Below are 72,089 nucleotides of genomic sequence, written 5' to 3'. Positions count from 1 at the left end.
GAATGCTTTTACTGCTAAATTTCTATGAGAAATACCCTATATTAAAAGTAGAAACTGTATCGTAATGAAAAGTTACAAATGTTCGAAAGCAAAAGTTTATGTTCCTCTTAGATGTACCATATTTCAAATTTCAACGTGAATAAAAAACATTGAATTATAGGATGGAAATAAATTTTTTGTCGAACTAGTATAAATAAAATTCTGTTTTCAAATAACCAAAGAGGTTACCATTTTCTATTCTTTTCCGAAGATTTATCTGTTCAAAACATCCAGCATTGATTTCATCTCTTCCGAATATAACGTAATTTGCACAGATAATATGAACACGTTAAGAGCTCAAACGTATCATCGTGTCAGTCGGATAATGTAGACCACCACTTCATTGAGGATTCGAATCCGTAGTGACCCGATAATTCGACTGAGACTCGGTAACCCACAGGATAAAAAAGAGATTTTACTTATTTCCGTGTGCGTTTAAACAGTATTTCTGTCAGAGATTACCAGGACTGGAGATTGAGATCACCAGAGCACGAAAAACACGACGCCGAAGTTCCCAGTTAATTAGATTCTCCAGACCAGGTATATCGAGCTCTTGCTCCGTTTTAACTTTGGAACATGAAGTGCGTGTGTGCGTGAGAGAGAGCGGGGGGAGAAGTGAAAGATGCAAAGACAAGATAGGAAAACGTCTAGGAAGAGAGAGAGGGAGGGGGAAAATATAAATATGAAACATACTTATCACTGCAGTGTATGATGTCGAATGCACACACTGTTTACTCAAATTATCGCCAGTGATGCCTTGTACGTTCTCCATCAGAAGATAATTCTGTGTTTGCAGCCATTATTTTATGCGAAAATATCACTCTACCTGACGGTGAATCGAACCAAGATTCCCATTTGGAAGTCTAGCACGCTACCACTACACCACCGATTCCTTTAGCCAAACTTTGTTTAACAAATGGTGTAGTGTTTCTTTCTGAGAACGATAACACGCAAAGTGTATACTGCAGATCAATGATACCTTTGGAATGTCCTGGTAATTCCCTTGCCCTTTCCCAACCAACATTCGTAAATCGACTCTATCATGATACAGGTGTTTGCGTCCGTATTCTTATGTATTGCTTATCCAGTATGATAAGTCGATTCTTCACCATCACTTTGTAAAAAGTTAACATTGGCGTGAACAGGATCTGAAGCTATGTTAGACAGCTGTATTATTCATAAGGCCATTACGTTACCCCTACACTATTGGGCCACCTGAAATTTGAAGCCAAATATTACTTAGTTTAGCCCTGATCTTTGGAACGAAACGGCTTCTTCCTGTAACGTTATTTGCACCAAATTCATTTATTCGACGGCCTAGAGAGAAATTAATGCCCACTAATAACGGAAAAACATACAATCCAAGAAATGTAGAAAAATAAAACATATTTTGTAGTAAATTCGCTATGCAAGTTCAAAACTACACAAATAATAATAATAATAATAATAATAATAATAATAATAATAATAATAATAATAATAATAATAATAATAATAATAATAACCTACCTATATTATAAAATTGAAAGTAACTATGTTTGTGGCTCCTAATCTCTTGAACCACTCAACCGATCTCGATCAAATTTTCAACATTGATAAGGTTCGGGCCTGGGAAGGTTTTTTACCATTTCATTTTAACGATAGAACTTAGAGGGAGGAGGAGGAGAGTAGGGTTGATATATAAAAATGAATAAAATGTAATAACTCTTGAACCACCAGACCGATCTCTATCAAACTTTCAACATAGATAAGGTTTGGATCTGGAACGACTTTCATAGTTTCAGTTTGACGGTGCAACGTAGAGGCCGGATATATATATATATATATATATATATATATATATATATATATATATATATATATATATATAAAGAATGAAAATTAAAGTGACTGTCTTTGTGACTTCATCACTCTTGAACCACCCGACCGATTATACGTTCTACCACACCTTAAGGAAGAAAAAAAAAGCATTATCACCTTGGCGGCAGACGGTTAATCTTTGTCTTCCTTGGGGTGGTGGATAAAAGGTATTTCCACTGTTTGAATTGTTGTTTATTTTCGAGCACAACGTTCGTCAAACTTTTACGAAAATTGTCCGCATTACGTTCAAACAGTTTCAAATTTTTTAATGTGATGCATCGGGACAGATCAAAAAAAGTTGAAACCTTTGATAAACCTAGTTCATTTTTCAGAACATGATCTCCCGTGATATGCCTAGTATGTCTGCTAACTGACATGTCTACAATTATACATCTTGGTTAATCATATAAAGTACGAATACAATGTTTTTCTTTGTGATTGCACTTGATGAACCCATCAGAACACTCTCCCTACCATGCATGAATCCTTGCATCCATGTTTTGATACTAGTATACATGTATGAAGAAGCAGATTCACCTAAAGTAATGACTATATCCTGGTGACTTTTGATATTCCTTTCAGCTGCAGATAATTTATCAGAACTCTATGCTGGATTTTTTGATTGTTTCTACTTCTGACAAGTGACTCTCTTCAAGGGCTTGTCAAGGAGAAAAGAAATTTATTAAAACGATGAAATTGGTTGTTTATTCCTATGTTGAGCTCAAAACTTGACAGCTACTCTTGTTAGTTAAGTATTTTATTACAACAGCTATGAGGTAAGAGATCATTATTATTATCCGTAATGCTAAAAAGAGAATATATTATCCGAAAAGAAAACTGCTCTTAATTAAATTAGATCAACCTAATTTCCGTGTGTTCCCTAGAATGCAGGCTCTATTAATAGTAGGCTAGTTGGGCTAACCATAACCACAACTGAGATTTCTCTCAATCTATAACAAAATTTCAATCACAATGCAAACTCCTGCTGTTAGATAATCCTTCATATAATAGCATTTCTATTTAACGCTCACTCTATGTACAATGGATTAATTAATTCTACATAATATAGATCCACTGGTGTCAAACCTTCCTATTATTCTATGTAAGTAAATAAACAACCACATACGTAATTAAAATAAAAGTGAATGCTTCTCCTGCAAACGTTTTGTTCCAATCATACATAACATGACATTCTGACAAGTATACCACAATTATCAGGATATACCATGCCTCTATGAATCTGCGTGCTTTGCGGATTCTATGAAATCCCAGGGCGTGGCATACTAACAAAAGGTGTCCGTCTCCTAGAAAACAATACACCCGTTCACTGCTCGAAAATATTGGCCAGGCAGCTGCATGACCCTTGGTATGGAATCCACCATAGTTCGCATTTTTCCTTGACCACACACCATCTTCGTCCCACCTCTTTTCAACCATGCAGTCATTTCCTAGGAGCAAGTACTTCTGCGATGTTGCCACGCTGTTTTCTCAGGTGCAGTAATAAATTTTGGACCACTACACGTGACTTCACGTTCCCACGTATAACACGTCAATGATGCAGACTTACGAGCTGTACATTACCACATGACCTACATAGTATGCAGGATTACACATTCAAAATTTCAGCTCTCTACGGCATGTAGAAGTAGGCCAGGGCAAAACTTTCTCGTGCACCTCTCGTTAGCCGGCAAATTTCAAAGAAATCAGACATGTGCAAAATTACTCAGAAACTATTGATTTTCGACCCCCGGTTCATATAGGTGAAAATGTTCCAAAATACTTGTAGAATATCATCTTGCAAAGAATGCATCGAATTACCAGTCAACCTGCATATATATATATATATATATATATATATATATATATATATATATATATATATATAATACAGTGTTTCAACACGACACCGAGAACGTTTGGGAGGTGATTCCTAACACTAAGATAAAACAAAAAGTATAGACCAACCTGGGTGCACCAATGCTTCCTTTCGGAGTTATAGGCTGCCGAAAACATGAAAAAATGATTTTTAAAGGTCCATAGCTCCAAAACTATGGGACCCACCATAGTCAGATCAAGACTTCATTTAGGAACTAGTGTGTACCCTAACCAAAATATCCAAGTTTCAGAATCCTGCTGTACTTCCGCAACAAATTTTATAAAGGTAGTTGGTGAGAACTTCAAATTATATGCTCATAGCCAAACTCCCTCTATAAAAATTGTTCTATGAGTACCTTAGGATTCTGAAACACGGGTTTTTGGATAGCGTGCATATTAGTTCCTAAGTGAAGTCTTGTCCCGAATTCGGTGGGTCCCATAGTTTTGGAGCTATGGGCAGTTAAAAATCATTTTTTCATGTTTTCGGCAGCCTATAACTCCGAAAGGAAGCATGCGTGTACCCAGGTTGGTCTATATACTTCTTGTCTTATCTTTTTGTCAGGAATCACCTCCCAAACGATGTCGGTGTTGTTTTGAAACACCCTATATATATATATATATATATATATATATATATATATATATATATATACTGTTCTTTTATATTCACATATGATTACATGATTAAGAATTACGATAAACATCAAACTATTGGAGATAACATTCTAACCATTTCTAGCATCATACTGTCTTACTAACCAACTTGGTAGTTATTTGCAAACAATTAATTACATATTAATACTTAATTCCCAACAGGCTCAACCCAAAGAGGATTTTATGTGGAAACCTGGAACTGAGATTTCCTCCACATGACTTACACATTTCCTTGTCTGAAAGTTTCAACTGTCTGTATTGCAAAATTGAATAAGTTTTAAGCTTATATCAATATGAATTTAAATGTTGGTAATAACCCTATGCGAGTATTAGTTGGAAAACGTTAAAAAAGAGAACTTTTGATAGGCCTGGAAGGATATAAGTTGATAATATAAAAGCAAGTACACTTTTTCAAGGTAATGTATCTTTTTTTGAGATTGGTTTACTTATATATTATTTACAGTGGCGAAGGGTGATAGTTTCAAGAGGGTAGGCCCAATGTTATAATAATAATAATAATAATAATAATACCTGCATTACCTATATCATCTGTATACAATACAGATCTTCCCGTTTTTCTTCTCATCAAATATGTCTATTACTTTCTTCTTGCCTAATATCCCTCAGAGTTCATTTCTGTAGCGAGTGCATCTCTTTATACTCCTCCGGAATTTTAAAATTTTCTTCAGGGCACCCGTATTCTTGTTTCACATGGTGTTGTAGTAACTGAAATACTTAATCTCACATATGACAAGCGAAGACATTCTAGGCAGGCAGGTAGCCAGCCCAAAAATGTACGGAAGGGGGGGGGCGGCTGAAGTTAGAGGGGACCCGATCCAACCACATTATAGTTCATCTTCTTATCATAGTTCATTTGCAAGCCTACCGTGAAAAAATTAGGGGGACCAGCAAAAATTATGGGGGGCCCTGGATACGGGCCTGATTCTAGGTACACTTCTTGCAGACCATTTCATGAGATGTATTGAAGTAAATTAATAATTCTAAGATACTTATTTTCGTCGTAAAAGATGACTGTCAGTTCATTCCGCAGCTGATTAGTGGGATACAGTTTAAGAAGATTCTTTAATTTCTTCCTAAGAAAATCACTATTGTAATCCTGAAAACTGTTCACAGTCAAGTAGTTCTACAGATTCTAAAGAGAATAAATCAGGAAAATTGGTTTCCATCTGAACTTCAAGTATATCCAAAATTTCGTAGGAGAGGGGCTTTTAAGTTTTCGTTTTCCTTACCACCCAGCTGCAACGACCAAATATTTACAAATATATCGTGCACAGTTTCTTCTGAACGCAGTCAATATTAGTATGAATCCTTTGTAGCTAAGCGTAACATATCGGAAGTATATCTTCTTTTACAAAATATGAAACAGTTTAACGATAGATATAAAGGGCCTTATGCAGAGTCGTTCTGATGCGTGTTTAGTGCCATACTAAAGAGTTCGACTAACATGTGTTTCCCGCAGTAGTCAGGCGTTTAGTATGACGCTCACCATATGTCAAAACGACTCCTAAATATTTTACTACAGAAACACAAGAAAAAAATTCACATGAATTTAACGGAATTGTAGACCATCGACAGCACTTATTCGATCCAGATCTCAGTTTTATAATGAAATTCACGTATGTGGCTCATAGCTGATTTTAATTCGCTACAATACAATTTAATTGTTTCAAATTGAGTGTAATCGGGTGGAGAAGATGGACTATCACATTATCTGCGCTTCACAAGAAACATATGTTGTTTCGTCTACTTACTAAAGCAAACTCTGCTTGTAAAATTTCGTTTTTAATTATATTATTCAAAACACATGATAGGCTTTCAGTTGTCATTTTGTATGTCACTTGATTCCCCTTTAAAAACAGAATCATACTTTACTTTTTTCATACACTGCTCTTTATATGTTAACAACTCCAAATAATTTTTTGTACCAATACATGCAGAACTCTCTTGCCCTCTGTTTGTTCTATTTTCAACAGAGGCGTTGGTTTTCTTTCCTTAATAACACATTCATTTTCAAAAGACCACTGACATAGAGGATTCTTTAATAGAAATTATATTATGTTCATTTTGTTATATTGCGTTGCGTTAGAGTCCGCAAAATTAAGCAAAGTAGGTAAGGAATGGGGCCCACAATTACATGCTTTTTATTTGTTTAACGTATCGAATCGAAATTGAAGGTTTCGAGAGAAAAGCTTTATATAGAAACGAAAGCCGATAAACGCTAAGGCCGGTCTCTTTCGCAGGTTATTACCAACACGTTCTCTCGTCGGATTTTCTGAGAAGCTTGGTATGGCGGTAGTTCTACTGTCACCTGAGACATTGCGCGGTGAGCCTCCCAGCAGTGGTGCTAACCACGATTTCTTCATCGAACAATAAAATATTTTTCAACTTAGAAAATTATCATACATTCTGTGCAAGGAAATGAATTAATTATAAATTCTAATTTCTGAAAGTAAATGGGTAGGCCGGGCCTCAGGGCCTCTTACCACCCTTCGCCACTGATTATATATGATTTGATAATTCCTTCATTTCTTCGATGAACCTTGCGTGATAATCTTCAGCTTTCTTAAGCTATATAGCTATTTACTTACTAGCTATAATATAGGCATATCGGGCCGCGATGACACAGTGGTAGAACTCGCCTCAGATGCATGGGGTCTCTGGTTTGATTTCAGCAATGCCAAGTGGGCTGTGTGAGTAAACACTGTATGTGTGTTTTCTAGGGATTCCCTCACTTTCTTCATTATACCATTTTCGCTCATTTCCATTATAACGTCTCCCTAAGCTTCGTAGCATAATCGTGGGACATTAGCTCCAGCAGAAATTGTTGCCGTTAGGCGGAAGTAGACAGATAATTCTTGAATATGAATTATCAAGAAGTTGGTATAGTGTTGGAGGAAACGGGAGAATCTTGAGTAAACCCACGTCGTTGAAAACGAGAAGTGTTGAGAAAGTGGACAGTGATGAATGGGAAAATGTTTAACTGTCTGATTCAGTAGAAATAAATAGTGCACTTAAAATACCATTCTTCGTAGAATTTTCTTGCGGTGAATTGAAGGTTTATATTTTAAACAATATAACTGTAGATGTTTATTTAATATAAATTTTGTATGTACTAATGGTTTTAATTTTTTTTGCATGTTTATATTTTGTTTATGCCCTTTCCCTTCTCCTTCTTGTATTTGAGAACCTGTTTCTGTGTACCATTTTTCGTTTTTGCGTAAAAAAATTCTCAATTTTTTTTTGAGATATGTGTTTCTCAAAATTGCGGTTATATATTTCATTTCCTCAAATGATATTTTCTCAATTTTAAGAAAAACTACATTTTTTTCAAATTTGAGAAAACATTTGCACCCTCAGAAATGAGACATAATTCCTCGCATTTGAGCCATTGTTTCTCAAAATGATTTGAGAAAATCGAAATTTCACTTTTAAAGATGTATTACTCGGTGCACAGGTAAGAAACGGACGTTCTCAAATAAGAGGAAATTTTTCTCCAATTTAAGAAACCATTTTTAACAGTGTATATACAATCACGCCATCTAGCAAACTCTAACGTACTCCTAACAGTGTCACATATGACATTTATGACTTTATTCCCATAACAACTGCAAGATATATATATATATTTTGGATAATTTATAGATAATTTTAAATTAACTGAATCATTATTTTTCTTATAACAGAGACTTGTTTTCTCTTGGTTGGTTTTCGACTTGCAATTTCATTATTATTTTAGTTGAAAACTGAAATTCCAATTGTTTCAACGCTCCAGGAATAACAGCATGAGAGATATTATCCTGGAAATGCATAAACCAGTAAGTTAAACTTTGATGGTTGTGGTTTCCTACGGAAAATGTGGTTGTAGCAACCACAGGAATTTTGTCATCACCGATAGTGGAGGATCAAATTTAGAAAAATAGGGAAATGGCATCATAGATATTCTGCCATTCACTTGCTGCAACTGAGAGGCTTCCATGTTCCGCGATCTTTCGCTAACCTTTCCGTCTTCACGTACGATTTTTCTGTTTTGATATTATTCATTATTTGTAGTCTCGTTCGCCTCCTTCCTCTCTTTCTGCCCACCATACCCACTAAAACGTTCCTCATGATAGAGTTACTTCTTAGCGAATGTCCCAACCAGTTTTTTCTTCCTTTTCCGAATAATATCTGAAATTGTTATTTTTTCTCAGTACATCATCTTTGTGCAATGCACTGAGATAGAGAAAGGAAAATATAGCTTTCAAGATGTCACAATGTACGAAATTATGAATAATATATAGGGAAAATATTACATTACAGTATCTACCTATACGTACGATTTATGTATACTGCGCAATTATTGTATACATAATATCGTTCTCGATTTATTCCACTAACTCTGGAACTTGTAATTTACGTTGCCTTTTGCGATGTAAGAGAGAGAATATATATTACAGGAATATTTATGCAACTAGTTATGAAACAAATTAGTTCATCCCTGTGTGTACATCAACTACGTTTCATTCCTTCCAAAGATTGAACCATCTGTCCTATACAACAAACAATATCATTTTCCAGCAATTTGTGCAGAACTTCACCTGGAAGACAAATCACCAACGTAACCACACATTGCTGTAAATCAAACTTCGTCTTCCATTTGAATAACAGAGCAAACAATAATTTATATATATATAGGAAATTCGTGTATTTATGTGGCTACAAAACCACCACAACGTTTGTTTATTTATCATCATAGGTATTTTGTCATTATTGTCTCAGGTGTCTTGCCGCAATTGAGAAGCTTCCATGCTCCATGGTCTTTCGCTAACCTCTTCGTTTTCACAGACGATTTTTCTGTTTTGATATCGTCCATTAACTGTAGTCTTCTTTGCCCTTTCTCTCTTTTTCGTGCCAGCATACCCTTTAGAACGTTCCTCATGATACAGTTCCTTTGTAGTCAAATTCCGAACTGGTTTCGCTTTCTCTTTGTAATATCATCCAAAGTTATTTACTCCCCCACTCTCATTCGTTTTCTGCTCGACCCAGTTAATTCTCTCCATTATTTTCACATCTACATTTCGAAAGCTTCCTGTCGTTTTTCATCATTTTTGTGTAATGTCCATGTTTGACCTATACAGTACAATACTCTACACGAAGCATTTTTATACAAACTAAGAAACTGAGTATTCTTTTTTGTAGAAAAGTATAGAAACTTCAGCTCAAAATCTATACAAATAACAAGTAACAAGTTCCATGTGTACACCACTGAAGGAGTTTGGTTGGTGTGACATAAAATGTTCTCTATTGATATTGAACCTATAAGCAGTAGACCGCTTTTAGTACAGAAACAAAAAGCTCGGGGAAAATAGGTTTATAAAATATATTTTAATATTTATATCTTTCAGTTTAACGTCCAACGATTATGTTCTTTAAGCTAAGAGAGACGGATATTTTAAGCAAGTAAATGATGATGGAAAAAATGATGGAGTGAAAGTGTGAGAGGAAACACGAGTATCCCGAGAAAACCCACGGGCATGATGTTGCCCATTACTTGGCAGCGGATGCAACCAGGGATCCAGCGCACAGAGGTAAGCGTCTTACCACTGAGTCACCATGCCCTCAATATTTGAATCCCGTTCCCTTTTAGCATATATATTTTAATTGAAATTGTAATGATAAAAATATTTAGGATCTTTTACTTCTGGCGTAGCATCTAAAGCACCCGTTTTTTAACACAATACGCTTTTCAATCTAGTTTATATGATTAAGAAACCCACACTGAGGCGGGAACTATGTTTCAAAACTCATTTTAAACAGGTTAACTGTCTTCTCCACTCTGAAAGCTATAAATTCGAGACTAATCTGGTCATTTTCGACATTGCATTTTTCACTCCCTTCCTCCCTCCTTGTCAATGGGGCTAAACTTAGATTTAAACGATATTGAGAGCGTCACTATTCATTTCAGCGACACCGAGAAGTATGGATAGCGCACTAAAATCTATCGTTTTGAATTATTTTTACATGTCAATGCATTAAGAAACACCCACTCTTTGGGGTGTCTGATTTCCACACTTCTTCTTTTTTTTTCAGAATATAAGTCATATGTGTATCAAGTTTGGTTGAAGTAGCTTCAGAAGTTCCAAGGTCATCGAGTTTGGTACTTAATGTCATCGAGTTTGGTACTTAAGAGCTTAGTGACCCTGAAAACTATATGCTTGACATTAGTATAGGTCATTTTCTATTATTTTTACTTCTCTCCCTCCCCTGGCTACTAATAGAGGCTAAACTTGGACCTAAATGCCATCAGAAATGTCACTTTTCATCTCAGCAACCTTAAAAACTAAGAATTCGACGCTAATGCCAGCAATTTCTTTTTATCACTTTTATATCTTAACCTTCACACTCGTCTCTTAGATATGTTAGGGGGCCTTATTCCCATAGTATCCTTTTTCAGATTGCAAGTAATATGTGTACTAAGTTTGGTTGAAATTTCTCCAGGTGTTGTAGGCATTTATGGAAGATAGATAGATAAATTAGTGTAAATGTGGAATATATTCTAGGGATGCTTAATTAGAGGAAACCACTTCTAGTTATATATTACCAACTTTGCTCAATAGGGACAAACAGTCAAAACCGGGACTGGTTGTTTTCTACCATTTCCAGGTTGAACGTCACCTCAATCGACAAACTCGAATCCTAACTTTTGACCTCTACATTCTCGCCAAAATTTATGGTGATCCATCAAGTAGCTCTTGAGATTGTTTGTTTTCCACACATTTTCTTGTTCCCGAGTGGACGTACAAATGCATGGGTAAACATGCTAAATATACACAAGACGTTTTGGTAATCCTAACTCTTTAAAAATGAAACTGATCTTGTTTGTGATAGCACCACGGAAAAATGGCTTAATCGTTTGAAATAAATTTTGGAATATAGTTAGCAAGTGCCGCGAGTTTGGCTTTTATCATATTACTTTGATTAAAATGCGTGTTTAAACGGGAAAGAGAGGAAATTCAAAATGTGTACTAAAAATAGAATGTCTTACGAGTCCTTAAAGTTAGAAAGAAAAATGGATCACGTCATTAAAAATAAGCGGTCTCGTACCCCAGCGTTTTCTAAAGTTAAGGGGGAAAGGGGGCAATTTCTATATTATTTTGTATGTATAAAATAGCCAGAGTGAGAAAATGATTGATCTGTCGTTTAACATTATTTTTTTGAATTTTGGTTGACCTGGGAATTTGTCATTTAGAAGAAGGGGAAATTAAAATATGCCTTTTAAATATTTTTTATAACTGTTCATACAGAGCGAAAAACAGACATTTCATCTAGTGTATAGTTAATGTCATAATATATTTACCGGTGTTTTCCTGGAAATGATATAACGAGAATGTGATTTCTCAATTTGTGACAAGCGTGGTACCAATACCGATACAAAAACGTATGATGATGATGTTTATTTCTTTAACAATTTAATTTATGCTACATTTTCTACATTCTTTAGGAAGTTACGTACTGTTACTTATGTCCAAAAAAGGTATAGGTAACATTTCAGAATCATGTTCTTTTATATATTTTTCGAACAGCTACTTCGAAACGACAGAACTTCCAAGAATATACTGGCATCACTTTGAACTTGCAAGATTTACATTATTTTGTCATCACATGCTATATTATGTAACGAACTTGTCTCTGAAAGTAGATTGTGAAGCAAAAATAAATTTGACACTGCTATGTTGCTCAGTAACAGGGAAAGTTTGAACTCGAACGTTGTCATTCACATGTCACACACATAGGAAACTGATATTGCTAAAGAACAAAGTGATACTATGTAGTGGTTTGTGAAGTCAAGAACGATATTAAGTTTCGAAGATAGTTTGTATTTCTAGCTCATGATTGTTATTTCAAACAGCAAGCGTTAATTTCGAGAACACGTTCCAGCTAATTTATATTTTCATCATGAAGATTCTAGAGAGAAAGAAACGAGTCGAGATGGGGAAATCTAAAAAGAATTGCTGAGTATAAAGATGGTCCTGATCGCCTGTGTCAAGTTCTACAATATTATTAACCTTTAACAAAAAAGATATCCAAAAATAACACATTGCCAATCGATAGTTCTCATTAAGCTAAACAAAATTATATCAGTGTAAAAGCTCATGAGTACTTTTCAAAAAGTCGAGAAGAAGTACTTTTTTGAGAACCTAAAAATTGAGACTGTACAAAAACTATGCTACGTATTAAATGACGAAATTAACACTGAAATGTAAGCCCATCTATCTTCTCATTATGACGCTAGCAAGATGACAGTACATAATATTATAAATGAGATATACCTCAACATTATGATTAATTCTTAAAGTTCAACTTGTATTTAACTAAAATTTTGTTCAAAGATAAGATTATGTCAGTTCATATACCACGTCTTAAGTTCAACAAACTGACATGTTTTGAGGTAATTTCTGTTGATTTCCGAGAAAATCGACAGAAACCTGCTTTTACGGTGCTAAAAATATTTGTTCTTTGCTAATATTAATTTATAGTTCTTCTACAACAGATTATTTATAACTATACTTATGTAGTGTTTATGGAAAAGAAAAACACTTTCTTCAACATCGAATCGTACCTTTCCTAACATTCCTAGCAGCAGCACACATACTACTAACACTTACGATCATACTAATTTAATATCTTGCAACATTTGCTTATAACTATTATTTTGATTTTTACCAATGTTCATGTATCTTTTCCAAACGAAAAATCATGGATAGAAATTACAGAGTAATCAGAACTTCATAGTGCTGGGAGTTACAATTCCACAATATTCACCATATTGATGAGTTTGTAACGATAACATGTAGAAATATGTATGTTCTTAAAATAATGGTCCGTATCTTATTATTTTCTATGGTCTGTATCGTATGGTATCATTTCCTTCTTTTGTGTCCAAACATCAGGCACGTAGCCAGGATTTCGTAATAGGGGGGGTCCGTGACGAAATATTGCGGTTATCTCGCCAGGGGTGCGATCATTCTGAGCTATTTTACTGTAAACATATATTGGTTCGTCTAGCCAAGATTTCGTAGTGCTGGGGGGGATAACATGAAACACTCTGGTTATACACCAGGGGCTCAATCAATCTAAACTATTTTAGTGGCAACACGTATATTGGTTTGTTAGCACAATAAAATGGGGATATGCTAGTAAGTATTTCAATAATGATCTCTCGAGTAAAAGAATAAAGAATCCCGAGTAAAAGAATATTTTAAAAAAGTATTGAAAAAGAGATAATATTCCGAGTTCCTTAAGTTCTTCTTATTGTCTATCTGATCGAACCAGTTTCTCGATCATCATTTGTTGTCCATAGGATCAGTATGGAACTAGATGGAATTTGGAATGCTCCGTTACAATAATATTCATTTTCAACTTGATCCCCCCACACACACACATAGTTTCCTCTACACAAAGCTCTTCATAAGAAAGAGTAACCATACGCTTGCTGTAGCTTTATATTTTTAACGCTATTCTTCTTTTCTCGTTTCTTATTGTTTCATCCTTCCTTAATATTTTACATTTCTGGTTCCGAAGGGGGGGAAGGGCTCCGGACCCCCCGGACCCACCCCTTGGCTACGTGCCTGCAAACATGTAGAAACTTGTTCTTTCTCGATAGTTCTTTATATTGTAAGTGAGGAAGCCATAGTGGATCTATGTAGGTTCGTTTATAAAGAAGGTTTATTATAAAATTAATAAGTTAAATGCAGAAATTGCATGAAAAATACAATAGTTAAAGTAAATTTGATTTATTGTGTTATCATTTAATTTATACTACAGTTGGTGTATGAACTACTTTGAAGTATTTCCATAATTTTAATATAACGAACTCAGGGCTATTATATATCCTAAAACGTTATAATTTCAAAAGTGCGCCGTTTAAAATGTAATTTACATATATTACAATTATGGCAAAATAAGTAAATAAACAGTGTAAATATTCAAAATAATACATTATTAGGACAATCTGCAGAATAACACAACTGAACAGAAACAAATATATAACACAGAATGTATATAAACTGTATGACATTAATAAGAAAGATTAGCACATTATCTGGGAGTAAGCATCTCCTAGGGAAAGCTTCTGTAACGGAACGGCCATTACATATGGAACGTTCAGATTTTCTTTCTTCTAATATCCGATGACAAAAATGATTACCGTTTTGTGTACAAGTAAGAAATTAGATACTTTACGGTGTATTTTTCTCCAATTATTCTAATTTTGAGCTGTACTGTTAAAATATGAATTTATTTTTAGATTCTGATCCTCGTACATGGGATAAGTTAATGAGAAAGTAGACTTGTCAGAAGCAAGTGTATTTTCTGGATAATTACAAAATTGAGTTTAAGACCTCTAACTGTTTGGTACGTTTAAAATACAGGAAAATCCCGCCTTAATGAAACCATCGCACAATAGGAACTTATTCTACAATCATATTAGCGTTTGAAGAAAAAATCCAAATACGAGAGGCATATCAATTGATAGATCTCATCGAGCTAAACATAATGATATGAGTGTAAATTCTCATGCGTAGTTTGCGAAAAATAGATAAAACTTTTTTTTACAAAACCAAAATATTGATGCTTTACGATAACCACGCCATTTGTATATTTCCAAAAATATCTAACATATGCTACCAGACATCTTGTAGAAAGAATTGTAAAAAGGTTTACTATCTATTATTTTATTCAAACTAGTAAGTTTTTTAATAAGGAAAAGAATACCCTGTTATTGATCTATTAGTAAATCTTTATTGTATGTAAATACTACCTTTACAACTAAGCTTATGAACCGTCTATCATTTACTTTCTCATGCGATAAATTAAAAATCAATAACAAATTTGACTTAGTCCTAACTTCATATTTTAACTAAGGTCAAACACCGGCTTATGTATCTTAACCGTTGGATCAACCTGCACCACAGTAATTGTTATGCGTACTAAGCATGTCAAGTTCTTCCAGTATTCTCAGTTTGTCAATCGATTTCATCGTGATTTTTTTCTTTTTGAAAATTTAATAAATATAAGCTTAAAATTTGATAGCTCATAATTCGAAAATCAAAGGTTTGCACACCATATTTCATTTGCGTACTAATATTATCAAGATATACCACAATGTCAACTTTGGTCTTCTACGAGTGAATTTTATCGATCGCGTACGATGTATACTATCCTTGAGATTGACTTTTAGAAGAAAAGTCAACGAAAGACGAAAATCTGTCCTGGTTTTATTTTTTTATTAAATAATTCACAAATCCAAATAAGTGAAACATTTTATTTTATTCTTGACTAGTTTCCGAAATGAGTGATTTCGAATAGATTGTATATAAACCTTTATCTAACAGTAAGTTGGCTATCTTAGGATCTTAATGATAGTAGGCTATTGTTAAACAGAAACAAACGATCATTCGAAATTGACCTCTTATATTGTCCTCTTGTATTTTATTGAATAATATACAATGTATCAGAAGTTTGATGTATCTCTAACTCTCAATAAATACGATTTATACTCCTAATGAAGTAAATGTTACAATGACAAATCACTGACCTAGCCAAATTCTTTGAATATAATATAGTTCTCTGTTTTTAGTGGTCAATTTCAAGAGAATAAGGTAGAGTGTTGTGGGTTACTTATAAAACACAGCTTGCAAATTTGACAGGTAAGAACATGTTCCAACTTGCACAAAACGGAAAGCTTTCAACCAGCATATAATAGTTGTCTTCACCAACAAAAATAGAAATTGAACGAGGCAAAGAAAAAGTAAGTTAAGACATGAAACAGAGTAAAATTTAAAAGAATTAAAAACAAAAGAGGTGATTTATTACTTGGACGGAAGAGACAAACAAAACTATCATAACTCGTAGCATGCATAAAGGGAATAGAATTGATATGAAGCTGGCGCGTTGTGAGAAGCGTTGAATGATAAACAAAGGCTGTTATAAACTACACATCAACCCTGGAGAGGAAAATTAAAGCGAAAATTGAAGGACAGAAACAACCTTGAGAATGGTCTATTTAACACTGCATTGAACACATCAGCAAATTATGAAAGAGATTGAGAATTCATTGATTAGAATGAAGAGAGTGATTTTGAAATTTCATTGATGTCTACAGCAAACTGTATTACATCAACCTTCTATCGTTGGTTACTAGGGTTACTATATGTTCAATTGAAAGGATAAAAACAAATCAGTTTCGTTTCAAAATTGTGGAACTACGGTCGACTTACAATTTTAATTTTAAAACATATTGTATCTATAACTTTCGGTTGAACTAGAGGGGTAATATGAGAGATGGAATAGCCTATGTTCATCTGACAGTGAATTCATATCAAAAACACTTTTCTGCTATCTCTTACAATCCTTAAGCAATTATTATTGAAACCGAAAGTTCTGATATTTCTTACTACTTCCGGTGTCAATAGCATAAAAAAACAGAAAGTAGATATATATTTTTCGGATACTGAGTTTATATAGAGAATAGTTTGTTCTTCCTCGTCTCCGATCCCATCCATGGGAAACAATATTAAAACAGGACTATAAGTAAAGTCGTATATAGAAACTATCCTCCCGGTTCTAATTCAGTCTAAAAAAATCTTATCTTTGTCTACTATGTTTTGACCATTGTGCTCAATGTTGAAGCCGAATACCATAAATTTTCTCCACTTTCAGTTGACATACAGGAAGAAAAGTCGAAATAAAAGTTGTCTTTGGAATGCTCGATTGATTCTGAAAGACCACTTCTCGATATTTTTACTTCTTTTGCTCTATTGTCGTGAGATCGGTATTTAAAATAGAAGTAGTAGTAACAAATTTCTTCACTTCTAGTCTTAGTAGAGAGATACAAAAGAAGGTGAAATATTTTCTAAAAACACTGACTTGATTACAGAATTATTTGTTGTTATCTGTTGTCGTTTTAATTCTGTAACGATAAAAGTTGAAATTGACTATTACTGCTATTACTGTTTTTGAATAGAGCATTAACAGAGACACTCGCACCTATTTTTTTACTGAGTTTATTGTGCAAAATCTGTTGTTGATATATATTACCGGATTTTGTTCTATGGAGATCAATATTGAAACAAACAAAAAAAAGTAGTAAATTTTATCACTTCTGATATTAGAAGAGTAATAGGATGGAGATGACATAAAGTCATTGGGGTCGAAATAAGCATAGTCCAAATTTAAAAGTTGTTATCGTGGCATGTAGTCGATATGAAACTTTTGTTGATACAGACAAAATGTTCATTCTATTATTAGTTACCACAAGTTAAATTGTACCAATATGGATACGGATTAATATGTAGTGGAAGATCTAAAAAAGGTGAGCGAATTCTCCACTTCGCGAACTACCCACAGGGCGATCGAGTAAACCTATTGGTTAAAGTGGCTACACTCTAACAAGGTAATCTGTGAGTAATCTGTGACAAAATATGCTTTTACATATTTTATACACATCTAGATATTTAAATTAGCTGCTCACTTTTGTCGCATATCTTACAAAAATATATTTCTTAATTACGATAAAGTAGTCTAATATTTAAACTTTATTAAAAGTATTTGTTTGTTTACACTTCTCAAAGAAAATGGGACAAACGTTTGACCCCAAGACATAAATTGATATCATCAGTGCGATATTATAAATTCCCGCTAGTCATCAATCGATACTTAACTGACATGCATAATCGACTAGTTTGTTGGTCGGGGCCGCGGTGGCTCAGTGGTAGAGCGCATTGACCTCTGGCCCGGTGCATGGGGTCCTTGGTTCGATCCCAGCTCGCGCCAAGTGAGCTTTATGGTGGACAAACACCGTGTGCGTGGGTTTTCTGGGGGTTTTCCCGTTTTCCCCGAATTTCTTCATTCCACCATTTCCTTCATTTCTCATCATCACCGTCTCCTTTATCCTAGCTGGTAAAACCGTGAGAAGTAAAACTTAAAGATTTCATTTCATTTTATTTTGTTAGTCATCCATACTCAACTGATAGGAATAATCTACTTTTTTGTTAGTTATCGATACTCAACTGATAAAAATAATATACTCTCTGTCACTCACTTTTAGGGAGCGTTGATCGATTATTTAATTAATTCTTATATTTCAGTGACGAGAAAGTGTATAACTATGAATACACTATAAATGTCCATAGTGTGTCCCGATTTCAGTCTAGAAATAGGAGGTCGTAAGCATAGATAGTATCTGCTTCAAACTAGTAAATAAATAAATAAAAACAAACATGGACAACACTAAGTTATCTGCAATTGTTGAGTTGCATACGAAATTACATACATGAGAACAAGCAATATATTTTATTGTTAATGGTAATGATCTATAATTAACTCGTCATTAACCTCCAAAAGAAGTAAATATGATTTATTGTGCTAAAATATTAATTATTTTCTTATGTATATAAAGAAATTCCAAAATAATTCGGGGCGGTTTGAATCTCTGAAGAACCCCACAATAATGTACATCCATGGCATTTTATGAGTTATGAAAATAGAAAATCGAATTGTTACTAAATTGTTTGCAAACGACTGAGCTTCAATGTAATGCCCTGTTAGCATTTGATAACTCCCATTAGGTTTCCACTCAGTTTGCTTCTCTGTTTCAAGTTTATCCATTGCATCATATCCATTCTATAAACAAAATTTGCATTTCAATTGTACTAGAAGAGTACTGTAATCCACCGCACAATAAAATTTAAATGTGTATTTTCGAAGTAGTTACAATGTGTTTCAGTGTGAATATAAAGCGGGTATTGATAACGTTAAGTAAGTATATGATGGTAATATATATTTGACGACACATAGAGACTGAAACACATATACATACACATTGATTTCTCTCAGAAATCTCATTGTGTACTCTATTTTAATGCCATTGTTCGTATTAATAATATTATTCATAAATACTAACTAATCTTTAAAAAACAAATATATTTACTTCTTTTATTGAAAAATACCTTTTTCTTCAGTACTTGGATAATAACGTAATTGTACATACATCTTCCAAACTTAATCTTTTCATTGAAAATGAAAAATTTAATTATGCAAATGAAGCTTAAATTATTTATCTCAAAGATGCAAACCTTACAATTTTGCATTGAATTTTAAAAGTATATTTCTACACTCCGCATCAAAAAAATTGCAACAGCTAAACCATGCAGTTAGGCCACCCAATATAAACCTTCTTATCCCATAATCGTGTCAGGTAAAAAGACCCCCTCTCTCTTCTCATTTCTTCTCTCTTGTACTAAAATTAGCTAACAAGAGCGCAATTCTAATTTCAAACTACACAGGTATTAGTTTCGATAAAATGAAATAATAAAACCGAGACGAAACTAGATTCATAGGTTGATATGGGGTGAAACTGAAACACACACAATGAAAAATTGAAATCAATGAATGTCTATTACACAGAGATTCAGAAATGAGGCACAGAGAGAGAGAGAGAGAGGGAGGGAGAGGGAGAAGAGGAGAGAAGAGAAAAAGGAAAAGAAAACGGAGAACAGATAAAACTGTGGAACTCAAGCGAAGTAAGAAAAGAACCTAACATTATAAAGTTTCGTTTCCAGAAATCCTACAATAATATAGAAATAACGTTTGCTTTTACATATTTTTTCAGAACTATTGGAATATATAGAGGATGCTTCAAATATTCATTGTCACTTTCATAATGGATAGCGTACTCAATTTCAAGTACAACTGTAGGCTTCCGAGACACATCTAGGATATGTCAAAAGTTGAACATACATGCTTTGTTTCTGCGTGGTTCCATAGCAAATTCGGTAGTGTTCATTAAACGTACTGATGCAAATACATTCTAATATACTCGGTAGATAGCGTTGGTCATATCCCCTATTTGAGATTACTAATGCAAACTGAACAAAAAAACGAAAAAAACGAAATGAAAAGAAAAAGAAAGAAAGAAAGAGAAAATTAAAGAGTGTTATTTTACTGCTAAATTTCTATCAAAAATACCCTAGGTTAAAAGTCTAGACTGTATCGTAATGAAACGTTACAAATGTTCGAAAGGAAAGGTTTATGTTCCTCATAGGTCTAGCATGTTTCAAACTTCAACGTGAATGATACACGTTGAATTATAGAATAGAAATAAATTTTGTGTCGAACTAGTATGAATAAAATTTTGTTTTCAAATAACCAAAGAGGTTACCAGGTTCTAGTCTTTTCCGAATATTTATCTGTTCCGAACATCCAGCATTTATTTCATTTATTCCGGATATAATGTAATTTGCACAGATAGAACGAACACGCTAAGGGTTGAAACGGATCATAGTGTCAGTCGGATGATGTTCGTTATGTTATGGATCACCACTGGGTAGAAGATTCAAATCGGTAGTGACCAGTAATTCGACTGAGACTCGGTAACCCAGAGGATAAAAAAGAGATTTTACTTATTCCCTTGCGTTTAAATAGTATTTCTGTCGAAGATGACCAAGACTGGAGCAAGAAAAACATGACACCATAATTCGAAGTTAATTAGATTCTCCAGACCAGGTATATCGGTCTCTTGTTCCGTTTTAACTTTGGAACATGAAGTGTGAGTGTATGTGTGAGAGAGGGAGAGAGGGGGAGAAGTGAAAGATGCAAATACAGGATAGGGAAACGTCAACAAAGAGAGATACAGTGGTGGAACGAATATAAATATGAAACATACTTATCATTGTAGTGTATGATGTAGAACGCACACAGTTTACTCGAAGTATCGCCAGTGATGCTTTGTAAGTTCTCCATCAGAAGATGAATCTCTGCAGCCATTATTTTATGCGAAATAAACATACTATCTGATGGGGAATCCAACCAATGTTTTCCATTTGAAACTCTAACACGTTACCACTACACCACCGATTGCTTTAGTCAAACTTCGTTTAACAAATGGTGTAGTATTTCTTTCTGAGACCGATACCACGAAAAATGTGTACTGCAAATCAACGATGTCTTTGGAATCATTCGTAACTCCAACTAACATTCGTAAATCGTTTCTATCAAGATACAGGTGTTTGCTTCCACATTCTTATGTATTGCTTGTTCAGCATAATAAGTCGATTCTTCACCTAGGGGGTGCGGTGGCTCAGTGGTAGAGCGTTCACCTGCGGTGCTTGGGGTCCCTGATTCGATCCCAGCTCGCGCCGTGTGGGCTTTGTGGTGGACAAACACAGTGCTCGTGGGTTTTCTCGGGGTTCTCCCACTTTCTTCATTCCACCATTTCATTGATTTATCATCATCCCCGTCTCCTTTACCCTAACTGCCATAACCGTTGGAGTAAAACTAAAGATTTCATTTCGTTTTCATTTTTTTCGATTCTTCACAATCAATTTATAAAAAAATACATTTGGTGTGAACAGGATTTGAACCTACGTCAGTTAGATTCATAAGGCCATTACGTTACCCATACACTATCATGCCACGTTAAATTAGAAGGCAAATATTAATTATTTAGCCTTGATCTTTGAAACGAACAAAAGTGCACAACGAAATTCATTTATTCGACGGTCTAGAGAGAACTTAGTGCCCACTAGTAAAGGTAAAACATAAATTCGAGGAAAAAGTAGGAAAATGAAACATATTTGAAGGTTAACTTGACAACGCACGCTCCAGCAGGTATACTTACTCAGAAACGAGAAATTAAACACTAATAATTTTATAAAAATGGATCAAAACTTACTTAACTTTAAGCTAACCTGTTCCTAACCCCTACGCTACTTATTTGTATCTTACTCTACTCTACCCTACCCTACTCAACTATACTTTTTAAAAGGCCCTACTTATCGATTCGCAGCTGGAGCGTGTCTTGTAAAGTTTACCCATATTTTGAAATAATTTCGCCGTGCAAGTTCAAAACTACGCAAATAATAATAATAATAATAATAATAATAATAATAATAATAATAATAATAATAATAATAATAATAATAATAATAATATTAATATTATTATTATTAATAATAATAATAATAATAATATTAATATTAATAATAATAATAATAATAATAATAATAATAAATGTTCACATTCACAGTGTAGTTGTCTATTATTATTATTATTATTATTATTATTATTATTATTATTATTATTATTATTTATTTATTCATTTAACAATCACCAGATACAGCTCCGAGGCCATTTTACACTGGATATCCAACAACAACAATAACAATGGAAAGGATTTGGAAGGGTAACGGCCAGGGCCTGTTTAGTAGGTGCCATCCCGGCATTTGCCTGGTGGGACTGAGGGAAACCCTGGAAAACCTCAGTCAGGATGGTCGGCAGCGGGATTCGAACCCACGACCTCCCGAATGCGAAGCCAACGCTCAACCACTTGAGCTACTGCATTATTATTATTAGCATTAGCGTTAGCATTAATTACCCGCTTCGTTGGGTTAAATTGAAAAGAAATAGTAATATATTCCGTTACTCCGTCATGTTTAGTATTATTAAAGCGCTCTTCGATATCGGTCATTTTCGATTAGTTTTATATACCCCCTCCCCACCCTATATTGTAGATCACGGCATCTGCAGTGCAATTGTTCATCTCAGTGAGCCAGAAAACTATGAATTCGACACTGATATTGGTTAATTTTATACGTCACCCCCTCCTCCAAGTTGAGGAGCTGAATTTGGATTTAGATAGCATCAGATGTGTCACTGTTAATCTAAGCGACACCAAAAATTATATATTCGCCACTAATACAGGTCATTTTTTATTCATTTTTAAATATCACTCCTCCTACCCTACGACAGAAACCATCTCAGGTTTGAACGTCATCTAGGTTGAAAATTTGATCGAGATTAGTTTGGTGGTTCAAGAGTCATTAAGTTTTATTTATTTTCATGTATCTCCCTCTCCCATTCCCCTCCCCAAGTTCTCCCGTGAAAGTGAAATGATGAAAATAATCTCAGGCCCGAACCTCAATTATGTTAAAAATTTGATCGAGATTGATCCTTCGCTTTACGAGTTATCAAGTTTTATTTATTCTTTTTAACTCATCCTTCTCCTCAACCTTAAGTTATATCGTCAAAGTAAATAGATAAATACCATTTTAGGCCCGAATCTCATCTATGTTGAAAATTTAATTGAGATCGGTCGGGTGGTTCAAGAGTGATGAAGTCAGAAAGACAGTCACTTTCATTTTCATTTTTTTAAGATATACTGTATATCTCTCTCTCTCTCCGGTCCCTACGATCCAATGTCAAACTGAAATGATAAAAGTCATCCCAGGTCCGAACCTTACCTATGTGCAAAGTTTGATAGAGATCGGTCTGCTGATTCAAGAGTTATTACGTGTTATTCATCTTTATATATCAACCTTCTTCCCCTCCTCCTCCCCTAAGTACTAACGTTAAAATCAAATGATATAAAACCTTCTTAGGCCCGGACCTTATCAATGTTGAAAATTTGATCGAGATACGTATGGTAGTTGAGAGATTAGAAGCCACAAACATAGTTACTTTAAATTTTATAATATAGGTTATTATTATTATTATTATTATTATTATTATTATTATTATTATTATTATTATTATTATTATTATTATTATTATTATTATACGGCGAAATTACTGTAAAATATGTTTTATTTCTCAATTTTTTCCTCGATTCTACGTTTCTCCTTTATTAGTGGGCACTAATTTCTCTCTAGGCCGCCGTATAAATGAATTTCCTTGTGAACTTTGGTGCAAGTAACGTTACAGGAAGAAGCCGGTTCGTTCCAAAGATCAGGACCAAAGTATGTAATATTTGGCTTCTAATTTCACATGACATGATAGCGTAAAGATAACCTAATGTCCTTATGAATAATACAGCTATCTATCATAGGTTTAAATTCTGTTCACGCCAAAGGTATTTTTAAAAAGTGATTGCCAAGATTGGACTTATCGCACTGGAGAAGCAATACATTAGAATGTGGAAGCAAACACCTGTATCATGATAGAAACTATTTACGAATGTTAGTTGGGAAAGGGCAAGGGAATTACCAGGACGTTCCAAAGACATAATTGATCTGTAGTATACATTTTTCGTGTTATCGTTCTCAGACAGATATACTACACTATTTGTTAAACGAAGTTTGACTAAAGCAATCGGTGGTGTAGTGGTAACGTGTTAGACTTCCAAATGGAAAACCTTGGTTCGATTCCCCATCAGGTAGTATGATTTTTTCGCATACAATAATGGCTGATGGAGAACTTACAAAGCATCACTGACGATACTTCGAGTAAACAGTGTGTGCGTTCTACTACACTACAATGATAAGTATGTTTCATATTTATATTCGTCTCTCCCTCTCCCTCTCTTTGTTGACGTTTTTCTGTCATGTATTTGCATCTTTCACTTCTCCCCCTCTCTCCTTCTCTCACACACACACTCGCACTTCATGTTCCAAAGTTAAAACGGAGCAAAAAAAAAAACAAAAAAAACGATATACCTGGTATGGAGAATCTAATTAACTGAGAACTTTGGCGTCGTGTTTTTTGTGCTCTGGGGATAACATCTCCAGTCTTGGTCATCTCCGACAAAAAATACTATTTAAACGCAAGGGAATAAGTAAAATCTCTTTTTTATCCTCTGGGTTACCGAGTCTCAGTCGAATTACTGGGTCATTACGGATTTGGATCCTCTACCCAATGGTGGTCTATAACAACCAACATCATCCGACTCACACGATGATCCGTTTCAGCTCTTAGCGTGTTCATTTTATCTGTGCAAATTACGTTATATCCGGAATAGATGAAATAAATGCTGGATGTTCAGAACAGATAAATATTCAGAAAAGACTAGAACCTGGTAACCTCTTTGGTTATTTGAAAACAAAATTTCATTTATACTAGTTCGATACAAAATTTATTTCCATCCTATAATTCAACGTGTATCATTAATGTTGAAATTTGAAACATGCTACATCTATGAGGAACATAAACCTTTCCTTTCGAACATTTGTAACTTTTCATTACGATACAGTCTAGACTTTTAACCTAGGGTATTTTTGATAGAAATTTAGCAGTAAAATAACACTCTTCAATTTTCTCTTTCTTTCTTTCTTTCTTTCTTTTCTTTCGTTTCTTTCTTTTCTCTATTATTTTTTTTTTTTTGCTGAGTTTGCATTAGTAGTCTGAAATGGAGGATATGACCAACGCTATCTACTGGGTATATTAGAATGAATTTTCGATCAGTACGTTTAATGAATAGTACCGAATTCGCAATCGGACCACGCGGAAACAAAGCTTGTCTGTTAAACTTTTGACATATCCTAGATGTGTCTCGGAGATCTACAGTTCTACTTGAAATTGAGTTTGCTATTCATTATGAAAGTGACAATGAATATTTAAAGAACTCTCTATATATTCGAATAGTTTGGAAAAAATATGTAAATCAAAGGTTATTTCTATATCACTTGGATTCTGGAAACGAGACTTTATGTTAGGTTCTTGTCTTACTACGTTTGAATTCCATAGTTTTATCTGTTCTCCGTTTTCTTTTTCTTATTCTCTCCTCTTCTCCCTCTCCACCCCTCTTTCTCTCCTCTTCTCTTTCTCTCTCTCTCATTGGTTTCATTGGTTTCAGTGGTTTCAATTTTTGATTGTGTTTGTTTCAGGTTCTCTCTACATCAACCTATGAATCTAATTTCGTCTTGGTTTTTTATTTCATTTTATCGCAACTAATACATGTGTAGTTTTAAATTAGAATTGCGCTCAGGTTGTTAGCTAATTTTAGTATGAAAGAGAAGAAAGGAGAGAGTCTCTTTACCTGACACGATTATGGGATAAGAAGGTGTATATTGGGTGGCCTAACTGCACGGCGTTAGCTGTCGCAATTTTCTTATGCGGAGTAGTACAAGAACTGTCTGTATGATTGTAAAAAAGGACTATATTTGCCATTGTTAAAAGTATATGTGTGAGTGTTAGATAAAGACTGTATGTGCTACTGTATGAAGTATGTGTTTAATTGTTAGCAAAAAACTATCTTCCAATTTTAGGAGTATGTATGTGATTGTTAGAAAAAGAATGTGTGCAACTATTACAAGTATGTGTTCGATTTTATGAAAACAACTATATGTGTCACTGTTAGGAGTGTGTGTGTATTGTTAGAAAAGATTATATGTGCTACTGTTAGGAGTACTTATGTGTAATTCTTAGAAAAAGAACATATGTCCCACTGTTAGGTGTATGAGTGTGATTGTTAGATAAAGACTATATGCGCCACTGTTAGGAGTATGTGTGTGATTGTTAGATAAAGACTATATGTGCCACTATTAGGAGTATATGTGTGATTATTAGAAAAATACTATGTGCGTCATTGTTAGGAGTATGTATTTAATTGTTAGAAAAAAGGCTATGTGTAGCGCTGTTAGGAGTATGTGTGTGATTAGTAGAAAACACAATGTTGCTACTGTTAGGATTATGTGATTGTTACAAAAAGAAAATATGTGACACTGTTAGGAGTACGTTTGTGATTGTTAGAAAAAGACTATATGTACCACTATTAGCAGGGTCATTCCATGTCAACTCACATAGAGCAATGTCCTTCGATATCTCAGAGCTCTTCAAAAATTTTTCATACATAAATACCAATGAAATTATGCTAAATTATTTTTTTTATTATTTTTTGGAAGAGAAATGGGACGGGATTTTTTTTTTGAAAAATGTGAATTTTGCTTAAATTTCACTTTTTGGCACTCAGCATCATGGAACTAAATTATCATAACTTCCTTATTTTTGAATTTATTGGGCTCATCCAGGTCAAATGAAAGCTTAATTTTTGCTCTTTCAGTAGATCGTAAGAAACCTTGCAAAAGATTACACTGTCAAACATTAATGGGCATACAAGGAAATTTTAAGGTGTTTTACAAGTTGTGCCATTGCTCAAAAGTTACAACTATGAAATTTTTGAAACTTTTTTGTACATTCATCTTAACACGTACATGATATGTTTAAAAATATTTTTTTTGTATTTTTGTAATTATTATTTTTTGTATTTTGCATGTACGGAAATATACAGTTTTAAGTTTTGTTACAAATTGTGTCATTGCTAGTACGTTACAACTATGAAACTTTTGAAACTTTTTTATAGAATCATCTTAGCACATGCATGATAGGGTTTTAAAAAATAAAAAGGGTGCTTTTGGTACTTTTGTATTTTTTTATTTTACATACGAAAAAATGCAGTTTTAGGTTCTGTTACAAATTGTGTCATTGCTCATAAGTTACTACTATGAAACTTTCGAAACTTTTTTTTATAGAATCATCAGAGCACATACATGATATGTTTCAAAAAGAAAAAGGGTGTTTTTCGTAGTTTTGTAATTATTATTTTGTACGTCAGAGTACAATTCATGAATCGCTCTGGGCCTTCTACCTAGGTACATTCCACTGGCCAGAAAATGAAGACCTTTGTTGGGTACCTTTTGAAAATATCATCTGGGAAGTTCCAGTACTATCTCTTAGAAGTCAATCAACCCTCGCTTACGTAACTGAAACAAAATTAAAAAAGAGATATTATATCATCAGTGAAATCAATGAACGTTGACATTTAAGACATAACATTTTGAATGTAAATCTATGTATTTCTGAGAGGTATTATTAGTATGTATGTTTCTTATTTCTTATTTTTGTTGATAGGTTTTGTAATAATCACTCAACCCCTTATATTGGTGGGCCTATATTTTCCATTCACAAAACCACAAAGTTATTACAAAAAAGGCCTCCTTTTTGTTACTTCATACCAAGTAAATGCAAACTAACCCTATAAAAAGTTACAAAAGTTTGATAGTAGTAAGCAATGGTACAATTGGGAAAAAAGTCGTAGTTAAAGTACAAAAAACATAATATTATGGTAATAGCAAAACTACACATTCCACCAGTTTTATTTTTTAAGCATATCTAATATTTACTAAGATGATTATTTGAAAAAGTTTTAAAGTGTTACAGTTATCACTTGAGAGTAGGGATGGCCAACATTTTCCGGAATCGGAAATTTCACCTTCCGGATTTCGGAAAAATTCCTGATTTTTTCCGAAATCGGAATTTTTTCGAACCCCGAATTTTTTCCGATTTTACTTTCCGGAATCCGGAAAGTAAATATTCCAGAATTGGCCATCACTACTTCAGAGGAAAGACATAATCTGTTATCCACAATAAAACTATACATTTCTGTACATTTAAATAGAAATAATAATAATAATTGCAAAAATACCAAAAACACCCCTTTTATCTTTAACCATATCATGTGTGTGCTAAAATGATTCTATAAAAGAGAAGCTTTAAGGTGGATCATCACCCAGAAGTCAGTACATATTTTAGCTCATCGCCTTAACTATTGCGCAATGAAACGTTACATATTATAAATATTGTACTATAAAATAGAGTAATGTTTCAGCTACAGCACAAGACACTGATTCATTTGGTTGTGTTTCCTGATATCGAAAAAATGTAACAAATAAAATAAAATATTTGATTCGTTTTACAATGAGCACACAAAATGGCACTTGCTGAAGATCTTACTAGAAGTGCTCAGTTTTACGAAACGTTTCTTTGTATGTGTAAGCTATTTTAAAGTAACGATCTTATTAAGAAATAGATATATTGTTTCACCGTTTTCGTGTTATGTTTCATATTTTATTTAAATATTAATTTACATTTAAGGAAATAGATTTTGAGACGAAACTTGCGCAGACCGCCATAATGCGTTTTTGCCAAATTTGTACTTTTACTGTAGTAGTCACAATAAGAAAATTCCTGGATGCTAGCGTTGCAGTTCGAGAAGCGGAATTGCGGTAAGGGTCGAAAACTAATTTCTCTAATAAGTATCCAGACAGAATTCCGTGATTACTTCCTTTATTATCTGGCATCAGTAAACACTCGACATATCTGGTAACGCCACACTATTCAAGCAACGTTTAGCATAGCACTGGGGACACCTAGTGATCCACCTTAAAAGTTTCTTAGTTGTAACTTACGAGCAATGATACAATTTGTAACAAACTCTAAAACTGTATATTTCCGTACATGTAATTTTTATAAAATAAAAAATACCAAAAGCACAATTTTTATTTTTTTAACCATAGCATGTAGGTGCTAAGATGATTCTATAAAAGACTTTCAAAAGTTTCATAGTTTAAGGTACGAGCAATGACACAATTTGAAACAAAACATAAAACTGTGTATTTCCTTACATGTAAAATACAAATAATAATAATAATAATTACAAAAATACAAAAACCACCTTTTTTAAAAACCATATCATTTATGTTTTTAGATAAACGTACAAAAAAGTTTCAAAAGCTTCATAGTTGTAGCTCTTGAGCAATTGCACAATTTGTAACAAAACTTTAAACCGTATATTACCGTACATGTAAAATACAAAAAAATAGTAATAATTACAAAAATACAAAGAACTATACACAATTTGTAAAAAAAAAAACTTAAAATTTTCTTTTATGACCATTAATGTTTGACAGTGTAACCTTTTGCAAGGTTTCTTAGAATCTCTAGAAAGAGCAGAAATGAAGCTTTCATTTGAGACCAATAACTTGAAAAACAAGGCAGTTATGGTAATTTTAGTTCCATGATGCTGAGTACGGAAAGTGAAATTGGCCCCAAATTTACATTTTTCAAAAATTTCTTCTCCGCCCATTAACTAACTAACTCTATGGACTATGGAACCCGGAGGTTTAATGCCGCGTTCACAAAAGCTCTCTACTGACTTCTATCCTTAGCTAACTGCATCCAGTTTTTACTTTGTATTCCAATCTCTGCGAGATCCATCTTAATATTGTCCTCCCATCTGCGCCTAGGTCTTCCTAATGGTCGTTTTCCGTTTGGTCTTGCAGTCAAGACTTTGAAAGCGTTTCTACTTTCTTCCATTCTAGCTACATGACCCGCCCACTTAAGCCTCCTAGACTTGACGACCCTAACAATGTTGGGTAAACCGTATAAATTATATAGTTTCTCGTTATGAAGTTTCCGCCATTCCCCATTCCCGTTCCCCTTGGGTCGGAATATTCTTCTCAGGAATCTTGTTCTCAAATACTTTCAGTCTATGTTATTCTCTCCAGTAAGCGACCATGTTTCGCAACCATACAGAACAACAGGCATGATTATCATTTTGTATACTTTAAGCTTCAAGTTCCTCGACAGAATTCGCCACGACAAGAGATTTTGAACCGAATAGTAACACGAATTCCCTGCTTTTAGTCGACATTTAATTCTTTCGTGAATATGATTTTCCTCTGTTAATATTGATCCTAGATATGCGTGAAGGTATCCACTTTATCAAAAGTATTATTTAATATTTTAAGGCATCCATAATGTGTCGTATTATGGTCCCGATGAATTGCCTTGTATTTAGTTTTCTCTGCGTTTACTTCTAAACCCATGTCCCTGCAAGCGTTTAATAACATCTCTGCATTTCTTTCTATTGTTCTTCTATCATCCCCTATTAAATTTACATCATTAGTATATGCTGTAACTGGTAAATACCGTTCAACTTTAGACCCTAGTTGCAATCTTTCATTTTCCTTATAGTGTATTCCACAACAAAGTTAAATAAAAATGGCGACAACGCATCTCCTTGTTTCAGGCCATTTTCGAAGTGAAATCTCGTGGACAAAATTTTCCTACCCGGACTTTACTTTGGAATTCATTTAAACCTATCTTAACCTAATTAGCTTTTTCAGTATTTCAAGTTCTGTAAGAACGTTGTATAATGTTTCTCTCCTAAGCGAGTCGCACGCCTTTCTAAATTAAATAAAGAGTTGATTCACCGGGGTATTGTATTACCACTTTTTTCGAGTATTTGGCGAATGCTAAATATTTGGTCGATAGTTGATCGATTTCGTCTAAATCCTCACTGATAATCTCCAATAAGTTAATCTGCGTATGGAGTTAATCTTGCTAATAAAATATTTGAAATGATTTTATAGGATTTTGACAGAAAAGAAATGCCTCGATAATTATTACAGTCAGTTTTGTCGCTTTTCTTGTGAATTGGAACAATGATTGATACTTTCCACTCTGTGGCAATTCTTTCTTGTTCCAGATAAGGAGAATGAGTTTGTGTATCTTGTTCCACAATTTTTCGCCTCCAGCTAAAACTAATTCAGCCGGAATTTCAACTACACCCGGAGATTTATGTTTCTTTAATTTCTTTATAGCGGTTTCTACTTCTGTTCGGTTGGGTTCTGGAATATACGTTTCTGCGTTGTGTATGTCCTTTTCTTCACGCACACTAGTTTTTGGTTGCGTGTTAAGCAAATCGTCAAAAAAATTTTTCCATCTATTTAAGATGCTATCCATATCAGTGAGAACTGTAGAGTCAGATTTCTTTAATATATAAGCACGAGGTTGATAGCCTTTCTTAAATTTGCTGATCCTCTTATACATGTTCCGGATGTTTTTATTTTTACTATTATCTTCAAGTTCCTTAATTTTAGCTTTCAAAAAATCGCGTTTCTTTGTTCAAAAAGTTTTAGAAGTTTCCCGCCTAATATCTGCGAAATTTTGTGTAGTTATTTCATTCGGACTTTGTAGACAGCGTAATTTTGCCTGTTTTCTCTTCTCTGTTTGTGTAATACATTCCTGATTGAACCACGGTTTGTTCCTACGTATTTCCGCGTGTCCCAATTTTTCTATTGCTGAAATTATAATGCTATATCTAATTTCAATCCAGGTATCCTCAACACGAGTGCACTCCGAATCTTCTAAAGACGAGAATCTGTTCAAAACTTCAATCTGGTACCTCATTCACCTGGCTCTTTTCTAAATTCTTTAAATTAAACCTCTCCGTTTTCGGACAATGAATATTACCTTCATTCAACCATAATCTCTCTCGTATTATCGCTGCTACCAGTTAGTAATCAGTATCACAATCAGCCCCTCTAAACGAGCATACCTCAATTATGCTAGATTGCCCTCTTCTATCTACTAAAACGTGATCAATTTGATTATGTGTTTTCCGTCTGTTCATGTCCAAATGTCTCTATGAGTGTCTTTATGTACTCTTCACGATTAGATTTCTGGATATTGCAAAACTCTCGAGTCTAACACCGTTGTCATTACTTTCCTTATGTAGACTTTCTTTCCCTATATTCAGTTTGAAAATACCCTCTCGTCCTACCTTCGCATTGAAATCCCCTAATAGAATTTTCATATGGTATCTCGGGAGTTGGTGAAATATCCGTTCCACTTCTTCGTAAAAACTGTCTTTTATATCGTCATCCTTAACTTCAGTTGGGTCATATACACTTAAAACAATAATATCACACCACCGTCCCTTAAGAGTATTAAAAGAAACTCTGTCAATAACAAATTCAACGAGTTTATTTGCTGGTAATATTCGTTTGTGAACGATAAACCCTGTTCCTAACTGGTAATTTTTATTTCCTTACCAGTAAAAGAACGTAAAATTTCCGGAATTCACAGATCCATTTCCTTCCCCCCTAACTTCCTGAACTCCTACTAGGTCCATTCTGTATTTCTCTAATTCACTCGTTACGGATTTTAAAGCGCTTGTCTTATAAAGACTTCTAATATTCCATGTTCCAAATCTCATGTCCATTTTCTTTTCCTGAGGTCGTGCTAAGTTATCAGTTCTTGTTCGAGGATTTTGTGAATATTTCTGAACAAGAGCTTTGTTTAGTCCTAACTTGTTTATTTAAATTGTTTAGTTTTGTTTAAGATGTTTGTTCAATGTAACTTGTTACCTGTAGAAGAAGAAGAAGCAATTTATAGTTGCTTGTTGAAACTGTGCATAGCAGCAGTGTGTGTGTGAGTGAGCGCGTAGTCTATAGCTGCAACATCGTAGTGTTCAATGTGCATTTTATTTTAACTCGGGAATTGTAAGAAATATTAACAATATTATTAAATCGAATTATTAAAGAACGAACCAGCGTTTGTGTGATACAGTCCATCATAAAGATTTGGTCCTCCTACCCAGATGTTAATACGTGTTTATGTGTTTTATGTGACCTACGTGCTAGGACTTGGGTGTTAACAAGAAAGAAAAAACTGTGTGGGCGACAATGGAAGCTTACAATTCCCGAAAGCGAGTTTTAAAAGGTAAGGTCACTCGTGCTGAAAACTGCATAAACAATATCACAGAACAGGAAGATATTAGTGTAGTTCAAGTCTACAAAAACAAAGTGAGTGAACTGTCACGTGAAACAAATGAGCTTTTATTGCTAGCCAGTAACTTGTGTGCCGAAGAAGAAATTTATTTGGCGCAAGAAGAAGAGCTTGCTGCTATTGAAGATAGACTTACAAAGCTTAACGTGAAATTAGTGGAAGTGCAGGGTAAATTATCTCACGCTTCTTCTAGTGATGTGAATAATCAAAAAAACACAACAGAAATTCGACTTCCAAAATTGCAGTTGCCATGCTTTAGTGGGAACTTAAATGATTGGCTTTCGTTTCGTGATTTGTTTATCGCAGCAGTGCATAATAATGAAAAATTGACGGGTGCACAAAAACTTCAGTACTTAAAAACTAGTCTGCAAGGTGAAGCAGCAACACTTATTCAATCTATACAAATAACTGACGATAACTATAAAGAAGCTTGGGACCTGTTAAATTTAAGGTATCAAAATAAACGAGAATTAGTCACGTCCATCTTGCGGCGCTTTGTGAGTCAAGGTCAAGTGCAGCAAGAATCAGCTGGCGCGTTACGTCGGTTGTTGGATACAAGTGTTGAGTGTGTGCGATCGTTATCAGTGTTGGACATAAAAGTAAACGAATGGGATCCTTTGCTTATATTTCACATAACAGAGAAGCTAGACAGTGAAACAAAAAGACAGTGGGAACTTTCATTGTCAGACAGTGAACTACCAACATTCGACCAATTGGTGAAATTCATAGATCATAGGTGTCGCGCATTAGCAAGTAGCACTTCAAATGTAAAATCAACCCCACCCAGTGAGGCAAACAAGAGTAATAAAAAATCAACAATAGCGCATCATGCTTCAGCTCAATTTTCGTGTTGCCAGTGCAAAAGCAAAAATCATCCTTTGCATAAATGTGATGACTTTCTTTCGCTGTCAGTTGATGAACGTCATTCGTTAGTGAAAAACAAAGCATTATGCTTTAATTGTTTACAATCTCATCATAAACTGTCCAGTTGCAAATCAGCATCGTGTCGTGAGTGTGGCAAACGTCATCATACTTTACTTCATTTTCCAAATAAACAGAACTCAGGTGTTTCAGTGGGGACTCATTTTTCAAGTGAAACTAATGTGCAACATGCAGTGTTACTACAAACTGCAGTAGTGATGGTGAAGGATTCGTATGGTAATTTACAACCTGTGAGAGCCTTGTTAGACTCAGCCAGTGAAAAAAGCTTTGTGTCAGAAAACTGCTCACAACGGCTTGGTTTACAAAAACAGCCTGTGTTTGTACATGTTTCGGGACTGAGTTCCAGTAATGTTGCTCGGGCAAAAGGTGTTGTTAATATTGTGTTTACATCAAGTTATGATGTTAAATCAGAATTTTCTATAGAAGCGTTAGTGTTGCCAAAGGTAACAGGTATGTTACCAAAACGGTATATTCATAAAAGCAAGCAGTGGTCGCATGTTAACAAGTTAACATTAGCAGATCCGAATTTTAATGTTCCTGACAGAATTGATCTGTTATTGGGTGCAGATATTTACCCTCAATTGCTATTGGCGGGTGTGTGTAGTGGTGTTGATGGTTCTCCCGTAGCAGTGAACACCAAATTAGGATGGGTGTTGTTTGGTTCTATTGGCGACTACGAAATGCGACGTAAAGAATTCACAGCGTCAACATATCATATCCAATGCAACAGTGAAAGAATTTTGCAACAGTTTTGGGAATTGGAAGATATTCCTACACAAAATATAATGTCGTCAGAAGAAAAACAGTGTGAAATTTATTTCGAGAAGACCCATCAAAGAGATGAAACAGGTAGGTTTCATGTGCAATTACCGTTTCGCGACAACAGTGCAAGACTTGGTGAGTCACGTGACGTGGCAATTAAACGCCTTAAGCAAGTAGAAAGTCGGTTGAAGAAGAGGCCTAAGATGCGTCAATTATATGTAGATTTTATGCATGAGTATGAGGTACTTGGGCATATGGAGATTATTCCAGAGAGTGAAATACTGAAACCAACCAATGAAGTGTGTTATTTACCTCATCACGCAGTGTTGAAAGATTCCAGTTCTACAACAAAACTGAGAGTAGTTTTTGATGGTAGTTGTAAAACTTCATCTAATGTATCATTGAATGATAAGTTACTTGTCGGACCTAGGTTACAGTGTGACTTAATTCCATTACTTGTGCGTTTTAGACAACATAATGTGGCATTGACGGCTGATATTGAGAAAATGTATAGACAGGTGAGAATCCAACCCGAACATAGAGACTTCCAGCGAATTGTGTGGCGTGAGAAACCTAATCTTCCGATCAAAGATTACAGGCTTGTGACGGTAACTTATGGTACAGCTTCAGCACCGTATTTAGCGGTGAAAAGTTTGCAGCAATTAGCGAAATATGAAGAAGAATCATTTCCTATTGCATCGGCTGTAGTGATGCAAGACTTTTTTGTTGATGACTTAATCAGTGGTGCCAACTCAGTTAGTGAAGCAATTCAGTTACAAGAACAACTCAGTGCATTATTGCAGAAAGGAGGTTTTGAACTGAGAAAATGGGCATCCAACAGTCCCAACGTTTTGGACTCCGTACCCTCTCATTTGAAACAAGCAACGAGTAGTTTAGACTTTGATAGTAGTAATTCAGTGAAAACGTTAGGAATTCAGTGGTATCCATCAAATGATGTATTTTCGTATAATGTCAATCTTGTGTCAGTTAAGTCAGTTGTAAAAAAGCGTAATATTTTATCAGAAAGTGCAAAGGTGTTCGATCCATTAGGTTTGATTTCTCCAACTACTATTATTGCGAAAATATTATTGCAAGAAATTTGGAAACTAAATTTAGAATGGGACAGTCCAGTTCCTGAATGGATTTTGAGAAAATGGAGGAATTACTACTCAGAGCTTTCTTTATTGAAAAACATCAAAATCAACAGGTGTATCAGTATCACTCAAGCTACGAGAAGAGAGTTAATAGGATTCTGTGATTCTTCCGAAAAGGCCTATTGTGGAGTGGTGTATATGAAGTCTGTATCTCAAGACGGCCAAGTGAGTGTGAGCATTGTTATGGGAAAAACGAAGGTTGCTCCAATCAAACAAGTGTCCTTGCCCCGATTAGAGCTCTGTGGTGCCTTGCTATTAGCTAAAATGATGAATCTCATATTAAATTCATTACGTTTGGAAGTGCATGATGTAATTGCCTATTCTGACTCTACTGTTGTGTTATCGTGGCTGAATTCGGATTCAAGCAGATGGAAAGTATTTGTCGCGAATCGTGTAGCAAAGATTCAAACTCTTTTGCCATCAGTGAAGTGGCTCAAAGTGGATTCAAAGAATAATCCAGCAGACTGTGGTTCTCGAGGTTTATTACCTTCTTCCTTACTTGCACATCACTTATGGTTCTCAGGCCCAGAGTGGCTCAGAAACCCCATTCTCCCAGAGTGCAATGAATATACAGTGGATTCAAAGTTAGTCAACCAAGAGGAAAGAAAACATATAGTTTCTATGCATGTTCTTGTTGATACCTCCATTATTGACAATTGTTCATCGTTGGTGAAACTTGAGCGAACTATTGCATATTGTAAGCGCTTTATTAATAATTGTCGTGTGTCGCAAGGAAACAAGCATACAGGTCCACTTACAGTGACAGAACTTTCTAATGCCTTGATGTGTCTGATAAAGATTGTTCAACAAGGGTCATTTGCATCAGAAATTGAGTACCTGAAAAACGGAAAATCATTACCTTCCAAAAATCGATTGCTTTGCTTGAACCCATTTGTCGATGATAAAGGTATTTTACGTGTGGGAGGTCGACTTAAAAATGCCAATGTTTCAGAAGATCGAAAGCATCCCATTTTACTTCCAAGGGATAGCCATTTAACAGAATTAATTGTGTGGAATGAACACAAATTGTGTTTGCATGGTGGACCAAGACTGGTATTATCTTCTTTACAACAGACATTTTGGATTATAAATGGAAGAGATTTTGTTCGCAAATTACTTCGGAAATGTCTGACATGTCATCGCCATAAAAAGTTATCGGTAGAACAGCTTATGGGAGATTTGCCTGCTTCAAGAGTAAATCCAAGTCGTCCGTTTAGTCGTTCAGGAATAGATTATTGTGGGCCAATTCATCTCAAAGCAATTAAAGGCAGAGGGCGAACAACTTACAAAGCATATGTAGCATTATTTGTATGTTTTACTACTCACGCAATCCATTTAGAAATTGTGAGTGACTGTACAACTGAAGCCTTCTTAGCTGCTCTAAGAAGATTTGTTGCTCGTAGGGGAAAACCAACAGATATATTTAGTGACTGTTCCACAACCTTCGTCAGAGCTAACAAAGAGCTAAAGGATTTTGTTACGTTGCTAAAATCTGATCATCATAATATTAGTGTCACAGATTATCTTAGTAAAGAAGGCATACAGTGGCACTTTAATGTACCTCATGCACCACATTTTGGCGGATTGTGGGAAGCCGGAATCAAATCCGTGAAGTATCATCTGAAAAGAATAGTAGGCAATGCTGTGTTAAATTTTGAAGAAATGTCAACCGTGTTGTGTCAAATTGAAGCGTGCCTGAATTCACGGCCACTCACCCCTTTGTCTTCAGACCCCAATGATTTGTGTAGCCTAACTCCAGGACATTTTCTCATTGGAGCTCCAATGTTGGCAATACCTGAACCAGATTATACAGAAAAGAAACTTAATCGACTGTCAAGATGGCAATTAGTGCAACGACTTCAGCAACACTTCTGGAAGAGGTGGAGTGTAGAATATATCTCTATGTTACAACAGCGTCCAAAGTGGTGGAAAAGAAACAACAACGTGAAGGAAGGTGATTTAGTTTTACTTGTGGAAGATAACTTACCTCCTTTAAAATGGAAGTTGGGACGTATTGTAAATATTCATCCTGGAAGCGATAACGTTGTACGTGCAGTGACTGTAAAGACCTCAGATGGAGTTTACAAAAGACCAGTTGTGAAAGTATCCCCATTGCCATTTGATTGAAAAAGACATTTTTCATTTACCGTTTTGTTTTACTTTTTATATGTCATTTCCAATATATTACTAATTCATTTTTGTGTGTATCTTGAACTAGATCGTTCAAGGGTGGGGGCTATGTTTAGTCCTAACTTGTTTATTTAAATTGTTTAGTTTTGTTTAAGATGTTTGTTCAATGTAACTTGTTACCTGTAGAAGAAGAAGAAGCAATTTATAGTTGCTTGTTGAAACTGTGCATAGCAGCAGTGTGTGTGTGAGTGAGCGCGTAGTCTATAGCTGCAACATCGTAGTGTTCAATGTGCATTTTATTTTAACTCGGGAATTGTAAGAAATATTAACAATATTATTAAATCGAATTATTAAAGAACGAACCAGCGTTTGTGTGATACAGTCCATCAAGCTTTTTTTTACAGGATGAGATTGTTAGCCTTACCCAAATCCCCAAGCTGGAGGACCACTCCTAGTCGGATGTCCGCGACTGCTTATTCAGTATATTCGCAACTAACCTCTATATCTAGAGGTCTTCTTGATCCGCAACCTGGGGACGCGCCATGCCGTGTTAACAGGAACCCACGTTACCCGGCCCACTTCTCATCCAAATATAGGAAAAAAATAATTTACCCTAATTTCATTGGTATTTATGTATGAAAAAATTTTGAAGAGAAAAAATGAAATCTTTAAGTTTAACGTCCCACGGTTATGCCGGTTAGGCTAGAGGAGACGGTAATAATGAGAAATGAGTGAAATGGTGGAATGAATAACGTGGGAGGAAACGGGAGAACCCAGAGAAAACACACGAGCACGGTGTTTGTCCACTACAAAGTCCACACGGCGCGAGCTGGAATCGAACCAGGGACCCCAAGCACCGGAGATGAACGCTCTATCACTGAGCCACCGCGTAATAGGGAATGATAGGAGAACAATAGAAAGAGATGCAGAGGTCTTATTAAACGCTTGCAGGGACAAAGAAGGAAATACAGAAAAAAACTAAATACATGGGAGTTCGTTGGGGTCGTAATACGGTAAATTATGGGTATGTTAAAATATCAAAAAATACATTTGATAAAGTGGATAGTTTCAAATATCTAGGAACAATATTTAACAGACGAGAACCATATTTACAAAGAAATTAAATGTGAAATAAAAGTATTGAATTCGTGTTATTTTTCAGTTCAAAATCTCTTGTCATCGCGAATTCTATCGATAAATTTGAAGCTTAAAATATATAAAACGATAATCATGCTTGTTGTTGTGTATGGTTGTTAAAGATGGTCGCTTACTCTGAGGGAAGAACGTAGACTGAAAGCAATTGAGAACAAATTCTAAGAAGAATATTCGGACCCAAGAGAAACGGAAATGGGGAATGGCGGAAACTTCATAATGAGAAATTACATAATATATACCGCTCACCAAACATTGTTAGGGTCATCAAATCTAGAAGGCTAAGGTGGGCAGTTTATCTAGCCAGGATGAAAGAACTCTTTCAAAGCCAACTGAAAGACCAATTCGAAAACGATCATTAGGAAGATCTAGGCGCAAATAGGAGGACAATAATAAGATGGATCTCACAGAAATAGGAATACAAAGTAGAAACTGATCCGAGTTGTCTAAGGATAGAAGTCAGTGGAGAGCTTTTGTGAACGCGACATTGAACCGCCGGGTTCCATAGGCCATAGAGTTAGTTAGTTTGTTATATATATATATATGAGTTTATTAAATAATAATCTCACCACTAGGGAAAGTCTCGAGGGGTCATGGAAGATACTATGTGGTAAGGTAGCAGAAAAAAAAGTTGTATCCTAAGATGAGTCTGTAGACTTTATTCAGCTGAACAGATTCATATGGGTAAGTGTAAAACTTGATGCTTAGTTTTAGACAAAACGAAGAAAAAACAATAAATTTACGTAAACCTGTTTTACAAGAACTATGACAGTTACTGAGTGAAACTGATACTGAAATATACGTTCATATGGTGCTAGCAAGCTCTTCAATATGGTGCTAGCAAAAATGGCAACACATAATATGAATAATGAGATATAATCTCAAATCATAATTTCTCTTAAAATTTAATTTCTGTTTAACTACAACTAGAATATTGCTCAAATATAAGAATATATACCAATCGATAAATTGCATCAAGCTGAAGAAACTGACGTGCTTGAGGATAAATATTTTTGTGTGTGGACTTCGAAACAACTAAGAAAACTAATTTATGTAGTCCTAATAGTATGTCGTTGTTTGCCATCAATAATTGACAGTTTTTTTTTAATTTTGCTGAAATAAACTGTCATCTATTTATGTACTGTATTATCTAGCAGATTAGTTCTGCCGTTGTTGTTTGTATTTTCCTAGCACATACACACACACACATTATTTACGAGTGTACTGTAGTGGTTAATGACAATTTATATTGCAAGCTCAGCAGTAACCGATGGGATTGGTAGTGTGCAAGAAATGCATTTAATCTCTTGCCTTAATAAAGTCAGACTCCATTAGTATTGAATTCATCTCCAGTCAATGGCTCCTCGTACCATAGTTGCCAAAGCTGTCAACTTTAGTGTGAGCAGTCCCAGATTCGATTCCTGGTGAGAGCATTTGGTCGAAAAAAGTGTAAAAGCTTTTTTTCGTCAGTGTCCAGTGATCCTGAGTGAGGTTTTCCGCATTCACACCAAGTAATTGCAAGGAAAATATATCTCATAATGTTCTTAGGCCATTTCCTTTCTTCCTTCTCCATTCCTTTCTTCAACCCCAATTTCCCGAGTGCAGTGTCTTCGCCGAGGGACATCAAACTTCGTATGTGACGGACTAGCATGACCGTAGATATCGAAAGCACAAATATGTAATTTCTAATCTAATCCTAATATTTTCAATCAATATACCCTGATCCATCGTCTCTTTTCTTTTAAATAATACTTGCCAAGAAAATAATATAGACTTTTATTTTATAACATTATTGCCATATAACAAAAAATGTCCAAAGGTGAAACAGCAATCGATAGTAACCATTAAGCAAAAGAAAATAATGTGGGGAGTGTAAATCCTCATACATAGTTTCCGAAAAAATGAAAAAAAACTTTTTTTTGTAAACTTAACAATTGATGCTGTATAATTATCACGCCATCTACTAAAACGAAACTGATACTCAAGTTTACTGCAATAGCAAGTCGACAGTGCACAATGTGATTAATTAGCCTATATATTGCCAAAAATTATTATTAACTGCTAAATTGTATATTATATTTAAGTATAATATTATCCGAGGATTAAACACGTCAAACGATCGATCTTGTCGAACAGTACCAAATCACATTCTTAAAAGTACATTCTCATGAATAATTTTCGACAAAATCTATAGAGGCGAATTTTAAGGGGATAAAAAATTACGTCCCACAGTTGGGCTGAAATCTCAAAAACTTTGTCATAATATGAAAACGTTGTTCAATCTGTATTATATTATGAATACATAGGTAATGGAGGTCGCTGATAACGATTATAAGGTCGAAAATGAAAAATTCAAAATGGTGGATCCAATAGGGCGGGCAAAATATTTAACACTTCTCTAAATAGACAGAAAACTTTCTTTAACATACTCTTGACGTCGCTGATAGGTATTAAAACTCCAGAATTTCAGCATTCAAAATGGCTATGAAGTAAACTGCAATCCTATGGGCAGCTGTTTTTTTTCTTTGTGAATTCCATTAGCGTTAGTATTGCGTATGTCGTAAAATCAATATGTCGATAGAATTATATAGGAAATTACAACCGTTTTTTGAATTTATCTAGTTTTTCTATATTTTTCATTAATTTTAATGATAATTTGTGATAACGTCAATTTGTTTCTCAGCTTAAATTATTTAAATGGCAATTTTACATTTGTGTACCTCATCTATTTTATCTACTTTGAAACTCCAATAAATATTGAAAATTAACGAAGTTATGATACTTTAAATCATTTTTTTTCACGTTCACGTTCATTACATTCGAACCGCTGAAACGGCACTTTTCAATTGACTGCCTGCTCCGCAACTTTTCTTAAGAAACAGTCGTTGCCAACCTTTCTTAAGAAACAATCGGGACGGGACAATTGGTGTTGGAGCCCCCCCCCCCTCCCTGGAGACAACTACGGCAAGTCGTTGAAACAATGTAAATATTCAACTGAATAACACGAACCTGAATGAATGCGGCACTTTATTTTTTTATTTGCCCGCCCACTGCCCATCACTACGTGTAAACAATATATACAACAAATTCAAACAAAAAACAACTGCAATTCCTTTAACATAAACGAAGTTTAGACAGAAAATTATATAGATTTTTTTTTATCACAAATGAGTACGTAACACTTTTAAAGAATTACTGACAAAAAGTATTACTAAAATCAAGTCTTATTCTTTGGCTATCATACAACAAATTCAAACCAAAACAATTGTAATTTATTTAAAATAATGTTTTAAAAAACTATATAGAACGTTTGATTTTTATCACAAACAAATGGAATATACTATTATCATAATCGGTTGTATTATCAACTCAAAACTATTAGAGAATAACTATAAATTAAAGACGAGCTGCTATTTTTTTCATGAGTGAAATTAAAACACAAATTTGTTAAATTGATTTTATATGTAAATCTGTGCGTGTAAAAGAATGTTATTCTTTTGTAAAAATGGCCTCCTAGAATATTAAATAACTTTGGAAATCGATAAATTGGAACAATATGCGTCCCGACGTGTGTGCAGTCGGGATGCTGGACAAATAAGTCAGAAATCGGTACAGTTCCGACAGTATCGGGGCGATTGGCAACCCTGGGTATAACAAAGAGAAGGACGTGTTTCTAACAAAATTTGATATTTCAAACAGTTTACTACATGATCGAAGACATAAAAATTCTCAAATCGATTTTTTTTTTTTTTTACTTTTGATCAGCTTTTTAGGATTTCATCCAGCTGTGCATCTTTACTTACCAATAATAATTGATAAGTTTTACTCTGCATTAACAAATTTTCTATTTATGTGTTCTTTATACGAAAAATACATGGAAAAATAGTAGCAGATCGTATCTATTGTTATTTATCTTCTACTAACATTGATACAAGTACTGCTATCAATGACATATATAGTCCCATGAAATCGTAAATAGCATAATTTTTAAAAAATCGTTGCTTTATTATACAATAAGAGCTCTACAACTGTATATTGTGTAAGAGAATCTAATGTCTAATGCAAGTAAGTCTATGGAATTAATATAATTGTAATTCGTATTAGAAACCTTGAATAAGCATATGGTAAGGTTCTTGATACTATTCTTTGTCACCTTCAGCTGTTTGCTTCAGAAAAGCGCGATACAACCCGTTTAACGCTTTGATATACATTACGCATGTAAGACATCAGAGTTACTTATAAGAAAGGACCAAGACATCTTTGTAATTGCTCCTTGAACACTGAAGTAATCAATGAAATTATTTGTAAGGTGTCTTTGCGAGAACAATAGTATCAATGAAGTCAAGGTTGTAGCAAGCGTCGATGACAAGTTGGTATGGGTTAAAACAGAAGAACAGTTTTATCAAATTATGGAGTACTTAAAGTTTTTCTTTTTTTCTTCGTAGTTTCTGGCGTAGTGGCATAAACTACTCTTGCGTAATGCTTTTACGAGCTAGAATATTTTTGGCGTTTGCCCTATATATCATACAAACTCATTCTTCTGGCAGTGTGTCAGCAAATATCTTGCAGCCACAAGAAAAACATCTCTCGTTTGGAAGATCTTTATATGTTAATGACACCAATGTTATAATTCTTATCGGTAAGAAGTTATAACAAAAAAATATTAGACTACAAGTTCTTCTTAAATCTGTGACCAGATGTGATGCAGATACAATCGGTGATCAGCAAAGGCTCAGAGACAACAAAATCTCGAGAATGGTGTAATTGTAGCAGCCATGATTTCTACTCTCTTTCTTCGCGAGAGACAATATACAGGGTGGTCCATTTTAATTTTTCCACGGAAATATCTCAAAAACGGTTGAGCATAAATGAACCAAACAAAACCTCAAATAGGAAATACCATCAAGCAAATCGAATGGGGATGTCACTGTGTCCCACAGGGCCGCTCTTCATTGGGACCCAGGCCCAACTGTAAAATTTTAAATGGAAACATGGGGCGACTGATACCTCGTTTGATAGATCTTTAAAATCTAAAAAGCTTTGTGGCAAAAGATTTTTCATATCGGCCACCGTATTCAAAATAGCAGCGAAGATATGTTGCTTGTATCAGACGAAACGTCCAGTATCACTAATATGAAAACGGTTGCTGTGCACCATGTCATTTTCTATTTGTTTTTGTTCGGTTCATTTATGTTCAACTGTTTTCATATTAGTGGTACTGGACGTTTTGTCTGATACAAGCAACATATCTTTGTGGCTATTTTGAATACGGTGGTCGATATGAAAACTCTTTTGCCACAACGCATTTTAGTGTTTAAAGATCTATCAAACGAGGTATCAGTCGCCCCATGCTTCCATTTAAAATTTTAAATTTGGGCCCTGGGTTCCAATGAAGGGCGGCCCTGTGGGGCACAGCGACATCCTCATTCGATTTGCTCGATGGTATTTCCTATTTGAGTTTTTGTTTGATTCATTTATGTTCAACCGTTTTCGAGATATTTCCGTGGAAAGATTAAAATGGGTCACCTTGTATACCATCCGTTTATTACCAATGACACGCAATTTAAGTATCAGCTCGAAACTTTTATGAAATACTCTTGTACTCTTGAGATTATATGATTACGGATACTTACGGATTTGTCTGGGTCACTGGGTCACACACTGGATTTGAGAAGAGAGATCCAAGTGATTCAGACTAAAACTGTGATCCATGTGTTGTAGGGTTGCTCATGAGAAGAGGAGAGAGACCATTTTTGTGACCGGATCCGAAACATGACAGAGGTTTTTCAATAGAAACATATACATTTTTAGAGACGAAATGTTACTTTTGTGAACATATTTTCGAGGTAAGACTATCTCGACTCTTGTCTTGTGCACTTTCCTAGTGTCTTCACTGATTTGACTTCGTTTCACTCAAACTGCGTAGACAAAGGTAAATAACGTAATAAAATGAATTGCAAGAAGAGAAAATAACTTTTAAAAACCGTTTGCGTTTGGTTGAACGAGTCCAATATACTGCTTCTTATCATCTTCGCTATCTGTAGTCAGTCGATCATAAGTAGAATACCTTCGATTCCGTGTGCTGTAGGACGAATATACTCTAGAAGTACTGCACATCGAATACTAGATTACTCATATAATATGAAACCAGCAACATTTGTCTCGTTTTAGAATTGATAACAGCATCACCATTGTCCCATTAACCACCATTGTCTATTGTGAAGAATTTACGAGGAAAACATCTTGAAGTGCTTTGATGTATTGAATAAACGTCTTGTAAATCTTCATCAATGTCGGAGCTTTACAGGAGCCTGAAAAGGTCAGTTCTCCTTCTAGTAGTGGTCAGGCTGCTACTAATTAAATTTTTGAAAAGTACAATACAGGTCAATAAATACTTTGTGTTATCAAACATTCAAAACTATTTGTGATGAATAAGAACTCGTAATCTGTAAATTACCAATCTTTGAGTTCCACATTAGAAAATAATCATTTACTGTAATGAGTCTGGAATGCAATGCTACTTACAAAACTACGTATATTGTGACTCTCTCTCTCTCTCTCTCTCTCTCTCTCTCTCTCTCGGTGTGTGTGTGTGTGTTAGTGCGTCAAGTTGTTTTCCACTTATTTATCTATATGTGTTAAACATGAATGCCCTCCCTCACTGATTTGACTCCTCACTGATCATTCTTAAAATCCTTAGCAACACTACTGATCTTCATAAAAGGAACTGATTCTGTCTTTCGAAGTGACTACGTCAAAGGGGGATAAGGGGACTAACCCAGTGACAACACTAGTCTCCTGGACATGTTGTAGTGTGGACCAAGTAATATAAAACTACCTTATACAAAAAACTAGCTGATGCTCAAAATATTCTCTCCCCCTACGCTTCTCGTCTCTCAAGAAATTAAACTTGACATCGTCACTGGTGTTTCATTATTTCACGTACAACTTCAATAACGAAACAGTACTCGGTAATAAAGCTTAAGTAATCATCATTTATGATACCTTGATACATATACTAATTCGATCGGATGCACGATTCTCTGAAATGGATGTCTCCAATTACTGTAAGGGTTAAAATACTTCTGCATGAATTATGGATATTAAAGCAAGATTGGGATGATGAACTACCACAAAACGTAAGATTAATATGGAAATAATTTTGTTTTTAGTTTTTATTAATTGACTAAATTAAAATAAAACATTACTTGATCCATATACAGTGAAATTATAATTTATTGGATTTTTGGCACAAGTGAAGAGGTGTACGCGGCACTGGTGTGTTTGTTTTTTGGGTATTCAGTTGATCATGGAGAAAGCAATCTTATAATTAGTCAAAGGCAGACGCATACAAGAAAATTACTTTACCTAGACTAAAATTTTGTGCTGCATTATTGTTGACTAAATTGATTAATTTAGTGGAAAAGGTTCTCCTGTTCCCAGTGGATGAAGTATTGACATTCACAGACTCCATAATAGTATTGTCACGACTATCATCTTTTAGCAGGTGACAGACTTTCGTAGCCAATCAAGTGACAGAGATTGAGAAAACTCTTCCTATAAATAAGTGGTCTCATGTCGACTCTTAATTAAACAGTAAATGTTGCTTCCGAGGGCATGCAGTAAAACACTTAATAGTAATAAACTTTGTTTGCATGGTCCCAGATTTCTGAAGCAAACAGTGTTGCCAATCTGCAAGACAAGGTGTTTCATCCTGATGGCCAATTAACGTCTGAAGAACATAACGCTACGTTATGGAAACTGTTACGTATAAAATTAAACGTTAATAAAGAATAAAAATACATACTCTGGTCAGAAAAATAATAATTATTTAAAAGTAATAATTCCTGAGTCAATATGGAAGAAGATACATATTATGTTACAGTGATTAATTGTTTTCATGATTATTGTCATATTGTGTATTATCGATGAATGCTAATTGCTCTCTCAGTTTACAGAATGGTGAATAACAGCACGCATACTTTTCTATTCAGTAAAATTTTGCTTACCAATTTTATTACGATATTTCAGTAGTTTAGATTAATATTGGTTAACAATATTGTGATAGGAATTGTACCATCCTGAGATTGTAATTATACCTAGGTGGGTACAAATGCGATATTTTTCGTCAATCGATATTTCTATATACTTACTTCAGCATATGTTTGAGATCCATCATACTATAGGCATATATTCCATATATCAGCAAGAAATATGTAGAAATCAGAATGTCATCAATTTCTTTCGAGATATAATCAAATGTTCCTGGGATGTTCGGAAATGCACGACTCTACCACATATCATAAACAATAGGGCTGCTGGAAAAGTCCTTGCGAACTGCTACTAACGTTATATTAGGGTTCCTCTATTACAATATTCGGAAGAATATACCTTTTCATATTTAACTTTTTGATTTTTGGAGCCTATTCATTTATTTTTCTCGGCAGTTTGAAGAAGTTCTTCAGAAACCACTGTTCAGAGTGAGCAGCAACTGCTTCAAGCGATACAAATTGTTCACCACCCATTTTATTTTACTTTCCCTGTGCAGGAACAAAATGAAGACATTAGAGTTAATTCAGTGAGTATGAACAATGAGCCATTGAGTCGGAATTTTTCCTGGACAGAAAGTCATCAGATTGGTGTGCTGAATGGGAACTGGCGTTATGGTGGTGACGAATGATCCTGCGATTTGAGTTTGTTTCACGCAATTCATTAACAATCTCTGGAAAACAAATTGTTCCATACCATTCAACACATACAGTTTTTTTTAATCTTCTAAAGCTATTGTTGCCATATATCCGGTATAACCGAAGAAACAAGCAATCGTTTGTTTAGAAGCACTTCTCGAACGAACAAATTTTTATTGGTTACCGCTCATTTTGAAATAGCCAAACAGTGAATTACTGTTAAGTTTTGGGTTTGAACAAATATTTCTAAGTTTCATCTCCTGATGTGATGCAGTATACTAAATTTAATTTACCTCGACTGAATTGTATTAGCATTTTTTTACACTAATTGAAACAAGCGTTGTTTTTTGAGCTTTGGTCAAGTTGTGTGCCATCCAACGGCTTGAAAGTTTCCGTATCTTCAGGTCACCAAACCATATGTATATTTTTCATCTCAATGTACAAAAATGATTGAATCTCACGAAGCCACATTGCAATTTCTCTTAATACTTTTACGTACAGCATCAACATTACTGGCAGCAACAACTGTGGGTGAACGACTTCATGAAATTCGTAACTAAGGAATGTATGACGGATTCGGGAAACCAATTGTACACACTTTTATTCAATGGAGCTTCATTCCCGGAATCCAAAGAATGTCGCTCGAAGCATTGGTTTGGTGTTAATCTACATTAGATAATTCAATAAAAGAGTATTTGCTGAAAATGGATACGAGAAAATTCCATTTCTTGAACAAAACTACTTCTTCAAATTGGTGAAAATAAATGACTAAACCTAAACAAAATCAAAGATAATTTAAACGCAAAAAACTGTTCTTCCGAATTTTATGATGGTGGACCATAATCGCCACTGCTTGTTTTAGTTTGCAGAAATCTTTCCAGCAACACTTGTTTCTTTATGATAAAGAAAATAAGACGACCTGACACTAAATCCACTTCACATAACTCCAAAGCATTATATAAACTTTTGTTTGCCAGAAACAAGTTGTAATGCGCCGCTTTTTCTAATCTACACCACAGTGCATTACATATATAGAAAGTGGTGATAAGGATTCCAATCCGCACCGTATGATATGAACTTAGAAGAAGTAATTAATATTTTCGAATCGAAAATAAATAACATAGATAAAAACTGTAAATGCCGAATGTTATTAAAGTTGAGAAAATAATTATGAATAGATAGTTTTACGTTTCTTCGGGAGAAATTTATCTTCTCTCTCCCCTTATTATAATCTACCATTATTTGAGGATGACATAATTTAGACTAAAATATGATTAAAATAGTCAAAATTTTATGTTTCATAGTAATCCGATTTCATAGTAAACTACGTTGCCTGTGTTTTGAATATTCAGACATATAATATGAATTCACTATATAATATAAAACTTGATCACATGGTAGAAGGATAGTTGAAATTGCGGTTTCGTAACACAATTAGAGATATCATTTTCGAATATGGAGTTCTGACAAACCAAGTTATTTTAATGTTTTAAATACAAAATGAATGATTCTATGGAAATAATCGAAGAGCGGCTTTGCGCTTGTCGTGGTATGGAAACAGACATCAGTGTTTGTAGTGGAGATTCAATGTATCTGCAAGAATAAATAAAGAATATATTATACATTAATATAGTAAGAAGGAAAAAGTAAATAAAAGAGGAGTTAATTATACATGATATGAGAAAAAAGATATGAATGAAATATAAAAAATATTATGTAAATATATATATTAGTTATTGAGTAGAAAAGTTGAAAAAATAAATACTTACCCCGCTGTTATAATATTTCCTGAACGAGCGACGTAAATGTACTTGCGCTGAAACTGAAAAGAGGAAAGAGAACGTTGAATATATATATACAGAAACATCTACATATAAAATATTTGGTAATAGTATACATGAGAACCCCCTGTCTTCCGTGCGCGAGGATACTTCATATTATATATTTATACGTTACCAAATTAAATCACTGCGTTGTCTTCATTATATGTGCTTAACATTCTATTTTTACTTTCTAGAATAAATTTTGTTGATTTCGATTCGAAAAATGTTAAATATTTTAAAATTTATATCATGATGCAGACCAAAATCCTTGTGCCATATAATGTAATGCGCTATAGCATATAAAGTACAAGGGCAAATAGGTTCGTTCTTTTTTATTTTCGTATCAGTGGATAAGTAAATGAAAGTGGGTTTGTTACCCCCTTTCTAAGTTCGTAGATACTCAATAAATAATCCCTAAAAGTATGAGCGTCCAGCTTCTTCTGGAACTCAGACGGTCTTACCTATACTATATCCAAATATTTTATACGAAACGTAACCTAAATATTCAACTAAGGAGTTAACCTAATAACTTAACGTAATAACGCTAAACAAAGAAACATATATACTACTAGAAATCTATTATCAAAAGATTCAATGTAATAAAAATACTTACCTGTGGTTGTAATATTCTATGCTGTATGTATTAAAATGATGTTGAATTCAGAATGGTGATGATATTCAGTTGATGGAAATATTGCAAATTTAGTTGTATATAACAAATCTATATTCTGTTTCCATATTATTTGCGTTTCGGATAAGTTCCCAGTTTGTTGCTTCACATGTCGTCGAGATCCTGATCTTCTGATTTATTTCTGTTTGGGTGGCGACTCCGCTGCGCAGGGCCAAGATTCAGCTCAGTTCATGCTAGGAAACGTTCAATGTGTTCCATTGTAGAACCGAGGTCATAGCTGGATTAACTGAACCAAATTGTGAAAACTATATAACCTAACAACTGTATTGTGTGTTGTTATACTGCAAAGAAACTGGATCCAACATAACATCACTAGACGTCTATTTGAAAAATGCATACGACAGCACACCAGTTTCAGAAAGGTTTGTATAATAACATCTTTACATAAGTTACCACACTGTGTAGTCCGGTACGACAAACGGCATTACAAAGTCTTTCTGCTTAAAATGGTTGGACAGTACTTTATTCTTGAAAAGAGCGATCGATGAAAACGTGGGGTTTCTCAGTAGTTCCACGTGCTTTGAGTCCAAATACAAACACTGAAAGTGAATAACAATCTCTGAGTGTCACTTGCGAGCTTCAGAAATGAATTGTAATATGAGTGAGTAATAGAAAATGTGAATTCCATTGTGCTTTAAACTTAAGCCTATAATGTGTGACGGACTCAAGCAACAAGTTTAATACCACTGATTCTATTGTTCTCAAGATGTTTTCAAGAAATGGCATAAGAGTTACATTTATTGGCGCAGTAAAGGAGTAAAATATCATACTGCTTAGACTGTTCCAATAATAACAATAACCTTAGAAAATACAGTTGTACAATGTACTAGAAAGGTGAAACAATATTCTCTTCGTGTGTAAAATGCAGGAATAGAACTAAAAGCAATGAGCGCTATTTCTAAGGTTAGATAAAATATTAACTTGCTCTTTATGTTAGTCCCAGTCATTAAATGTATCTTTTTCATAAAGTTACTGTTATTTCAAGTTTCTTTTTTTCTTTCTTTTTCCCTTGTTTTTTCTACGGCTATCGTTTACTTTTCATTCTTTATTCAATGTTCTGACAATGCTTTGCTATTAACTTCTCTAACTTCAAACTACTACATGATTTCAGTGGGCGCGTTTAGATGTTTTATTTTCTAAGTATATTTTACAAGACCTATAACAGTTTGTAAAAGAATATCACTCACTCCCCTACAGGTGCGCATCCAGAAATTTTTGTTAGGGGTGGGGTCCAATACTACAAGCCACTAAGTCTACGGATATTACAGCATATTCCACCTGAAAAGACGATTAGTAATTGTAAAATACTTCCACTTATATTTTCAGAAAAAAGTGATAGAACTAAATCTTTTGTAAGAGAAGAATATGCATAAAGTGTAAGATCCAATTTCCATGTTATGTCAATCATTTCCTTGCTAAACAGGTATAGTTTTATTCAAAAAGTGTACAAATGTATGTTGGATTAGGAAGTTTTTGGGATATCCGGGCCCGTTGGACTCCCCTCCTTTGGGTGCGCCACTCATTAATTAAGACATTTTGCAAAAAGCATAACTTATTTCCATTTATCCAATCATCGTGCGCACGGACGTTTGCTAAGCATAGGCCTACTTGTGGAAGGCTTATAATTCCTAACTTTTCAATTAAAGGGCTCACATGAAGGTGTCGTACTACCAGTGAACCACCCTGCAATGTGTTGATGTAATGCTTAATTAATTGACGTTGTCTCGTATACAGACAATCCAAATATGAACATTAGTAATAACTTAATTAATTTTACGGTAAAACCATAAGGTAATGAGAAAATTATAAGAAAATATTACATTGTTTACTTATTTATATAAGGTTTAAGAGCTCTAGTTAGTACAAAGGTTTGTGAAATTTTAGTTGCAAGATTTGACACTAACAAACAAATAGAAAAGTATCCTAATAAAATTCTTACGATAAAAGAACAAAATGTAAATGTTTGAAGTTCAGCACTAATAGTCAGATGACTCCTATTTTAATTACTCATGAACTCTCTAATTGACTTATAGTGGTAAACATCCAATTACTTTGCTAACATGCTATTTTGTGCTCTATGATTAACAAAATCTGGGACCATGAATACAAGAACAAGCTGGATATAATCGGCTCTGTCATTCTCTTGTGAATTCTAATAAGCATTTTGTTATGTTGTTCACAATGTTGTTCAAATAAGCATTTTAAAAATAATTTTAGAAATTATATCAACACAGTCAAAAATGGCGGCGCCAATTCAACATAATAGTTTTGTGTCACAATGGATGTGTGTTATGCTTTTAAAGATTTACACAAAAGGTCTGAAAATTTTAACGTAACCCTGGTGCCTATTGAATCCATTGGTTTTGGAGTAAAATGTTAAAATGGTAGTTGTTATATTAACTAACTGACACAATGAGAAGTAATTTAAGTAACCATCGTTAAACCAACTACTTGACATGCTGGGGAGTATTCTCAGTAACATTCTATCGTCAAATCAACTAACTGACATAATGACAAGCAATTTCAGTAACACTAACACTCTATCCTTAAATTAGCTACCTGACACAATAAGTAATTTCAGTAACATTAAAACTAACTCTATGGCCTATGAAATCCGGAGGTTCAACTTTCGTTCACAAAAGTTCTCCACTGACTTCTAACCTTAGCCAACTGAATTCATGTTCTACTTTTATTCCTGTTCCTGTGAGATTCATCTTAAGATTGTCCTTCCATGTACTGCCCCTCCTTTGGGATAAAGCAGATGTACATTTGTAAGATGTGTATTTATGCAGTCCCCCGACGGGCGACATGGGCTAACGTCGTGCAACTGTAGGCCCGTGGTCGACAGTGAGGTGTGCCCTCAATACAAAAAACGCGTTCCAAGTTCTTTGGACAATAAGTTGACACGATGGAAATCGCATAATCACAACGCCCGATCGGTTAACTGAGTATTACCGTGACGTAATAGATGGAGATTGCATTTAATTTTGGATATATATTTATGCGAGAAGTTAAACAGCAGTATCAACGAGTATATATTGCTAAAACCTAAAATAGGTTTGCAATCTACCTTAAACGTGACCGGTCTTGTGACGTAAAAGGCAGTTAAAAACTGCCGGAGGCATATTAAACGGAAACCTTTTGTCTGGGTTGCGAACCCCAAACCATTCTCATATATGAAATTACTGAATGGCCTTGACATCCACCCAGTTCCTCCAAGAAGTAATTTAAATTAATGCAAGTCTTGGGGGTGTAGAAAACGTAGCTCAGAATTGATTAGAAACATGGGAATAGAAATTCGAAGATAAAATTCGATAACAGAGAAATAATTTCACTCAAAAGTTTCCATTGGATTATGAATCCTAAAGAATACCTAATAAACTTCCTCCGCTTCATACATTGCCTATTTTATACACATTTTAAAATTCAATTAAATATTTTGTTTGATTGCACATTGTGGTACACAATATTCCCTGTGCTTTAATTAAATATTTTGTTTCTTTCGTGGTTGAAACAAAAGCGTGAAAAATAATGAAAAGTTAAACCAAAACCACAGAATTACATAAAGTAATAATAATAATCAATTAACTCTTCTTAAAATATTAAACCATAAATTATGAAACACCCTATATGTGATATATATAAAGTATCTTATATGTAATACATTATGTGTAAAAAGAATGTCAAAATGAATAAAATAAGAAAATGATGCTTGGTTCAGAACAATAAAAATATTCTGAAATATTGTCCACATTGGATTGTCCTGTATAAAAAGAAAAGAAGATTTTATTCCAATGGTAAATAAGTCTCTGTAACACTATTCGTTAAATTCTGTGAAACGCAGACACATAACAGTTCTAGAATGTAGAATATGCAAATATGTTGTAAAGTCATATTAGATAACAGATTATATTTCTGTTTATTTATCACTTTGTGTCTGTGTGAAATAAACATCCATTCTCTGTTATTGGATCAGAGATCAAGTTCTCATGAATGTTCACAGCTCGTTGCCATTTGTATTGAAATTCACCAAATTTAAATCCTCAAGGTATGTAGAAATACAAAATATAAGAAGTATATAATCACTGGAATAAACACTTGCATACAACACTTAAAAATATTGTTTTGGAACATACACTTACTCACTTATTTCATCACTGAATATGTATAAATAACACAGAAAAAAAACAATTAAACCATTTCATTATATATATATATATATATATATATATATATATATATATATATATATATATATATATATATATATAGATAGATAGATAGATAGATAGATAGATAGATAGATAGATAGATATATCAGTAACTTGAATATTTAAAGTTAGCAACACTCAATAGCTGAATCGCAGCGAGGCAATGATGAAGGGCAACGGAAGTAAGGGGAAAATACTGGATATGTGTAGAGGGACACTGATTGGATGAATCCCCTCGTAAGATACTTGTGGTGCTGGTGCTAGAAATGCATCCTGTCTATATTTGTCTGTGTGTGAAGTCTCTTAATGTCGCAAGAAAATTTATTGAAGAATAATTTAGTATATTCTCGGTGTTTCTTGTTTTATTATGATAGTGATTTGTGGTGCTTGCAACAGTATAGTGATAGTCCTTTGTGTTTTTAAAGTTGTAGTGGTTTGTGAACAAAAGTGAAAACATGTCGTGAATTCGAAGTTACAATTCAGTGAACTGTTGTGCATCAGAAGTGAAACTTTTTTTCTATTTTCACCTCTTTCGTTACTGGTGGTGCTATAATTATTTGTAGAAATTATCTTCTAATCAATTTGTCATGTTGCTTTTAGATGTTATAAAAATTGGTGACCTGCATTACCTAGGAAAGATTTATATGTTAAAGGGATGCTCTGTTTTAGATAATAGTCATTTGCATATCGAAAATGGCTAAACGAGTTTTATTCAAAGAAATTGAAGTAAAGTTATCACTAGATAGAGAAATATTAGAAACATAATTATTAGGAATATAAACATTGACATCGTCATTTAAATGTAATGAGTTTGACGTAGATGGAATTACAAACGAATTGTCACGTGACTCAGTCGACGAAGTAGGAACATAATGAGATACGTTAGTGCAAAAGGGTTGCGGTGTTACCAAGTATTACATGAAACATTTCGAGAGGGTGTAATCATATTTTATCAATAGTTTTATAAACAATATAACTGCAATAATTATACAAATTAATGTCGTAGCTTCGATGCTAGAAATAATTTCTCCATCCATTCTCTACAAAAGAAACAGAATGAAGGGAGTGCTGAATATTCTTGAATATAACGGAATAAAATAATATAATATCTACAACTACAAGCAATAATAAAACTTATTTTCTATTTCTCAACTACTTTCTTTTGTGTTCTCTTTATCTGCCTGAACATTAGAAATCTACTATAGATTTCTATATTCATCATAAACAAAAGGTACGTTATTCAGTCTTAACCTAGCTCAGGATGCTATATGTCCTGAACAGTCCCAAGCCTGTGAAATAGGGAGGGAGGTTGAATCTCGTGCCTCAATGCACTGGTATTACTATTAATATTGTATTTATTTAATAAAACATTTCAATAAGAACTAAATGTTCTTTGCGCTTTAATACGCAGACCACAAACAACATTCTCTTAACATAATTGCATGAAAATAAGACCAACAATTTTAGCATGAATCATGAATTAATTCAAATAAAAACTAAATATATCTATAAATTATTACCATAGTATTTCTAACTTATATTATTTAGAAAGAATATTTAGAAAGAACTCAAAATGTTCTCAAATCAGCAATATTAACTTTGGAATGAGGTGGGGATGTGTACTTGTGCTTCATGCAAGATACAGTGCCCACATTCCTCTCAACTATCTCTACTAACTAACAATACTAATTTTCTTCTACTAATATTTGGAAATATTTAACTAAAAAGAAAACTAATATTTTGTTTCTCTTTTCCGTTTTCATTATGTGTTCAGGTATGTTTGCTGTTCACGATATACATAGTAAGTTTAAATATATAAATATAGTAATAAGGATAAAATGAATATTCATAGTTCGGTAAGTAGCTCAATGATTACTACCCTCAATATTATGTGCATGTGAATTAGCATAATTTTTCTCTAGTTTTCGCAGTTTTAAAAATAAGTGCAACAACAAAGCAAGAAATAAGACAACATAATCGGGATTACAATCGAAAAACTGCTATGTAAGTTGTCAAAATGTAGCATATGCAAACTATTTTCATTAAGTTTAAGTGATTCTAATTCAGCACTGATTTGATCTAAAGATTTAATTGCGTACGTTACATTTAAATGTGGAGCTGACACATTTATTGTCAAAACAACGTTCATGTTGACCACATTAATAGTTTACCTTGAGGGCAATACAGTGTGTTTTATAAAAATATTTCAAAGTTTTCATACAAAATAAATTGTGTTTTGTTATTACCATAGAATAATGGTTCAGTATGAAGAACGTTATGAGATGTTCTTTTTGTAATGTGATTTGGTATTAAAGAATTAACTAATAATCCTGGAGGAGTATAAAGATGACTATACTCATACTTATGTGGGACAGTTTGAACTACACAATCTGCAAATGATTTATTAAAAATCATGTTCGTTAAACATTTCGATGGGAGTGACTTGTAAACCAGACGTCTCGCATAAAAATAAAGATGAATGTCATTTACATAACATTGATTTCCATAAATTTGCTGTCGCTTTCATATACCTGTTCTGGAATATTGTACTTCACAATCTTATCAGAACGTAACATTACTAAATTGGAAACTTGAAACAATTTTTAAATTTTGTTTGGTGTTACTACTGGTGTTTTCAAAACTAAATAAACATTTAATGTCTCAAAATTGAAATTAACCAAAAATACAGATGAAATTGAATAGAATAAGCCTTTATCATTGACATACAAATTATCTTTTAAAATAGCATGCTTTTTGACTAAACTTAAAACTTGCTTTGATTTTAATTTTTCGGAGTCACTCTATTTGAAGAATATTAAATATCATTTTCATAATACTTTGCTGTGATTGATAACACGTAAACATTGCAAGCAAATAAGTTTCTGTGCTACCTTACAAAATCCTTCTTGTATCTGTGATTTTTCACTTTCAGCATAGTGTGTTTGACTGTTAAAGCTACATTCTGTATGATTTTAATTTCATGACTAAAGGTTTCTTAAGATTTTGAACCTCTGTTGTTAATATATGATCATGTTCCTGTAACGAATTTACAGATGCTTTTAATTGACTGGTTTGATAAAAATTATAACCTGAAAGATCTAGATATGTAATACCAAGTATAGATACAATTGACCTACGATTACCATGTTTAGGTACACAGTGAACTGAGTTGTTCGAGAATTGGAAAGGTATGAAGTCTCTGGTATGACGTCTCTGATTTCTCGAAAAAAAATCTTTTTATGTTGCAATAATTCTTCTCTGAATTGAGACCAATCTGCACAACTATCATTGTGTGGTATCGTAAAATTAATATCCAAATGAATCCGAAGCGTAGTATAGATGTTCTCTGCATCATGAACTGCAAACCCTGCTTGCGAAATAGCAATACCTAGTTCTGCTAAAGTAATTTGTTGCTGAGGGTCACGGTTTAGCTCACACTAGCTACTCATGAATCATACAAGATTCATTGTAATGGAAATCTAATTCATCTGAAATGAATAAAAATTTCCACTAAGCACCTTGTTGAAAATGAAATCTCAGATTTAAAATATATTTATAGGATATTCTCTAATCTAGTGTTTACAGGATCGTTTCTTCTCTAATGTTGATTCGTTTTTCTAAGTGTAGGAGAAAAATCCATTATACCTAATCTAATCCAAAAGGATAGAATAGAAAACGACACAATTGAAGATTATTAAATTACGTTTTGATATTGAAATTTAGAAAGTGTTAACATATTTCTATGTCAACTTCCCGTCGATTGTCTGGACTTGGTTGATGTTCAGCGTCCAGAAAACGCTGAAGCATATCAAAACGCAAAATAATAAGATAGTCCACCACCAGTTAATGCTTATACTAGTTAATGTTATATTTCATAAATATTTTTTACACTAACGTTCCCATTTGGCAATTGGAATCTTCGTAAAATAGACGTAGTCTTCTAATATCAAATGAATCCTCGACTTCTTCATTCTTCGAATTTTGTTAGCGAATTCGGTATGAATTCTCATTCAGTTTTTCAACAATTGTCCTTGCGTTCTAAATTTGTTTTCGAAGCAAGCCGGAACTCCTTTCTGAGGATTAACGTCTTGAATTAAGACTTTCTGGTCTAAATGAAACTTTTGATTGGAGTACTTTTTCTGAAAACATTGCTTCGCTGCAATTTCCCTCGCATCCTGTACATTCTTGATTCGGACATCGTTTTCCATGAACTTTCATGGAAGATCTAACTTCGCATCCAGCATCGTTCTCGCTTCAAACCCAAAAAGAAGATAAAAAGGCGAAAAACGGGTACCTTCATGTTTGTGAGTATTAATACAAAATGTTATATTTGCCAAAGCAGTGTCCCAGTCATTTAATTTCTTGTTTACAAAATGCCGAAAGCATGTTTGTATTTTGTCGTTAAATTTCTCAGCTAATCCTATGGTATAGCTACTAGCTGTATTCCCAAATTTTAACTTGATGTTGAATAGTTCTGCCATTTCTTCCATGGTCTTCGATTTGTGAGATGTTAATCGATTTAAATAAATCAATTTAGGAATACCGAACTTGAGAATTATTTCCTCATAAATGGCATTAGTTATCGTGTCTGCCGAAATGTCAGGAAGTCTTTTTGTCACCAAATATCTTGCACAAGCATCCACCATTGTTAAAATATATTTGTCTATGTGTACCCAATAATGGAAAAGAACCACAGTCATCTATCGCTATCGTATTCATAACAGAGTATGCTGGATAAGTTTGTGGATGAAGAGGTGTTCGACCGGATCTTCGTTTGTTCACCTGACAAGATATGCACTGCTGACAACGTTTCTGCATGTACTGCTTTAAGGCTGGCATGTAAACTTTCTTAACTGCGGCTGGATAGTTTTTGAAAAATTAGATGTCCCCCTTTTAGATTAGAAGAATGGACACAGTCAAAAAAATAGTCCCTCAAAGAAGAAGGGATACATAATAAATAAATAATATCATCAGGATATTTTTGTTTACGAAGGCGTCCGTCCTTAATCTCAAAGTAGTACGATTGTCTTTCCGTCTTCCATCCTCCGGTTCTTCTCCTTCCAAAACTCGGATCATTGGACCGCAAAAAGAGTCCTCCCTCTCAAGGCCGACATCAACGTCCTCCTTGAATGAAATGAATGTATTCAGATCCTCAACATCAAAGTCCACTTCTGTTGGTTGATTATTTGCTTCCCTGGAGAGTACATCTGCCACATTCTCTGAAGACTTAACATGAATAGAAATATAGTGATATTCCGCTAGCTGCAAATGCCATCTCGCCAATTTCGATGGTAGGTTAGGATTATTTTTCAAGTAGGTAATTGACCTATTGTCACATAGCAACTTGAACTGTCGATCAATTAAAAATACCCTAAGCGCTATGAATGGACTTAGCACTGCAAGTAACTCTAAAGAATAAATGTCCAAATGTTTCTGACTGTCACGCAAATTCCTGCTACAGTAGGCTATAGGATACCATTTCTTATCCTCATCGCCTTGCATCAAACGTCCACTCACAGATTTTCAAGAAGCATCTGAGTACAAAGCTAAAGCTTCTTTGGATCATACAGCTTCAATATGGGAGTCTTCATTAATTCTTCCTTAAGTCTGTAAAAACTTTTCTGGTGTTTGTCTGTCCAATGAAATTTCACATTTTTCCTCGTCAGTCTTTGAAGAGGCTCCACTATTTCCGCTTAGTCCTTGACGAATTTCCGAACATAATTCGTAAGTCCCAAAAATGATTTTAATTCCATAGTTGATGTTAGTGTCTGAAATGTTTTGACTGAATTAGTGATCTTGTCAGAAATTTTGCAAACAAACCTCGATAATTCATGTCCTAACGCTATTACTTATCGTGGATAAACTTACACTTCTCAACAGAAAGCTTCAGACCTTCATTATGTAATCTTTGGAACACTTTTTCTAAAATTTCAATCATCTTCTCCTGAGAATTTTTTTGAAATTAGAACATCATCCATATAACACATCACATGTTCAGGATAAACATTCGCTAAACACATGGCCATAATTGTACTAAATATTACTGGAGAATTTAAGAAACCTTAAGGAATTGAACGATAACGAAATGACCCAATCTGAGGCAAATTAAAAGCTGTATAAGCTCTAGATTGTTCTGCCAAAGGAACACAATGAAATGCGTTCTTGATCTCTAACGAACAATAGTACCATCTTCCTCCTATGGTAGATAGAATGTTATGTATTGGTGTTAGAGAAACAAATTGTAACACTGCATGAGAATTAAGAAGACGTGAATCCTAGCATAGACGTAAATCTCCATTTTCTTCTTTACAAACAGCATGGGCGAATTATATGGTCTTTCATTATATTCAATCACTTTTTGGTCTAAAAGAAGATTGATTTGTTCCCTAACTTGTGCTCTAAGGGCCGCAGGAATAGAATACTGTCTTCTATAGAAAGAAACCTGTGCTTTTAACCCTATTACATGCTCATAATTCTTAAATCTCCCTATAGAATCCTCTGACCAAGCTAACAAGTCGACATACCTATAACATAAAGCTATCAATTGTTCTCTAATCTCAGGTTTAACTTCTGTACCAGCATCTAGTTTTGTGCTATCAAACAATGTCTGACCTTTCAACAATTGCTCTGAATCTATATCCTCTGACTGTAAATTGAACATTTAAAATTACTTAAATATAATAGATCTTCGGCATACTCTAAAATCTCATTTTTCGCTAACAAAACGGAAGATACAAAAGGATTAGTGACATATACAAAGTGTTGTTTGGGAGATAGAACTGTCCTAGGAATCAAAATTCCTGTCTTGTAATAATTTGTTTGGTTCAAGTAACCACTCTTGTCCTGTCTTTGAATTCGCTAATTTTACTTCATCAAATTGTTTCGTTCTAGGCGGAATAGTAACATCATTAACCAAAACAAACGCAGGGTCCATACTATTACAAACTATATTATTAGCCTGTGGTGTAATTCATTTGAAATATCCCTGTTATTACTTATAACAAACCTAGGAGGTTTTCCAAATCTAAGTAGCAATAAAACATTTCTATTAAAGTCTATTTGTGCTCTCTGGGATAATAAAAAGTCATTCTCTAACAACATGTCTTGGGAAAGATTATTTAACACGCGAAAAGCATGGCGAAATGTTCTCCCATTAATTTTAAAACGAACAATTGCTATTTCATTTATCAAAAGTGAATTTTGGGTAATTCCTTTTATGTGTGTATCAATATACAAAATCTTAGCCTTTGGTGAAACTAAATTTTCTCTAATTATTGATATCTGTGAAGCAGAATATAACACAGCATGAGCATTCTTATCTTCTATCAGTATTGGCATTAAAATCATATTGTTTTGTGTAGTAATGGAGGATTTTACGACATGGCCCTTTTTCCCGAATACTGCGTTATCTGTAAACGTACCTTCCACATTTACAGACGTTATGCGTTTAAAGACTGTTTCCACAATAAACATGCATCCTCTGTGAGGAATCCATGACCACAAACAGAATAAATGGGATGTGTTTTTGCCTGATTCTGATACTGTTGATAATTACTAACATACATAGGCGTTTGGAACTGGTAATTAGGAAAATTACCTCTAGGATATAATTGATTCCTCGACCGACTTCTAAAATTACTATAGTTACCTGGGAATCGACCTCTAAAATTTCCTCTTTGACTAGAGTTGTGATACTGATTTCCTCTATTGTCTGAAAAAAATTATTCCATTTTCCTTGAAAATTCTCTGTCTGTTTTTATTACTATTATTTTTATTGCTACTATTACTGTTTTGATCAGTTTGCTGCTGACTAATCTGTGAAGTTAATTTCTCTAACTTTTTCTCCAACGACTGCAATTGTTCGGCGCTAACTGGACTTTAGTGCCTGATCACTTGATTGACTCTGCACTATCGGTTCACTAGCCTTCTGCTTAACTAAATTTTTCTTTTCCTTCCCCTTTTCCTCATTGTTCAGCACTTTCATATCTACGTCACTATCTGACTAGACCTTGGAAGAATCTGCTATTAATGAAGTTTTTAACTTTGGAAGTACGGACTTCCAAGATTGTTTTGAAACAGAAGTATTGTTTCCCTTCTCTGTACACGAGCTTTATTTTTCTCAAACTTAACTAAAACACCTAACATTTCTTCTACAGTTGTAAATACACATACTCCAATGCGCTCTAAATAATAAGGTTGTAATGCAGAGGCTATAAGAGCAATCGCCCTTTCCTCTGACAACTTATCAAATATCGAAATCAGCAAAAGCATGTCATACGCAAAGTTCGTGACTAGTTCATCAGGTTTTGTGTTCTTTCTCGCAATTGATCTTCTATGTCTAAACCTAGAGTAGGTCTACCAAATTCCTTAAAAATGAGTGTTTTTAAATTATCATAAGATTGTGGTTTTTCACCTTGTCTCTGTAAAAATATCCGTAACCTTTTCCTAAATTGCCCTGTAAATGTGAAGGTAACATTTCCTTTTTCTTAGCTTCGTCCCAACCATTGATTCTGCATACGTCATTATATTCTTCCATAAATAAACGAATATCATCACCACTGTTGACATCGAACCTCGGAATAGGCAACAAATCTCGAGCAATCTCAACGCTAACCGAATTGTTTGCAGGAGTTTCTGTATTCGTTCCCTGATTCATTTTGCTGTTTAACCTAGTATTATATCTATGTGGAATTCTTGTTTGCGTTTGCGCTGACTTTTTCTTTAATTTCACTACTTGTAAATGTATGTCATCTAACAATTCTGTTAACTCATCAATGAGCATGGCCAAAATAAGGAAAGAATATGTAATATAACCTTAAATTCCTAAACCACTTTAAATATAACCTTAGCACTTAAGTTCTAAAACGTATAAATACACTTTGAAATATGATTGCACACCCCTGCACTTGGTTAAACATTACGAGACCGAAATCAATTTGAACACTGAATTTCAACATACAAAATAGCTTGTACCACTATCCAAAGGACCGCGCACTCCACCATGCTAAAACCTAAAATAGGTTCGCAATCTACCTTAAACGTGACCGGTCTTGTGACGTAAAAGGCAGTTAAAAACTTCCGGAGGCATGTTAAACAGAGACCTTTTGTCTGGGTTGCGAACCCCAAACCATTCTCATATATGAAATTACTGAATGGCCTTGACATCCACCCAGTTCCTCCAAGAAGTAATTTAAATTACTGCAAATCTTGGGAGCGTAGAAAACGTAGCTCAGAATTGATTAGAAACATGGGAAAAGAAATTCAAAGATAAAATTCGATAACACAGAAATAATTTAGAATAAGAACTTAACGATCTGTTGTTGAGTAACGGAATAATCACAGAGCCTGGTATACACTGGTATGATTTAAGGAATAGAGAAGACAATGCTTAATCACTTACTTTTGGTAGCGGTGATAAGCAGAACCACTGATGGACAGAATGACGGAGTAGAAAAACTCATGATGAATAATATGACTCGCAAAGTTTCGACGTCAAAATAGAACTTCCAATACCCGGAAAAGAATTCGGTAGTATTTATATGATTTTTCCGTCATGTCAACATTCTTACACATTCTTTGTGCGTCTCCCTAGTTCTAAAAGTCATAGCCGGTCATTTGCATTGTAGAAGTCAAGGCACTCTAAATTTTCCATTGGATTATGAATCCTAAAGAATATTCAAACTGCCTCATTTCATACATTGCCTATTTTATACACATTTTAAAATTCAATTAAATATTTTGTTTGATTACACATTGTAGTACACAATAATATTGAGTTATGCAATATTTCAATATTCAATTTAACAAATAATTTCTGAGTAATATTATTCCAAAACAAATAAATCAGTTCCTGAAATAGTAGGATTCTATTAAACAAAATTCTGATACATCAATAATCATACAAATTCAATATAGAGCATTAAACGAAAAGTAGATACAGAATTTATTAACAAATCATTCTCCTCCAGCAGCAACGAAAAAACATTAAACGAGAATATTATTAACAGAGGTAAGGACTTTTAATTGGATTTAGTGCTTTATGTAGATTTAGGTTAGGTTTAATTTAGTTAGTTACCTGTAGAACTAGTAAGACTGGATAATGGAAGTTTGTCTTGCACGAGTAATCAATATAAGCTTGCTCCATGAGTATAATACTATAGATGTTTAGTTGAATAAATTGTCTTCGAATGTGATATATAAATAAATGCAGGTAAACTAAATCACCTTCGTCGATATCATAGGATTGTTTTAAGTAACAGTGTTTTTATAATAACTCATCCATTCTAATTCTTCCATTAATTATATTTATATTTCATTTATAATTATAACTTAGTTTTATCTTAATCTCGAAGTATTTTATATTCATAATAGAAATTGTAGTAGACATGCGATTATTATCACCTGCTATTAAATCATGAATGTTCTTTCTTTCAAGTATGAAACATTAGCAACCGGCATCCTGGTATTACAGTGCAAAGCTTCCGTGTAATGAATACATATTATAATATGAATAAGTAGTGCAAAATAAACTTCTTGTTTCATTGATTATATTTGTTCAATATTACATTTCTTAATGTATGTATTTCTAGAAGAGTATGCTCATAGACGCATTAGACGACGCAAACTACTAATCCTTCGATCGTGATTTGCTTGGTTATAGGACTGAACAGTAGCAATGTTCAAGAAATGAAATTTAATAACTATTAATTTGGAACGAAATATTAAGGTGATTACATTTATATGAATTTTGAATATTTAAACGTTGTCCCTGAGGTTTCAAAGAAGAAAAGGGGCCGGGCCCCTTGAACGTACAGGTTCATGCTTTTATGTGCAATTTCGACCTCAAAACATCAAAACAGACAACTCTGAAAACTAATATATTCTCCAATTTTAACTTCAACTTATAGTTAATATTGTTTAGAAGATACCAAATAATTAAGTTGTGGTTAAAATGTTCCGAATTCCTCAGTGGGAAGCACGCAATTACATATTTAGAAGCTTAATTTTTCATTCTTCAGAAAATCCTGTCCATTATCTTGCTTCCTTGTACGTTTTCTTCTTTTCTTATTTTGCTTCAAGAGATTCGGACCAAATTCCAAGTTCTCTTCACACTGTCACATGGTGTAGATTGAGGATAATGACATTTTTATGACTAATACCAACGAAACAAATAACTTTTAAAATTAAATGAACTAAACATTAGCAAATTCCTGATAATGCAGGAATGTAATGCATACACCAAATGGTAGAGCATTACACCCATCTACGCCTAGGTCTTCCTAATAGTCGTTTTAGAATTGGACTTCCAGTTGAGACTTTGAAAGCGCTCCTACTTTTTTTCATCCTGGCTACATGACGTAGCCATCTAAGCCTCCTAGACCTAACGAATCTAAAAATGTTAAGTAAACCGTATAAATTACGTAGTTCCTCGTTATGAAGTTTCCACTATTCCCCATTCCCATTCCTCTTGGGTCCGAATATTCTTCTCAGGATCTTGTTCTCAAAAACTTTCAGTCCATGTTCTTCCCTAACAGTAAGCGACCATATTTCGCAATCATAGAGAACAACAGGTATTATTATCGTTTTATATATTTTAATCTTCAAATTCCTCGACAGAATTCGTGACGACAAGAGATTTTGAACTGAATAATAACACGACTTTCCCGCTTTTATTCGACATTCAATTTCTCCGTGAATACGGTTTTCGTCTGTTAATATTGATCCTAGATATTTGAAAGTATTCACTTTATCAAAAGTATTATTTGATATTTTAACGTATCCATAATTTGTCGTATTACGATCTCGACGAATTGCCATGTATTTAGTTTTCTCTGCATTTATTCTTTGTCCATGCAAGCGTTTAATAAGACCTCTGCATTTCTTTTCTGTTGTTTTCCTATCATCCCCTATTAAATTTACGTCCTCAGCATACGCCATAACCTGGTGAATACCATTCAACTCTAGGCCCTGGTTTGCTATCTTTGACTTTCCTTATAGCGTATTCCAGGACAAAGTTGAATGATAATGGCGACAATGCATCTTCTCGTTTCAGGCCATTCTCGGCGTGAAAGCTCGTCGACAGAAAGTTTTCTACCCGGACTTTACTTTGGGATTTATATAAACATATCTTAATTAATCTAATTAGCTTTTTCAATATGCCAAATTCTGAAAGAATGTTGTAAAATATTTCTCTGCTAGCCGAATCGTAAGCCTTTATCAAATAAATAAATACTTGATGTACTGAGGTATTGTACTACCTCTTTTTTGAGTATTTGTTGAATGGTAAATATTTGGTCAATAGTTGATGGATTTCATCTAAATACGCACTGATAATCTCCAATAATTTCATCTGCGTATGGGTCAATTTTGTAAATAGAATGTTTGAAAGAATTTTATAAAATGTTGACAGAAGAGAAAGACTTCGATAATTATTACAGTCAGTTTTGTTGCCTTTCTTGTGAATTGGAACAATGATTGATTCTTTCCACTCTTGTGCTAATTGTTCCTTGGTCCAGATAAGGAGAATGAGTTTATGTATCTTGTTCCACAATTTCTCGTCCCCGGCGAAAATTAACTCAGCTGGAATTTCGTTTCCACCCGGAGATTTTTGTTTCTTTAATTTCCTTATCAAGATTTTTACTTCTATTCGATTAGGCTCTGAAATATACGGTTCCACGGTGTGTATTTCTGTTTCTCTATGCACGTTAATTTTTCGCTCTGTGTTAAGTGAATCGTAAAAGAAATCTTTCCATCTATTTAAGATGTTATTTGTATCAGAAAGAACTGTCCCATCAGCTTTCTTAATGTATAAGCATGAGGTTGATAGCATTTGTTAAATTCGTTGATTCACTTATGCAGGTCCCGAATGCTTTTATTTTTACTATTATCTTCAAGTTCCTTAATTTTTGCTGTGAAGAAGTCGCGTATTTTTGTTCTAAAAGTTTTGGAAGTTTTCCGCCTGATGGCTATAAAATTTTGTGTAGTTACCTCATTCGGATTTTGTAGCCAATATAGTTTGTTCTCTGTACAGGATTTTGTACCTGTATTCTCTTCTCTGCTAGTTTCATGTATTCCTTGTTATACCATGGTTTGTTCCTACGTATTTCTGTGCTTACCATGTTTTTCTTTTGCTTTGATTTTAATGCTATTTCTAATTACAATCCAAGTATCCTCAACACTAGTGCATTCCGAATCTTCTAAAGTGGAGAATCTATTCGAAACTTCAATTTGGTATTCCACTTCCACCTGGTTCTCTTCTAATTTCTTTAAATGAAATTTCTCTGTTTTCAGACATTAATATTTCCTTTATTCAACGATAATCTCTCTCTCTTTCTTTCGCTCTCATTATCGCTGCTACCAGATAGTGATCAGTGTCAAAATCAGCCCCTCTAAACGACCGAACATATGTTGTGCTAGATTGTCTTCTTCTGTCTACTAAAACGTGATCAATTTGATTGTGTGTTTTTCCGTCTGATGAGGTCCAAGTATTTTTATGAACGTCACCATGTGGAAATTATGTACTCCTCACGATAAGGTTTTTAGATATTGCAAAGTTCACGAATCTAATACCGGTGTCATTACTTTCGTTATGCAGACTTTCGTTCCCTATAATCGGTTTCCCTATATATATGGCATCGCGGGAGTTGGTCAAATATCCGTTTCACTTCTTCGTTCAAAACTGTCTTTTATATCGTAATCCTTATCTTCTGTTGAGGCAAGTACATTTAAAACAATAGTATCTCAAAACGGACTCTCAAGAATAATAAAAGAAAGTCTATCAGTAACAAATTCAACTCGCGTAATTGATGATATTATTCGCTTGTGAACGGAAAGCTCTATCGCTAATTGGTGATTTTAATTTCCTTCCCCATAAAAGAACGGAACTCACAGTTCCATTTGGTTCCCACCTAACTTCCTGAACTCCTACTAGGTCCATCCTGTATTTCTCTAATTCACTTGTTACGGATTTTGACGCGCCTGCCCTATAAAGACTTCTAATATTCCATGTTCCAAATCTCATTCCCATTTTCTTTTGCTGAGGTTGTGCCAATTTTTCAGTTCTGGTCCGGGCCTTCTGTGGATGTTTCTAAACAAGTGCCTTCTTTTTACAGGATGAGGTTGTTAGCCTCACCCAAACCCCAAGCTGGAGGACCACTCCTTGTCGTCTGTCCGCGACTCTTATTCTTTATACTCGCAGCTAATCTCTATATCTAGAGGTCTTCTCCTTGGTTCACAACCTGAGGACGTGCCATGCCGTGGTTTCAGTAACAGTCTATCGTTAAATGAACCATCTGACATGATGAGAAGTAATTTCAGTAACACTCTATCACTAAATCAACCACCTGACATGATGAGTACTTTCAGTAACACTGCATTAATATTATTTTATTATACAGTTGCTAAACAGTCTCTTTTTTCTTTAAAAAAAAAAGACATTTTCTTTCTTATTAATGGATATGGCTCTTATGAGGGATAAGAAAGTGTGGTATAAATTATTTATAAGTGGTTACGAGGAATGAAATATTGTCGACGATGAAGAGGAACATAATGAACATAGAAACAACAGATGACAGCACTTCTAGTTGTGTAAATGTCAGACAATGCATACGCTAGCAAAATTATTTTTGTTAAAATTTACAGGAAATGTAATATGTTGTTTGTTATTTGGTATAAATGTGAAATATACCGTGTAAATCTTTGCTGATAGCAAAAGATAAAAGTTAATACACATTCTAAATGTTAGTTACTGGCTATTTATATGATCATTGGAGGACAATGTGCATGCTTAACATTACAGTTTAGGAATACCTATATGGTACACAGGAATTTTTGACGGCTGTGATTTTTCAATTCAGTGTTTAGAAAATGAAAGGTTTTGTTGACCACTGACAAATAATACAGTTATTAATATTCGAATCTCAATGACCTGCGTTGGTCATGATTGTTGGGTTGGTATAATAGCACACCTGGCGCCATTCATATTTAGGTGTTCCTTCGTTCATTCCTCTAGCTTTGTAACACAACCGCGTTATTATTTTCATCGTGTCTCTGTGTCAAATTACTGATGCTGGCGCTCAATCTTGTTTTGCGCTCCTTCAAGTTTTAGGATGCGACTTACATTCGGGTGAACAGATAAATTTAAAAATGAAAAATATATTTACTTTAATAAACTACATAATGTAAAATATCATTTTAAACATACGAAAGTAGTAGAAAAATACATCCATTTTTTCAATTGTAACGAAAACTTTCAGTTTTGTGTCTCCAAGTTATGCCCTACAGGGTAAAAGAGGAGGATTATTAATATAAATGAATTTTGGTTCTAAACATTAGTTCAATCAGAATATTGGAGAAAATGGGAGAACTCTTCTAAAAATCTCGGATATATACGATGTTACCTTCACAAAGCTACAATGATTGGGATCGAACCAGGGACAACTCGTATCAAAGGTTAGCGCTCTTCCACTTAGTTATCGTGTCATCATTCTTGAATTGTAGGTAATATAATCATATCCCAACTCGGTATTCGACTTAACCAATATAATATTTCCATATAGTGTAATTTCATTATTTTTAAAGATTTGAATCGGCAAACCTATTTCCAATTTCTAAATTCGTTTTAAACCACATTAAAACAAACCTCGCGTTGTTCCAATTCACGTTTTGTAAAACATTCCTGTATAGTCTCTCTTTCTTCTTCCTCTTTTATTCTATTTACTTTGTTTTTGCATCACATATTTTAACCTCATCTCTTCAATCCAACGCCACCTGCTTGTTCTTTATTCTCATCTCAAAAACGATCGCTAACAAACCAGAAGGATGATCGACGGTTAACTACATCGTAATTTCCCTTATCTCAAACTAGCGGGATGTGTATATTTTTAAAGCCTTCATCATTGCGGGAAAAATATTACGAAGCCCACACTATTGCAGTGTATACTTTATAATACTATTTTCTACATCATTCTTCTAGATGCCAGAATATATCCACTAGATTTAGTTTTATTTGCTTCTGCAAAAACTCTTCAGATGTGCCTCTTGACTGGAGACACACCTTTAAACTTAAAGTTCTATCGTTTCTAAGATTTATCGTTTCAAACTTCGGGAAGAAAAGTTACCTAATGTGGTACATATTGTATGCTATAATTAGAACTGGAGACAAGTTTGAAACGATAAATCTTTAATTTTTACTTGTGTGATAATCTCAAGAGAGGCCTCTGCATTCTTTTATGTATATGTGTACCTTCAGGGTTGAATTAACCCACTTTGGCTTTCTAAAATATACCGGTACTTTAGGATTCCCACCGCCAACATGTAGTTCTTATGTTAAAAATTACAACGCCTAAATTGGCATCGACAATGAATTCAGCATTCAGTTGCGACCACAGAAAATCTCATCGTTAAATGTACATTTGTACAGCAGAATCACTCGAAAAGGAAAAATCATATTATTAAGTGTAATACAGAAACACTTACATAGGAAATTTATAATACAGTAAATTTATTTATTATATAATAAGTAAGGGTGGCGGGAGAGGAAACCAAATATACTGCTTCTGAAATGCATTCAGCTCTAGGCTTATTTACTCAATCTATGCGCTAATCCATGTCTATGTACCTCCATCGGCTGTCCCTCGAAAATACACATTTTCCACAGTCGACGTGCCATTGTTTATAAGTACACGTTGCCGATGCTATACTTATGCTTTAATTTTCCCTGTTCCAGCCCCATATATTTTAATCACACTCGACCGGGGCCATAGGAGCTAAATACATGGTTCTGATAAGTTGAAGTTATCCATTTCTCGCCACGTAGTATACATATAGGTAGGAACCGGGCCGGACCGAGCCTAGCCCAGGGCCGGGGGTGCCAATGGCCCCCCAGTTTTTTGAATAGCAAAAATAATATAAGCTATTATTTATATATT

The 72,089-nt window shown here is 34.2% G+C and overlaps 1 protein-coding gene across 1 annotated transcript; it reads left to right on the top strand.

The window, feature by feature from the left end:
* The first annotated feature begins 33,506 nt into the window (after nt 1-33,506).
* On the top strand, nt 33,507-38,594 carry LOC145683041 (uncharacterized). The gene has a single exon (XM_081754399.1). The coding sequence runs from the start codon at nt 33,507-33,509 to the stop codon at nt 38,592-38,594; it is 5,088 nt and encodes a 1,695-aa protein (XP_081610525.1).
* The last annotated feature ends 33,495 nt before the right edge of the window (nt 38,595-72,089 follow it).

This window comes from Thermobia domestica, chromosome 4, assembly GCF_964235325.1.
Source record: "Thermobia domestica chromosome 4, izTheDome1.hap1.1, whole genome shotgun sequence".
NCBI classification, from domain to species: Eukaryota; Metazoa; Arthropoda; class Insecta; order Zygentoma; family Lepismatidae; genus Thermobia; species Thermobia domestica.
Note: the sequence above shows the minus strand (reverse complement) of the source record. Positions and strands in the feature narration are given on the sequence as shown.

Coding starts and splice junctions, on each gene's coding strand:
- LOC145683041 (XM_081754399.1), top strand. CDS start 33,507: ATGGAAGCTTACAATTCCCGAAAGCGAGTTTTAAAAGGTAAGGTCACT.